Consider the following 61,298-nt stretch of genomic DNA (forward strand, 5'->3'; position numbering starts at 1 on the left):
GAGAACAGAATCATTAGCTTCTCCTACATGCTAGGCAAGTGCTCTATCAAGCAAAGTCCAGCTATGTCCCCAGGTTTTGTATTTTAAGACGGTCCTATGTAGTCCAGGCTGGACTGGACCCCCTCTGTAGGTGAGGATGACCTTGAACTTGAATCCCTCCTTCTCCTGCCTCCACCTCTTGAGCCAGCACTCAAGAGTTATTCATTGAGCTAATGGTGGTGTGTCCTTTAATCCCAGCATCTGGAGGCAGAGGCAGGGGAAATCTGTGAGTTCAGGGCCAACCTGGTCTACAAAACAAGTTCCAGGACAGCCAGAACTACACAGAGAAAAGTTTCGAAGAAAAACCAAACGAACAAAGAGTTATTTGTTGAGGGGCTGGAGAGATGCTCAGGTTAAGAGTGCATACTGCTCTTAGAGAGGACCCAAGTTCGGTTCTCAGCTCTCGGGGTCCTGTATCCTGTATCCTGTATCCAGTTCTGGCCTCCACTTGCACTGCACTCACGTGCCCTCCACAGACAGACACATGCATATACACACAGATGATAATTAAATTAAGAAATAGTTCTTCATTCAGAGCACTCATTTTATTTTTATGAACTCCCATGTTTCCAGTATGTTCCACGCCATCTGTGTTCATGATACCTGGAGCCGAAGTTTGACCTCCTGGTACTATACAGCTTCCTGCCTCGAAAGGACTCGGGCAGGGTGGGGACCAGCTCCTTTTCTGTCCTTACCACTTACCTCTTCCGCCCAGTTGCTGCCCTCTGATCCCTTGGATCTCCAAGGTGGGAACTGCCATCTCGCCCCTTCCCAGTGGTCTGGATTTCCGGCATGAGTAAAAGGCTAAAGGTGTTAGGACAGGTGTGAGAACAAACCCCTGTATTCCTGGCACTAGAGACTGGAGACGAAGTTCAAACTAATCCTTGGGTGAGTATCCAGTTAAGGCCAGTCTAGGACAGGAGCAAACCAACAGAAAATGTTACAGGGGCTCAGTTGGTAAAGTGATTGCCAAGAGATCTGATTTCAATCCCCACACGCATGTAAAAACAGGTGGACACGGGCCAGCCAAACAGCTCAGTGGGTGAAGGTGCTTGCTGCACAGGCCGACCTGAGTTTGATCCCTGGAAACCACGAAAGGGTAGAGGAGAGGGCAGACAGCACAAAGGTGTGCCTGGACACCCCCACACACACACACACTGTGTCTCGTGTCCCTCATCACACATGTGACCCCACACACTAAGGTGTGTCATGGCCATAGGGAGGTGGAGACGAGCAGATACCTTCGGCTTCATTGTCCACCAGTCCAGCCTTGTCGGTAAGGTCCAGAGAGCTCGAGATCCTGGTGGGGATCAGCAGGAAAAGGTGCTTGACACCAAGCTTGATGGACTTCCACAGTGGAAGGAGAAAAGTGATTGAAATTTGTCCTCTGACCGCCACCTGTAACACACACACACACACACACACACACACACACACAGCAATGGACCCCAGCCCTTGGGGCGCTTCTCTTAAAGGGTGACCCACTACACCACTCTCGACACCTTCTCCTTCCTGTGCCCACCTGTGTCTCAGTTCACCCCCCAACTTGCCTTTCCACTCTGCCTGTCACAGTTCACTGCAGATAAGTAAACATGGGGATCAGCTGCAACCCCCACAGTGCAGACCTCCCCTCCTCCTCCCACAGCAGAGGGAGAGAACAGCTGGGCCTTCTCCAGGCAGCCTCCTCCTCATTTCTGCTCCCTGAAAAGCAGGAACACACAGCTCTGGCGAGGGAAGTGGGTCTAGGCAGCTCCTACCTCCATTGGTTGCTCAGATGCAAACATTTAATCAGCTAGGATGAGAACAGGAAGCAGGGCAGGAGACTGCAAAGCTTTGCCAGGGATACAAGTATGACAGCACAGGCTAAGTGTGAGCCCTGCCGGCTCTCCTCAGCCCTTAGTCATCCCTTCACTCACTCCTTTCTGCCTCCTCAAGCTTCCTTGGAGCTCACAAAGTCCTGCTGTCCAGGACAGTTCCTGTTGGCTTTTTTTTTTTTTTTCTTCTGAGACAGGGTTTCTCTGTGTAGCTTTGGCTGTCCTGGAACTTGCTCTGTAGACCAGAGTGGACTCGAACTCACAGAGATCTCCTGCCTCTGCCTCCCGAGTGCTGGGATTAAAGGCATGTGCCACCATGGCTAGGGAGCTTAAGCTCCTGAGCAAAAGATAATAGAAAGCCACATTGTGTGCTGAGGAGCCTTCGGGAGTCTGTAAAGCCTGAGGAGCAGTTCACAGAAGAAGCCATGATGGAACCATACAAGTGAAGACGAGCAAGCCTGTCCTAGGGGTGGGTAATCACCCCCCCCCAGACTAGGGAGTGTACATTTCTCTCCAGCAAAAGGTTCTGTTAGGGGTGGAGATGGTTTGCCCAGTCAGGAACTGCCTGAACAGCCAGGTATGGTGAATGGGGAGGCAACAGCCACCCTGCCAGCCCAGGGCCTGTCTGACCCAGGGGCCTGTGGGTGCATCGGGAAAGCTGGGCCACGTGCACCTTTGGCCCTGAGTAGGTCTGAGCAGATTGAGTCAGGCCCACTGACTTGGTCAGGGTGGAGAGATGTAGGGAGGCTCCGTGAAGAGCTCTGGGATATGGAAACGTAATGCCTCAAAGAATGACTGAGGGTGACAGAGAGCTAATTAAGTTAGCGCCTCCTATCCATGCTCTGTACCCAACCCTGATCTGTGCAGGAAGCAGCTGACAAATGGATGGAACCTTCTGGTGCTGTATGAGACCTTGATTGTGTGGACTTTAGTATCTTCCTAGTTGTGAACTTCTGAGATCACATGACACTTGATGAGAACAGGTGAGAACACATTCAGAGTGTTTCACCAAGGTTGTCTTTGTAACCCCACTGTTATGGGGTTCCTCTCTAGAGGAACAGAATTTCCGTGTGTGTGGTGTGTGTGTGTGTGTGTGTGTGTGTGTGTGTGTGTGTGTGTGTGTGATTATATATAAGCATACATGATATATATATATATATATATATATATATATATATATATATATATATTCACTATATATTTTATGTAACTTATACACATACACACATATATAAAGGGGATTATGGCCGGGCGGCGGCGGTGGTGCACGCACTCGGGAGGCAGAGGCAGGAGGATCTCTGTGAGTTCCAGGCCAGCCTGGTCTACCAAGTGAGTTCCAGGAAAGGCACAAAACTACACAGAGAAACCCTGTCTCGAAAAACAAAAACCAAAAATATATATATATATATATATAAAGGAGATTATGGAGTCAGAGCAGACACCAGCCCCACTGCCCAAGGAGCAGCATATCAGCAGACCGGTAACACCACAGTCATGTGGTAAAATATAGATGAATAGAAATGGGTTAATTTAATATGTCAGAGTTAGCTAGCGATATGCCTGAGCCATAGACCAAACAGTTTGTAATTAATATTAAGCCTCTGAGTGATTATTTAAAAATAAACAAAAAAAAAAAACGGCTGCTCCCCAGGCTGGACCGAGTGGAACCAAGAAGCTTCAGTCTACAGGCTGTGGTCCAACTCGTCCAGCAATGGCCACATGTCTAAGATAAGAAGGTCCCAGAAGCCAGTAACTGTTCAGTCTATAAGACTGGGTGTCTCAGCTGGTCTTCAGTATATTCTGGAATCCCAAAGAAGTAGGCTCTAATGCCAGTGAAGGAATGCACTTGCCAGGGAGAGTGAGGACAAGCGGGCAGAGAGAGTAATCTTCCTTCCTTCTTCCCTGTCCTTTATGGAGGCTGCCACCAGAAGGCGTGGCCCAGATTCGAGGTGGAGCTTCCCACTTCAAAAATCTGGATTAAAATGGGTCTTCCTGTGGTTGGGGATTTAGCTCAGTGGTAGAGCGCTTGCCTAGCAAGCGCAAGGCCCTGGGTTAGATCCTCAGCTCTGAAAAAAACCAAAAAACTAAAAAAAAAAAAAAAACCAAAAAATGAGTCTTCCTACGTCAAATGATTTATTTAAAAAAAAAAAAAAAAATCCCTTATGCCAGGTGGTGGTGGTGGCGCACGCCTTTGATCCCAGCACTCAGGAGGCAGAGGCAGGGGATCTCTGTGAGTTCAAGGCCATCCTGGTCTACAGAGCAAGTTCCAGGAAAGGCGCAAAACTACACAGAGAAACCCTGTCTCGAAAAACAAAACAAAATAAAACAAAAAAATCCCTTACACATGTGTCCAGTTGTTCAGGTTTTAGTTGAAAAAGTATTATAAATTTAGAATGGGTGGCAATGTCCCTTGAGGGACATTTTTTTCAGTATCTCACACTTAAATATGATAATTACTGATATTCTCTTAAGTGATGCTACACTGCCTAATAAAGAAATCAGGGAAAGAAAAGACAGATATCTGTACAAATGCATTCTTAACAAAACATGACAGAAACATTCATGTCCATTATAATCCTTGTATCTACAATGGGTCACGTGGCTTTAGCTGGTATTTATAACTACCTTCCTCTGCTTCCCATCCTGCATTTCCTCCATCCTCAACAAGCACCTCAGCAGGTCTTGGGTCTTTCCCTGGAGGAGTGACCCACACCTTCACTCCTGAAGCATCTGTGTTCTTTGTCAACCTGCCTGCATTGGGCTGCTGCAGTTTCCCACTGACTTTAATCACAGGACACAGTAGCCCCAAGACACCCCCTAAAGGATCTCCTGCACTCCGGACATAATCTTCCTTTCCTCCATTGTGGAGAGGTGATCCAATTTCCCCATGGTAATCTGGGTAAAGGCCTCAGAAGTCTAAAGCGGCCAGCAGGAAGTCTGAGTTTCTAGTTCATTGGAATGTTTGTGTGGCTCCCCCTCTGGAACCAAAACTTCCAGGCCAGCAGCACCAGGTCACAGGACCAGGAAGCAAGAAGTTTGCTAGTCGGCCACTAGGGGTGATAGTGAGTGGAACCATTCCCTCTGCCTCCCTTTGATTCATGGACCTGTGAATCCCGGCTGTGGGAGAAGCTAGACCATGTATTAGATGCTGATTCAAAGAATATACCACTTTCTGAAGAACACTGCCCCAGCCCTCCAGGCTGCTGCTGGTGTTGGAACTGGTTTTTGTTTGTTTGTTTTGTCTTTTCTTTTTCTTTTTCTCCCAGGACAGGGTCTCTCTATGTAGCCCTGGCCATTGTAGAACTTGCTCTGTAAACTAGGCTGGCCTTGAACTCAGAGATTTGCCAGCCTGTGTTGCCCCACCCCTAGGGTGCTGGGATTAAAGGGGTGGGCCACCATGCCCATAATTGTTTTCAAAAGGCCATTCCGGCTTTCTATCAGGCCAGCTGCTCCAGGATGGTGGGGAACATGGGAAGACCAGTGGTTTCCATTATCGTGGGCCCACTGTCTCACTTCTCTGGCTGTGAAGTGAGTTCCTTGGTCAGAAACAATATTGTGTAGAATACCATGATGGTGGATAAGGCATTCTGTAAGTCCACGGATGGTGGTTTTGGCAGAGGAATTATGTGCAAGAAAGGCAAATTCATAATCAGAATAAATATCTACTCCAGTAAGGACAAAGCATTGTCCTTTCCACAGAGAAAGTGGTCCAATGTAGTCAACCTGCTACCGTTGCTGGCTGGTCATGCTGGGGAACGGTGCTAGATCTAGGGCTCAATGCTGGTCTCTGTTGTTGGCAGCAGCTGTAGCCAGGTCAGCCTTGGTGAGTGGAAGTCCATGTTGTTGAGCTTATGGATAACTCCCATCTCGGCCACCATGGCCACTTTGTTCATGGGCCCATTGGTCAGTGACAGGGATGGCTGGGGACAGAGGCTGACTGTCCACAGAATGGGTCATCCTGTCTATTTGATGGCTGAATGCCTCCTCAGCTTCAGTCAACTTTTGTTTGTTTTTTTTGAGACAGGGTTTCTCTGTATAGCCCTGGCCATCCTGGAACTAGCTTTGTAGACCAGGCTGGCCCACAACTCTCAGAGATCCAACCACCTCTGCCTCCTGAGTGCTGGAACTAAAGGCATGGCCACCACTGCCCAACTGAGTTGATCTTCTTAAAGAATTGTTCGTTGCAGGTCAGGTCATTATGGACTTCGCTTTGTCTATGCTGCCCATTATGATGACAATCACCTTACCTTTGGGATTCAATGCTGCCACCTGGCCCCTGCTAACTTAGTGCCTAATTAAACCCACTGCATTGATTTCATCCAACTGGGCAGCAGCAGCGGCTCCAACCCTCAGGTCTGGCACAAGGAGGATGACGATGACAAAGCTCTTCAAACATGCTGGTGCCTCTCACCATTTCACGTGCGATAGGATTAGTGACGGCGCGTCTTCTGGGCCTTCCCGATGTGGAGGGCTGGGTTTACACAGTGTGCCCACTTTAGCATTGCAAGTGCCCTGAGCCTGAACATCCCTTCATCAACACCAAGCCAAGGGATATCAGGATCTCCAACTCCTTTTGGTAGACCAGCCTTTGACAAATGCTTCAGCCAACCAGTCAAACAGACTTTTTTGTTTGTTTTGTTTTGTTTTTTCGAGACAGGGTTTCTCTGTGCAGCTTTGCGCCTTTCCTGGAACTTGCTTTGTAGCCCAGGCTGGCCTCGAACTCACAGAGATCCGCCTGCCTCTGCCTCCCGAGTGCTGGGATTACAGGCGTACGCCACCACCGCCCGGCTCAAACAGTCTTTTGACACCTTTGTAAACTGTGAGTGAGTTTCCATATTAAACCTAGAGTCTGCACTCAGAGTGTCCATATCAATAAACAGTCTGGCCGGGAAGTGGTGGTGCACACTTTAATCCCAGCACTTGGGAGGCAGAACCAGGCGAATCTCTGTGAGTTCGAGGCCGGCCTGGTCTACAGAGTGAGATCCAGGACAGGCACCAAAACTACACAGAGAAACTCTGTCTCGAAAAATAAAATAAAAATAATAAATAAATAAACATCCTGGTCCAGTTTCATGTCATTCTCTGGAAAAGATTTTAATAAGCAGATTAATAAAGCTAACCTTTGAATGTTTTGCAGATTAGGAAAGCCATTCGAGACAACCAGGTAAATGGTGCTTCTAACTGCCTTGCAACCCTACTGGGGCTGTGTTCATTAAAAAAATAATAAATCCAATGCTAGGCGGTGGTGGTACACTCGGGAGTAAGAGGCAGGCAGATCTCTGTGAGTTTGAGGCCAGTCTGGACTACTGAATGAGTTCCAGGACAGCCAAGGCTACACAGAGAAACCCTGTCTCAAAAAACAAACAACAAAAGAATCCAAGAGGGCCCCTAAAAGGGTGAAAAAGGGATACTACTAAAGGCCATCTTCCTGTAAGTGTTGCAGCTCTGAGGGGAAAGGCTTCCCCAGTGGAAGTGTTACAGCTCTGAAGGGAAAGGTGTATCCTGGTGGTCGGGAGCCCAGGAACACCACAAAGTCATACTGCACAACAAACCTCCCACAGATTTATTGGAAAAAACTCAGGAGGGTGGCAGCCTCTGCTTGGGGAAGAAGCAGCAAGGTTTATATAGGGTTTCTTTGGGGCAGAGAGCTCAAGGGTGGGGATTTCCAGGGTGGGAATTGGTGGGATGTCTAATCATCAGCTTGGGACAAGGCCAGGGACCAGTGGGATTTTGAGCTCGGGGGATTGGTGGGTTTTGGTGGGTTCTCAAATCTGGAAGTGAGCTCAGACCTTTTACCCTACGCTCCTTCCCTGAGTCCCACAAACGGTAAAGGCTCTGCTCCTGCTGTCTGTTGTAGGCCAGGACTAAAGGGTGACTCCCTGTTGCTGAAGATACCGCATGCGCACACTCTGGCTGTAGGACATGGAGACGTTAACCTGGGACAGAACTGGAAACTCCCATCCTGCTCTCTGGCTTTTGTAGTGTCAGAGAGGTCATTCAGGCTGCTGTCCCCAACATTCCTGCGTGGCTGTGGACCCTGTGGCTGAAATACTGATATGCCAGGCAGGATGTGCCTGATTGTGCAATAGTTGCTCAGCCATTATGAGTGAGACCAATTCAACTGGATTTAAGGCCCACTCCACAAGGCGGAGTTCACATCTGGTGCTGTAAACCAGACAAAAACCTGTGGCTGCGGAGGTCCTAGGTCCCAGTGGGGAAGTGACTTGTATGGTTTTTCTAGGTGGATGTGATGTGCCTGTCACACGCCTTCTAAACATGTGTGTTTACACCCATAGATCACTGATGTCATCCTCAACTCATAACGACACGGGATTGGTACAGCGGCATGTGTGGTGGCCTATTTCTTAGCCACAGGTGGACACCTACAGTCACCCCACCAAGACTCAGAGATCACTGGGGAAGAGGAAACGGAAAGAATGGAAGAGCCGGATGCTGTGTTACAATTTCCTCAGAAATTGAAACATTCCATCCTGCTTCTTTAAAAAGGTAGGCAAACAACTCAAACTAGCTTTAGAAAGTCCCTTAAACTTAAGACCAGATTCACTAGGCCCCTCCTTGCCAGAGTAAGCAGAGCCATGCACAAAGGCAACTCTGAGACCAAATGGCTTCCCAGAAGCAGGAACCAGTTAAGCTGCCTGGAAGAGGGTTAGACCAACTGAGGCACCTGGAAAGGACACTTTCCAACCTGTTGAGCTTCCTGCAGACTGTGCAGTGTACCTCAGGAAGGAAGGACAGACCTGAGTTCCATCCCCAGCACCACATAAAGTCCCAGCATGGATGAGTCTGTCTGTAATCTTAGTGCTGGGGAGGATCCTGAGGTTCATTGGCCAGGCAGCCTACCCAAACATTGAGTTCCAAGTTCAGTGAGAAATTTCATCTCAAATGAAAGGGAAGGGTCTGGAGACGTGGCTCAATGGTTAAGAGCACTTGCTGCTCTTGCAGAGGACCTTGGTTAAGTAACTCCAGTTCCAGATGATCCAATATGGGTACTCTCCTGACCTGTACAGGCTGCCTTGTGCATGAACACATACAGAGAAAAATATTAAATAGCTGGGCATGGTGGGACACATCTTTCATTCTAGCATTTGGGAGGCAGAATCAGATGATTTCAGAGTTGGAGGCCATCCTGGTCTATATGGTGAGTACCTAGGAAGCTAGGGCTATGATTAGTTCTGCTCCTTGTGAGCTACCTGTTTTTTCTTTATGGTTCTTAGTTGTTCTTTTGCAGAGATGCCAGCTTAAGTTGTGCTGGGATCAAGAATTAATGGGCCTCGGCGGTTCATGTTCCTGGAGTTGTGTCCATGCCAGTGGATACCCACACGATCCAGAAGAGAATTTGACATCACTGCTGCCGTTGTTGCTGTTATAACAGTGAAGACCACCGCTACTACTGTTTCTGGGATTGCCATTTCATAATTGGTTACTACAGCTAGCACAGTGGAGACCCTGGCAGCAAAAGTAGTTACCACAGTTAATTAATCTTTCATTCTATTGGGCATGACAAATTTACGTCAATAGTTATATACATTTCAATTGGCTTTGAAAGTTATAATTTTACAAACTCAAGTTCCATTTGCTCTTGGGATACCATCTTACAAGGACTCCAATTTACAGTAAGGCTCATTAAGGAAGGGAATGGCTCAGTTGCCTTTAACCAATTGGCTATAGGTGGGTTAAGACTTCTGTTGGTCTTTTCTGTGTCAAACACACAGATTGCAAGCCCAGCGCCACTTAGAGATCTTTGGCAACAGTTAACTCTGCAGCTCTCACATGATTGAGCCTGTATGATAATGAGTATTCAGAGACGGGTAATGCCTGGGGGGCGCTCACCAACCTAAGACAGAACGCCTGTGTGGCTTGGACAGGTGTTTCCATGACAGGTAAGGTGACCTGCTGACGTCCCACGCAACCTAAGTCAGAAGCTCATTTTTTAGTAAAAGTGGGGGGACCTGTAGGTCCCTGGCCCCCGTTTTGGGTAACTGTTGCATTGCTTGCTGACCTTGACCATGATATCATCCCTATGCTAATTCCCTGAGAGATTCCACCCTCCTGAATGCTTAAGGGAAGCTCCTTGTCTGTGTATCCAGCATATTGGGCATTAACAGCTCAGATGCAAGATTGTAAAACATCAGCAGTGGGGGTGGGGATTTAGCTCAGTGGTAGAGCACTGGCCTAGCAAGCACAAGGCTCAGGGTTTGATCCTCAGCTCCTTCAATAAACGGCATTTGGCATTCAACAAGAAGAAGAAGAAGAAGAAGAAGAAGAAGAAGAAGAAGAAGAGGGTCAAGATCATGATGGGGAAACCCACAGAGACAGCTGACCGGTCCTAGTTGGAGCTCACTGACTCTGGACTGACAGCTGGGGAACCTGCATGGGTCCGAACTAGACCCGCTGAATGTGGGTGACAGTTGTGTGGCTTGATCTGTTTGTGGGGTCCCTGGCAGCAGGGTCAGGACTTATCCCAGGTGCATGAACTGGCTTATTGGAGCCCATTCCCTGTGGTGGGATACCTTGCTCAGCCTTGATAGAGTGGGGAGGGGCTTGGTATGCCAGACTTTGTTGACTGCCATGGGAGGCCTTACCCACTCTGAGGAGTGGATGGGGGGTAGAGTGGGAGGGAGGTGAGGAGGCGGGAGAAGGGGAGGGAGGGGGAACTGGGGTTGGTATGTAAAATGAAAAAAAATTAATAAATAAATATATTAAAAAAAAACAAAAAAGGAAAGCTAGGGCTATGTAGAGAGAGCCTGTCTCAAATACGAACAAACAAAAACAGCAATAAGAAGACAAAACCAGGGAAGAACGGGAAGATAAGAGATGATAAGGCAAGTGAGACAGACCCAGCATGTAGACAGCAAAGTCTGTCGGTGTCTGCTGTCGAGGGACTCGCCAGATGTGGACATGAGTGCCCAGGGCCCTTGTCACTTGCATCCCATGTAGCCTCTCTCTTGGGCTAGATCCACAGTGACTGTAGCTTTGCTTGGTAGACCGACACTGTGCTCTTGGAATCACCCAATACCCTGAGTACTGCAGCCTTGGCTTCTGTTCCCCAGCTTCACACAGGGCCCTCCCCAAATGCAATCTGTCCTCTCCTCACCACACTCGCTCCCAGGCTCTCTTTAGAGTCTCTGATGCTGTAGTCCTCGCGGTGAGCATGCTGTGCAAACCAGCACCGGTGGACCACACCAAACACTGACACTGCCTTGAACAGTACCTTCATCCCTTGGACCGTGGCTGTAACAGCTTCTAAGAGTCTGTGCAGCTAAACCTGGGAGCATATTCCTCTGGGTGACTCTTGAGTGCAGGGTATCCAAAGCTCTGGTCTCAAAGCATTTCAACTGAATTAGAGTTGTTTTTGTTTCAAGATTTCATTTTTATTTATAAGTGTATATCTATGCAAATGTATGGCACAAGCATGTAGGTATATCTTAGTTAGGGTTACTGGCTATGACAAAACACCATGACCAAAAACAAGTCGGGGAGGAAAGGGTTTATTTGGTTTACATTTCCATATTGTAGTCCATCATTGAAGGAAGTCAGGACAGGAGCTCAAACAGGGTTGGAACCTGGCTGGAGGTAGGAGCTGATGCAGAGGCCATGGAAAGATGCTGTTTATTGGCTTGCTCCTTATGGCTTGCTCGGCCTGCTCTCTCTCTCTCTCTCTCTCTCTCTCTCTCTCTCTCTCTCTCTGTTGTTTTGTTTTTGAGACAGATTTTTTTTTTCCCTGTGTAGTCCTGTAACTTGCTCTGTAGACCAGGCTAGCCTCAAATTCACAGAGCTCTGCCTGCATCTGCCTCTCGAGTGCTGGGCTAAACATGTGTGCCACCAAGCCCAGCTTCAGCCTGCTTTCTTATAGAATCCATGGCTGCCAGCCTAGGGATGGCACCACCTTCAATGAGCTGGGTCCTACCCCATCAATCACTAATTAAGAAAATGTCTTACAGTTGGATCTTATAGAGACATTTTCTCAATTGAGGCTTCCCATTTTCAGATAACTCTAGCTTATGTCAAGTTGACATAATACTAGCCAGCACCTGGGTATGTGTGGAGGTCAGAAAGGAGCATAATATTCCCCTGGAACTGGAGTTACAGGCAGTTGTGTGCCCCTTGAACACCATGGCAAATGCTCTTTTAAATGCTGAGCCATCTCTCCAGCCCCACAGTTTAAATGCAATTTTTATTTTTTTTGTGTGTGTGCGCGTGCATGTGCATGCACAAATGCATGCACACCCATATGCACATATGGAGTAAGTGTATCACCGGAGGTGGGCTTTGAGGTTTCAAATACTCAAGCTAGGCTCAGTATCTTTTTTCTCGTTGCTTGCTGATACAGATAAAGAACTCTCGGCTCCTTCTGCAGCACCATGTCTGCACGTACGCTGCCATGCTTTCTGCCATAATGATAACGGACTAAATCTTTGAATGTAAGACAGCCCCAGCTAAACATTTTCTTTATAAGAGTTGCTGTGGTCATGGTGTCTTTTCACAGAAATAAAATCCTAAGGCAGAAGTTGGTGCCAGGAGTGGGGTGTTACTGTGGTAGTCTGGACCATGTTTTTGTTTGGAAGAATATGAAATACTTTGGGACTTCTGGACTAGAAAAGTGATTGAACATTTTAAGGGTGGCTTAATGAGCTCCTTGTAGAAGCACAGACAACAGTGGTACTTAGGATAATATGCACTGTAGGGATCCAGCTCAAGAGGTTTCAGAGGAGAAGAATATTTGTATGTGGCCTAGAGACAGTTCTTGTGATATTTTGGTGAAGACTGGCTGTTTTGAAGGAAACCCTTGTCTGAAAAGTCTGCCTGAGGCTAAATTGAAGAGTTTAGGATTAATTGCATTGGCAGAGGAGATTTCAAAACAGCCCAGTATTAACTGTGTTGTGTGATTATTAAAGGTCAGTTATATGCAGATCTATAATGAAAATGATCAATCTGAGCAAGAAAAAATACAAAAATGTACAGTTGGAAGAGATAAGGGGCACCAGAAAGTGCAATTAGATTAAAGAAAGGGCAGATGCTAAGTGGAATAAAGGGAATAGTGTTCTCAGAGCAAAATCCTACCCAGCTAAGTTTCCAACTTATGAAAAGGAATTAAAGAAAATTTTGGCCCAGATATAGTGGCGCACACCTTTGATCCCAGCACTTAGAAGGCAGAGGCTGGTGGAGCTCTGAGTTTAGAGACCAGCCTGGTTTACAGAGTGAGTTCCAGAACACACAAGCTTAGGCAATGAAGAAAACCATTGACAACAGAAAGCTGGTGAAAATGTATTTGAAAGAGGGGCCATGTTCCAGCCCAGCAAGCAGGAGAATTTAGCAGCCTTGGCCATGTGGTTCTGGCTTAAGAGTCAAGGATATAAGGAAGAGGTTATGAAAACACCCTGCCCCACCCCCTATGACTGAGGCCAGACATATGTCAGGGGGATCCCTTCACGGAGACCTAGAGAAGCCATTGAGTGAAGCTGTGAAGGTGAAGCCTGAATTGCCTTGGAGACCTGGAAATGTTGGAGATGCTGGAGTTGTGGGATACCTGCTAAGGAAAGATGCTAACAGGGAGTGGAACCAGCCAAAGAGAAGGAAGTGTGTTGCAGTCAACCAAGCTGGAGGTGTGAGAAGTACTTTGACATCAGACATGGAGATGCAGTTTGGAGTTTGCCCAGCTGGTTTCCTGTCCAGTGTTTCCTCACTATGCTCCCTTTCCACCCTTTTGGAATGGTAATGTATATCCTGTGCCCTTGTATGTTTAAAGTGTGTGATCTGTTTAATTTTATAGAGGATTACAGTTAAGAGATTTTCCATGAGTCTAAAAAGAAACTTTGAACTTTTTTTTTTTCCTTTTTCTGAGACAGAAAGGTTTCTCTGTGTAGTCCTGGCTGTCCTGGATCTCACTCTGTAGACCAGGCTGGCCTCCAACTCACAGAGATCTGCCTGCCTCTGCCTCCCCATTGCCGGGATCAAAGGTGTGCGCCACCACCTTCCTGATTTAACATAATCTTGCTGTGTAGAACAAGTTGGTCTCAAACTCCTGGACTTAATCCATCCTGCCTCATCCTCCAAGTGCAGGAATTGCATGTATGCATGCACCTCCATCTCTCCACCAGAGATCAGTGGCTTGTGCACCCCAGGGCCCACTCCTCATGAATATGTAGATTTGTACTAATTTTAGTTTTCAAACAGCACTGCTTGGCCTGGAACTTACTGTGTAGACCAGGCTGGCATTGAACTCACAGAGATGCACCTGCCTCTGACTCTTCAGCACTAGGATTAAAGGCATGTGCCACCTGCCCTGCCTTTATATGCATGCATACATGGGAGCTAGAGGTCCAGCTGGGCGTCTTCCCCAATGGCTGAGTCTTATTTATTTTTTGGTGTGTGTGTGGACCTATGCCAAAGTGCATTCATGTGGAGGTCAAACATAATTTTTGGGAGTCTGTTCTTTCTGCTGGGTAACATGGGTTTATGCCTACATGCCCACTTTAAGACTCTGTCTCCAAACTAAAAAAATGGGTGTGGGAGGCCACTTGTCTGTAAGGGCAGCCCAGGGAAGGTAAAGACAGCTGGATCAAGTGGTAAGTGTTCAGGGAGAAGACCCAGCTCAGAAAACAAGGTGGAGGGCCAGCAAGGGGGTTCAGGGGGTAAAGGCCCTTACTGCAGGGCCTAATGCCCTGACTCCATTCCTGGGGCCCACCCAGTGAAAAGAGAGTGCTGACTCCCACACCTGTGTGTCCTCTGACCTCCACAGGCATGCTATGGCATGCACCTGCATATACACACATGTGCATACACAATTAAAATATCAAAACAGCTAGGCTAGGAGTGCTGGTGCATAGGTGCAATTTTAGCACTGGGGAGGCTGAGGCAGGAGAACCCGGAGGTAAGGGCAGCCTGGACCACACAAAACACTGTTTTACAAAACAAAACAAGTATTGAGATGGACGTGCAGCTCAGGCCAGGCTCTTCACTTGCAGTTCCTGTCCCTTAGCCTTCCCAGTTCTGTGTATATAGATGCCTTGGGTGTTTGTGCCACATGTGAGTGTGCAGGAGCGTATGTGTGGGTCAACTTATCTAGGGAAAAAACCTCATATGGCCAGGCCCGTGTGTAAATGCCTTTACTAGCTGAGCTCCCTAGCTGGCTGGCTCATTTTAAAAAATTACTTGCTTTTTAAAGTTAAGCTTGAAAATTTTTGTATGTGTATGTATATGGGTGTTTTGCCTGTGTGTACACACACACACACACACACACACACACACACACACACACACATACATATGGGTGTGTCTGTGTATATACCATATACCACATGTATGCCTGGTATCCTTAGAAGGATCTGATTCTCTAGAACTGGAATTAGTGATGGTTGTGAACTGCCCTGTAGGCGCTGGGAATTGAACCTGGATTTTCTGGAAGAGTGGCCAGGGCTCTGAACTACTGAGTCATCTTTCCACGCACGGTTCTCCTTTTATTTTATTATTTTTTTTTTTTGGTTTTTCGAGACACGGTTTCTCTGTGTAGCTTTGGTGTCTGTCCTGGATGTCTCTCTCTCTAGACCAAGGTGGTCTTGAACTCACAGACATCCTCCTGGCTCTGCCTCCTGAGTGCTGGGATTAAAGGCATTCGCCACCGCTGCCCAGCTCATTCTCTTTTAAAATGTGGTTTGTTCTTTCATCAGACTGACTATATACACAATCCATGTTTACTTGTTTGTTTTTTTCCAAGACAGTAGCCCTGGCTGTCCTGGAACTTGATTTGTAGAGCAGGCTGGTCTTGAACTCAGAGATCTACCTTCTACTGTCTCCTGAGTGTTGGGATTAAATGTGTGTGCCACCACTGCCTGTCTACAATCCATGTTTTTTACCACCCCAAAGAAACACCCCTTCCCTTCCCAGGCTGGGGGAGATATACAAGGATGCATAGGGTGGAATCCAGAGCTCTCGAGTAACTCAACCTTCAGCATAGTGTTAACAGAAAAAGTGAGACTTGCCGGGCTAGAGAGATGGCTCAGTGGTTAAGAGCACTGACTGTTCTTCCAGAGGTCCTGAGTTCAATTCCCAGTACCCACATCCATCTGCAATGAGATCTGGTGTCCTCTTCTTTAAGTATACAGAAGTATATGGTGCTCTTAACCACTGAGCCATCTCTCCAGCCCCTAAATAAGTCTTAAAAAAAAAAGTGAGACTTACCTCCTCAGGTTGTTTAGACAGCCCAGCAGGTAAAGATGTTTGTAGCCAAACCTAATAACCTGAGTTCAATTCCCAAAATCCACATGGCTTTGGGAGGTGAGAATCAACTCCTGAAAATTGTCCTCTGTTTTCTGAGACCATGCCATGCCCAAATGCACACACACACACACACAGAAATAAATGTAAAGAAAATCTAAAGTAAAACATAACTAAAAATAATCATTTCTGAAATGATTTCCTTTTATTTGGGGTTCAGCCAAGACTGAGTGGAAAAGGGGGAAGCCAGAGAGTGGGTGACCCCCACAGGTGGACTCTGGACCTGAGGCCTGACTCTCCAACTGGGATCGCTGCCAGCAAGGCAGGCTGGGTGCCTTCTTCCGAGGTGCTCTACTCTCTACCTATTCTCCTCTGGAGAAACTGAGGCAAAACTAACTTGGCTAGGTAAGAAGAGCTCACAGTTCCTGAGTTGGGTTTAGGTGGGAGTCCTGAGATACCCCACATCTGCCACACAACCTCTTGGGCTGGACGCTTTTCCTTGGAACCAGCCAGCAACTGGAACAACGCGTGCCGTATTTCTTGTACCTGGAGATGGGAGTGAGGGAGTAGGGTATAAGAAACCACCATTTAGGATGCAGTGGGGGGCTAGGAACCACCAGGAGGAAATCACTTTCCTCAAAAGGTAGCTGTTTTCCTTAGCTCCCACACTAGCCGAGTCCAGTTTGATCGCCCCACCCCACCGGGTTGAGAACCTGATGCCACAGGCATTGCAGAGAGGGGTCCCGTCTTCAGCATCTCTCCAGAGTGGAGTCCTTTGAGTCCTACAAGAAGCACAGCGCCGAGGCCCTGGAGAGTCAGAGGTCAAAAGGCACAGGTCAAAGGCCAGAAGTCAATCTCAGAGGCCTTTGTCGGTAGAGAATTCCAGGGATGGTCTCTGCTCAGGCTTCAGTAGCTCAGGGTCTGTCTTGGGTATTGGCAGATAGAGACAGGAGGAGAGCTGGGCACTGGGACAGATGGTGAGTCAGATGGTGAGTCTCTGCTGAGGAGGAAGCTGGGGGTGGGGGTGACTCAGCCTTGGGGGGGCTCCTCTGAGCAGGTCTAAATGAGGAATTGGGATGAAGAAGGGGCACGGAGAAAGACAGAGGATGTGAAATGGCACCCTCAAGATATTCCTAGCTCACGTGTCTTTGTATCTCACCGAGGGCCTCGTTGCCTCCTGAACTGACAAGGGCCTTGGAAGGGCTTGCAGGGAGCCTTTGTAAACAACTTCTTCCAGGCAAGCTGCAAAAAGGACAAGACGTGGCATTGGGGGCGTCTGGAAGTGGTCCTCAAAATGACTACTTCCCAGGGCCTCACAAGCCCAGGAAAACGTCACCATTGACTGTTTCTAGCCTTCTCTGCCTTCTTTTAAAAGCGAAGAATTTTATATACTTATTTATAGATATATTAAATTATAATAAAATAAATTTAAAAGTAAAGTAACATTGTCACAGGAAAAATAAAAATTAACAAATTCTCTCTTTACTCCCCCCCATCCCCCAAGACAGGGTTTCTCTGTATAACTGACCTGGCTGTCCTGGGACTTGTAGACTAGGCTGGCTTGGAACTCACAGAGATCCCCCTGCCTCTGCCTCCCGAGTGCAGGGATTAAAGGCATGCACCACCACTGCCCAGCCTGTCTTTACTTTTGAGACAAGGTCTTAGTAAGCTGCCCTGCTTCAGCCTCCAGTGTGGCTTTGATGGCAGGCCTGCACTGTCTCTTGGGTCTCTCCATGGGAGGCCTTGCCTTCTTGTGGGGGTGGGGTGGGGTGTGGGGTGAGGGGGAGGCTGCAGGGGCAGGAGGAGAGAAGAGGGGGATCTTTGGTTGGTGTGTAAAATGAATGAAAAAAAATTTTTTTTCCCTCCTTTTCTGGAGCTGAGGACCGAACCCAGGGCCTTGCGCTTGCTATGCAAGCGCTCTACCACTGAGCTAAATCCCCAACCCCGAAAAAATTTTCTTAAAAAAAAAAAAAAAAAAAGGGTCTCTCTATATAGCCAAGGCTGGCCTCCTGAGGACTGGGGCTGCTGGTGTGTGGCATCATGCCATCATGCCTGGCTGGAGAGAATGGCCTAGGGTTTTGTGCATGCTAGGCAAGTACTCTACACACTGAGCCACAGCCCCAAACTAAGATTCATTGTCAAGGTTAACAGGCACGCCTCAGGAGGCGTCTGACGTCAGGCTTTGTATCCCACTAGTAGCAATAAAATAATTAATACTGTATTAGTCAGTTATATTACATTCCTGTAATTCCAGTCTTAAGGGGCTGAGGGTGCAGGATGGTAGAATTCTGGGCCAGCCTAGTCTATATGAGACCTTGTCTCAAAAATTAAAAGGGGGGAAAAAAACCCGAAACCAAGTAAATGAATGAAAATTAGCTGGATGTGGTGGTGCTCACAGATAGTCCCAGCTCTACAGTAGCGGCCTGCAGGATTAGAAGCCAGCCTGGGCTATGTGAAAACAGGGCCTTTGAAGTAGCTAAGTAAAGGGGCTTGCTGCCCAGCCTGATAACACACACACACACACACACACACACACACACCACACAGGTCATAGCACATGTATGTGTACTCCCTAAATAAATAAACGTAATAAAAATAAAATTTTTGCATGAGGATGTGTGTGTAGGTTCTAAGCAAGCACAAACAATAAGTCTTTTTTAGTCCTTTTTTTCCCCCTTCAAAACAGGGTTTCTCTGTAGCTTTGGAGCCTGTCCTGGAACTCACTCTGTAGACCAGGCTGGCCTCGAACTCACAGAGATCCACCTGACTCTGCCTCCTGAGTACTGGGATTAAAGGCGTGCGCCACCACCACCTGGTGCCTTTTTTAGTCTTTATTATATCTGTGTGCATGCGTGCACACCACAGTGCATGTCAGCATGTATGTGCTGGAGGTCAGAGGACAGCTTTTGAAAGTCAGCTAGCTCTCTTCTTCCACATTGGTCCTAGGGATGGAACTCAGGCTTTCAGGCTTGGCTACAGGCCTCTTTACCCATGGAGCCATCCACTACCCTGGATCTGTGTATTTTTAAGTCTTCAGCCAGGCTAGCCAACTCAAGATCCTTTGACTTCAGCATCTTGGGTGCTAGGATTACAAACTTTTCTGTTTGGGGTGTGTTTCTGTTTTTAAAGTGGTTTTGTTTGTTTGTTTTTCCAGACAGGGTTTTTCTGTGGAGCCCAGGCTGTCCTGGAACTCTCTTTGTAGACCAGGTTGGCCTAAAACTCAGAGATCTGTCTGCTTCTGCCACCCAAGTGTTGGGATTAAAGGCTATTTTTAATTTTTTTCTTTATTTACTTGATGCTTGCTTGCATGAGTTATATGCACCAAATGTGGGCCGGAGCCCAGGGAGGCAGAGTCCACCAGAACAGGAGCTGCAGGCAGCTGTGAGCTGTAAAGGGGGTGCTAGGGATGGAACCGAGGTCCACCACCTCTGCAGAGCAATAAGCAATCTTAATCGCTGAGCCCTCTCTGCAGGCCCAAGGTGTTGGGTTTTGTTTTCTGAGCCAGGGTCCAGCTCTGTAGCCAGGCTGGTTTTAAATATGTGTTTCCCTTCTTTCCCAACATGCTCATTTATATATGGCTCCCAGCCTCTCATTCTGTCTTGAGACAGTCTCATTAAATTGCACAAGCTGATGACCTTGAGCTCACTTGTAGCTCAGGTTGGCTTTGAACTTTCCATGTCTTTCCCCAGTCTCCCAAGTACCTTAGATGACAGGCCTCTACTACCAGCCCTGGCCTGTAAGTGTACTGTTATTATACTTAGGCATACATTATCATGGCCGAGAGTCCCTACCTGTAGGTGGGTACAATCTGGAGGCTAGAGTCCGGCTGTATCTGAAACTCCAGAGTTACCCCCTCGAACCTGGGGTCCACTTTCTCAATACCCATTTGGGGGTTCGGCTGCTTCCGTGGTCTTCTCTGGAGTGAGGCCGGGGAAGCAGCGCTGGAAGGTTCCGGGTTGGGGCATTGTGTGCTCTTGGGATTTCTGGCCATATTTAGGGGATCTGACATCCCAATGACCATCAGCTCCCAGCACGGCCCCAGGGCCTGGGTGGCCAGCGAAGGGGACCCCGGTGGCCCGTTTTCTTTCTCTTGGAGGTAAGGCAATGCTGTGCTGACCGAGTCCTGGCACGAAGGCCACAGAGACCTGGGGATAAGAAGCAGTAAGGCGTGGCTGCCCCTTTCCTGGGATTTGATAGGTATGGAGGGCTGGGTGGAGCGCCCAGCTGGGGCCTCTCCTTTGGTAGTAACCCTGTGCTCCACCTGGAGCCAGAATCTTGGGTTATTAGGTTTAAAAGTTGCAAAAATAATTGTTAGCAGAGACTGAATACCCCCGTGGCTGGCTATCAGCTACCATCAGCCACCCCCATCACTAACAAAGCAGGGACCCCCCACCACTAACAAAGCAAGGACCCACCCTAGGCAATCTGCTAAATGCAGGCTGCTGTCGGTAGCAACCATTAATCACCCCATCGACTTTTGTTTGTTAGGAGGTTACCCTCATCACCCCACGGATGACTCTTCATTGGCACCTCCTGGGGTCACACAGCCACAGCAGGGTGGGAGGGATAGAAATCACCTGTCCCTCTCTCTATCTAGAGGACAAACCTTGTTCCGTGCCAGTAACTAAGGGTGGGGGGAGCCGGGGATCGTGACCCCAACATCTCTGGGCCTGGCGAGGCGTTAGTTGGGATGGGCGGTGGAGGAGTCTCGCCCCACGCACCTGCCATTGGGAGTGAGGCATCTCAGGGCTCCAGGCTCCCGCGCGGGGGGTCGGCTCTTACGGAGCGACTCGGTGTCCAGACAAGGTGGCGCCAGAAGTTCCTGCCGGCGGCGCGTCAAGTCACGGGCCGGTGCCGCCTCCATGCCCACTGTGGGGCCAGCAGCAAAACCTCTGCCCCGCTCCCCCTGGGGATAAACCCGAGTATGGGGGAGGTGATGACGATGGGCGCCACCTGGGCGGAGCCGGCCGGCGCAGGTCACGTGGGGGCGCTGTTTGCACCTGGGAGCACTTTTTGCAGTGGCTGCTAGGAGCCTCAGCTGTGTGGCTCGTGATCGGGAAGGTCCCCCTGGGTGACCCTCTCTTTGCTATCTTCTGATCACTTAGCACCTCCTTGAAGGTCAAGGGGCGCTGGGGATCCCTTCTCTGCGGCTGGGGCGGAGCCTGGCCACGCAGGCGCATCCCCAGGAAGAACGATATCGCGGGTGCTGTCAGGCGGGGTGCAGGCACACCCAGGGCCCCTGCACTCGTGGCTGAACAGACCAGGCCCCCAAAGACACGAAACATGCCGCAGATGTGTATGACTTTTATTGCAGCTCTGGTTTGAGTCCATCCCTAATTTATAGTTCGATTCTCCCTGGTGGACCGACACACCCAAGATGGAGACCCATTCCCCCTCAGGGCCCAGACAACGGCTGTCCCCAGCAGCGGCTCTGGTCTCACACTGTGCTTCCAACTTCTCTTTCCCTGCCAGTCCGTGCTCTGGGGCCGGAAGCATGGCTGTTCAGTTCAGTGGCCCTGGTTGGTCCAGTGGCCTCCTCTCAGTGAGGCTTGGGGATGTGGCCATCCACGTAGAAGTTCCTGGTGACCTTGGGAAGAGCAAACTCCACTCCTTCCAGCTCAGGGGTCAGCACAATCTGGCAGCCCAGTCTCGAGTTCTCCTGGAGCAGCGGGGCCATGTCCAACATATCGTCTTCCCTGGGACAAAGGGCAGTGGTCAGGATGGTGTGGGGCCTAAGGTAGCTGGGGTCAGATGCCTGCAGTGTAGCTGGGGGCTGCCCACTCACCTCTCCTCGGGAGGAGGTAGGAGATCCAGGTGGGCCTCACTCACATACACATGGCAGGTGGAACATGCCAGGGAGGCTTCGCAGGCCCCTGGGGACAGGAAGGGAAAGGGACAGCCTTAATGAAGAGTAAGCTCCACCTCAGCTCCCTAGCTCCATCCTTCTCAGAGCTGAGAAGATTTTTAAGTGGTCTGTAGGCTTTTTGTTTGTTTGAGCAGGCTCATGTAGCCCAGGATAGCCTTAGACGCAGTTGTGAACCACTGTGTCACACTGACTCGCTACACTAACTTCCCTCCCACCTCAGGCCCTGTACTCCTGTACCCAGGGCCTAGCAGGTTCTCTACTCTGCTTAGCTACATTCATTCATGGCTTCAACTCAAGTGCTTCTCAACCCCCACTTGCCTTTCTTCACTTTCTTGTGGCATTTATCACCATGAAACTTAGAACAACAAGAGTGGTCCACACTGTTACACCCCAGTCTTTTAAAACTCTTTCTAGGCCGGGTTTGAATTCCAGCACCTGTCTCGAAAAACCAAACCAAGCCAACAAAAATCTTGTTATTGCCATGTGTGCTGGGGTGGGGGCGCTTGCTCAGCATCTGCACAGCAACAGAGGGCAGTTCTGGAGAGTTAGTCTCTCCACCCACCTTTACCCGGTCCTGAGGATTGAAAAGGTCGTCAGCCTTCTGCTTCGAGTGCCTTGACCCACTGAACCACCTCCTCATCCTCCCAAATTGGTAATTTTTGAGACAAGACTCTTGCTAAGTTATCCAGGCTGGGTTTGAATCTAAACAGGCACTGAACTTCCCTTTTTTTGGGGTGAGGGAGTTTTTTTTTTTTCAGAGCTGAGGATCGAACCCAGGGCCTTGCGCTTGGTAGGCAAGCACTGTACCACTGAGCTAAATCCCCAACCTCTGGTTTTTGTTTTTTTGAGACAGGGTTTCTCTGTGTAGCCTTGGCTGTCCTGGAACTTGCTCTGTGGACCAGGCTGATCCACCAGCCTCTGCCTCCAAGTGCTGAAGGGACTAAAGGCGTGCTCCACCACACCCAGCCCTTGAAAACTTTTAAACATTTCTCTGTGTGTGGGAATGTGCACACCACAGTCCACAGGGAAAGGTCGGAGGACAACCTGAGTTGTCATAGGGACTGAATTAAGGCCATAGGCTTGGTGGCAAGGAGTCATGGTGCCAGCCCAGATCCTGAGCTTTCCACTCTTCTAGCTCAGCATCCCAAGCAGTTAGGACTAAAGGCCTGAGCCACCAGGTCTCACTTGTTTTGTTTACACTGGGTCTATGTTGTCCAGGTTGGTCTTGAACTCCTAGACTCAAGTGGTCTTAATGCTCAGCTTCTGAAGCAGTGGAGACCACAAGAATGCCCACCATTGCCCAGGTAATCTATAGCCACCTTTTTATCCGAGGGTTGGCCAGCTGTCTCTTCATCTATCCTCATCTCTGCAATGTATTAAATATGTTCATTCTCAGAGCAAGCAGTTGAGAGCAATGCAAAATCACCCTTTTATAAAGAAGAAATAAAAGTCTTAGTAATGGGCTTCCAGCTCACACAGCTGGTGAGGCACCAGAGACATGCATGGCCTCCTTGCTTCTGGAAACTCTGTTCTGCACAGCAGCTGCTGAACTCACCATCAACCTCACAACATCTTTATCGATTGTTATTGGTTTCTGGTTTGTTTTGTTTCTGGTTTGTTTTGAGAAAAAGTCTCACTGTGTAGCCCTGGCTGTCCTGGAACTTGCTATGTAGACCAGGCTGTCCTCAAATCACAAGAGACCCACCTGCCTCTCCTGCCAAGTGCTGGTATCTAAGGTGTGTGCCACCAGTGCCCAGCCACGTGTGCCAGCTTTAGATTACGAGCTTTAGTCAGGGCCCCTATTCCATTAACCCAGTACAAACCCTTCTAACTGGTCTGTCAATGAAAACCTAACAGTTTCTTTATTCCTGCACTTACAATTCCTGTTAGGCTCAGGCTGGCATGGTGTGACAGAGGACCTGCCACTTTGATACACACAGTACACAGTATTCACACAATGACTCATCCCCCCCCCCCCCCCCAGAGTTTCTCTGTGTAGCTTTGGAGCCTGTCCTGGATCTCACTCTGTAGACCAAGCTGGACTCGAAATCACAAAGATTCACCTGGCTCTACCTCCCGAGTGCTGGGTTATTAAGGACTCTCAGTTTTTGAGATATAACTTTTCATAATTTGTCTTTTTATAATTTCATTATTTTTGAGGCAGGGACTCTTGCTAAGTTATCCAGGCTGGGTATGAATCTAAACAGACATTGTCTTTTTTGTTTGTTTTCGTTTTTTTTTTTTGAGAGGATCTCACTATATAGCTCTGGCTTTTCTGGAATTCACTATGTCGACCGGGCTGACCTTGAACTCAGAGATCTGCCTGCCTCTGACTCCTGAGCCTTGGAATTAAAAGCATGGGTCACTATACCAGGCTTCCTTTTTTGTTTGTTTGTTTGTTTTGGTTTGGTTTTGGTTTTTCGAGACAGTTTCTCTGTGTAGTTTTGGTGCCTGTCCTGGAACTCACTCTGTAGCCCAGGCTAGCCTTGAACTCAGAGATCCGCCTACCTCTGCCTCTCAAGTGCTGGGATTACAGGCGTGCGCCACCACCGCCCGGTGCTTCCTTTTTTTTTTAAAAAAAAAAAAGGACAGGATCTCACCAAAAATCCCTGGCTTGCCTGGAATGAACTCATTGGGTAAAGGGATTACTACGAAGCCTAAAGACCTGAGTTCAGTCCCTAGCGAGTCCCTCAGGTTGTCCTTTAACCTCTAGCGAAGCACACTCATGCACAGTAAATAAACAGTCAAGAAAATACCCACTGACATTCGAAAAAGAGCGGCATGACAGGACTAAAATGCCCCATTTTGAATCATGTTTTGCCACATGACTCTTGCTTCTGAACCCTACCTACCATCACACACAGTTTTCTTCTCTGCAAGGGGGAATTATCGCCTCATCTACTCACAAAGCTACCACAGGGGACTGGCACTCAACACACACTGAGGACCACAGGAGGCCACGGGTGATGTGAATGAGGCTCAGTGTGGGGCAGATGGCAGAGAGCACATGAAACAAGTCCCATGAGACCACCGACACACGGGCAGACATGGGCACGGGGCTAAAGTTGGGGTGAAAGGATGCCAGACAGTCAGGTCTGAAGAAAGAGGAGCCAGGCAATATTCGGGAAACACGGACACCGAGAACAGTAAGCTCAAAGGTCGGGGAATGATAGTACTGAGCTCTGCAGCCTGAAGAACAGCAAGAGAGCCAAGCGGGGCAGAGCAGAGGGACAGGGCCACACACCTATGATTCCAGCACCGAAGGGCAGGGCTCTGCCACTTCGACCTGCACAGAGATCCTGTCTCAATACCTACCACCTCTCCCCAAAGGCAGGCAGTGCCTGGGATAGAGAATTCAAGGGTCAAGCCGGGCGGTGGTGGCGCACACCTTTAATCCCAGCACTCAGGAGGCAGAGGCAGGTGGAGCTCTAAGAGTTCGAGGCCAGCCTGGTCTACAAAGTGAGATCCAGGCCAGCCTCCAAAGCTACAGAGAAACCCGGGGCACCAGCAAGAATCCACAAGCTACAAGAGAACCAATACTCCAGGAGCCTGTAGTGAATGCTCAGTAAGGGCTGCTCCAAGACTCTTCAGTTTAGTGTTAGATTTTTAATTGTAAGTGTTCATTTGTATGTCTGTGTTGTTGTGCATGAGCGTGCAGTGCCCACGGAGGTCAGGTGAGGGTATGAGCCCGAGGGCTGTTGTTACAGAAGGTGAACCGCCTGGCACAGAGTAGGTGGGAGAACAGAACAGAGGTCTTCTACAAGAGCCATATGCAGGCTTCAGCACTGAGCAGCAACTTCTCCAGCTGCATTATTTTCCCCATTTAAAAATGTATTATCCCTGTATACATGATGTGGGCGTACCTGCCACAGCCCTGAAGAGGAGTCAGCCTCTCTCCTACCTTCATGTAATGTAGATGTAACCGTCTTGTTAAATAAGAAACACAGAGCCAATTGCAGAGTTAAAAGCCAAGAGGTCAGAGCGATCGCTGAGTGCTGAAAACCTTCCCTGTCACTGCTCTCTTTCCTCTATGTAACTATGTTGAGTGGTTCTGAAGAATCCACTAATACCAACAATGTGGTCTCAGGGAAGTGAACTCTGGTCGGCAAGCTTGTGTAGAAGCCATCCTGCCAGCTCAAACACAGAGGTGGCTAAACAGTGGAGACAGTCTGTAATGCCAGAACTGCGAAAGCAGAGGCAGGCGGATGATCCAGTGGGTTTAAGGCTGAGTCACCGGGACTTTGTCTTAACCTTCTTCTCAGCACCCGAGAGGCTGAGAGGATCGCAAGAGGATCACTACAGTGAGTTTACGCTTAGCCTGGCTATGTAGCTAGCAAGTTCCAGAACAGCCTGAGTTACATAGAGTTTATCTCAGTTCTTCCCACCTCCCACCCATTCGGTGGTGTGGTAGCACATGCTTGTAGCCTCAGTACTCAGAAAGTGGAGGCAGGAGGATCACTGTAATGGGTTCCTGGCTAGCCTGAATTACATACTTAAGGTGCTGGACAGCCTGAGTTACAGCGTGAGACTGATTACCGACCCACTCACACCACACCAAAACAAAAATATTGTGTGTGGTGTTATGGTAGAGCACGCCTGTCTCACCAGCACTCGGGGTGTGGAGGTAGGAGGGCCAGAAGTTCCAAGCCATCCTGGGTTATATGAGACCCTATCTCAAAAATACAGAAAGTTGTAAAAAGGAATGGCAAGGGTCTCCCCGGTTCCCATGACCTACCTTCCAGGTCCACCCCGTGGCGCTGGGCCAGGTGAAGAACATTGTCCCCGACTCTACCCGTCACGGGGATCCGCCGACCAGAGCGGTCCACGAAGACCACGTTGACCCTGGGGACAGACAGGGTGCAGGCGCTGAGCCGAGGCGGGCCTGCGGCCGAGTGGCAGGGCGGGGCAGGGCGTGGCGTGGCGGGCACTCACGCGTCCCGGGGCAGCTCCGGGCCGTCCGCCTCGTCCTCGCCTCCGCGCCGCTCTCCTGGAAAACACAGCGGGTGAGGGGCTGCGGCCTCGCTGCCAGCCGCGGCCCGGCCCGGCCCTAGGTACCTGTCGTCCCGAGAGTCCTGGACGTCAGTGCCGCGTGCCCAGCCCAGGTACCCCAAGAACCCCCGGCGGCCCGTAACAGGACCCGGGCACTCACGCCGCGGGCCATGGAGGCGGCCATGCTAGGCCACGTGACCGGAAGGCCGAGCATGCTCAGTGTGTAGGCTGCGTCTGCGATCGCAGTGTTTGAGGTCAGAGGTGATGTACCAGGATTCAACCCGACTTCCGGCCTGGCCCTGTAGTTGGACCCCGACGCACCCCAACCCGCCTTGGGCTTTATTGGATGTGTTCTGCTCTTATGTATGAGCACCAGTGGATGTTGGGAACCGAACTCTGATGCTCCACAAGAGCAACAACAGGGACCAAGCTGATCCCTTTTGGACACGGGTTTCACTCTGTAGAGCAGGCTGGCCTTGAATTTAGAGATCATTTGCCTCTGCTGGAATCGAGGGCTATGTGCCAGCATGCCCTGGCTATAAACAAAAAAATTTTTTGTTTGAGACAGGTTCTCTCCATATACACTGAACCATTCTAGAATTTGCTATGCAGACCAGGAAGGCCTGGAACTTGGATATTCTTGCCTCTGCCTCTCAAGTGCTGGGATTAAAAGCCAGGGCCACCACGCTCAACTTAAATTTCAGGGATTGTGTGTGCACACTCTCTTGCATCCATGACACACGTGATAGAGGACAACTTGTGAGTCAGTTCTCTCCTATCATTTGGGTCCAGGGACACAACTCAGGTTGTCGGGCTTGGTGCTCAGTGTCGTTAATGTAATACTGAGCTATCTTGCTGGGCCCATGGTTTATCTCAAGAACCAGCCAGCTCCGATGTTTCTTTTTTTTAAAACCGTTTACTTACAAACTTTAATTCAGCAAAGGTCTGTGTGGGAGGAAGGGGGAGGGAATACCCCCCTGGAGTGGGTTTGGGCCATCAGGTTTGGGGTGGGAGGCTAGTGGCTCAGCTGGCCAGGGGCAAGAGTCCCTGGGTCCCCTCACCCGGGCAGGCTGTAGAGCTTGTCTGTGTGGGCAGAGAGGAGGCCAGCTCCAGCGATCCGGCCTGGGGATGGTGGTGGTGATTTGGGTTTGGAGGGACATGGTAGAGGCCCAGTGACCTGGGTACAATGGTCAACTTTCACGGACAGCAACAGGGGCTGCTGAAGCCAGCAGAAAACACTGGTTTCTGTACCCAGGCTTTGGACTAAGGGGTGGTTTGCCAAGACCAAGGCTTTGGCCTTCTGTCCACAGGGCAGACACCCTGGAGAAAGGACGATCCCTAGGTCAGAGCTCTTTGGTCCTGAGTCGAGCTTCCGGAGCTCGGCATCTGAGCAGCTCTGACCTAGTGGGACCTGTGACCCAACTTTAAGGCATCAGAAGGCAAGAAGACTATGGCAGGGGCTCTGGAGATACTGGGGTACTGGCCAGAGTAGGCAGGCAGGGGCATGAGACAGCTACACCTGCAGCAGATGACTGGGAAAGAGAGTAGGGTTAAGCTGTTGGAAACCAAGTGTGGAATCTCGGAGGCCCAGGTAGGCCAGACCCTGAAGGAATCAAAGTTGGGGCTTTTCTGAGGTGGGGGTGGGTGGGGTCAATGTGGTCATCATCCTGGTTGTTTTACAAAATAAAAATTAGAAAAGGAAATCAAAGTCAATTGTCTAAGTTTAAAAAAGGGGACTGTCCCTGATCCTCACAGGTCAGGGACACCTCCAAAGGCACTCGAAAGGCCAGAACACAGGAGTGACGAGGCAGGCGAGGAGGCCTGGAGAACTGGGCACAGGAGGCCAGGAGTTGGGGAGGGAAAGAGAGCAGGCCGGGCCCCTCTCTCTTAAGGCTGCAGGATTTTGGCTCCAGGAGCAGGCCTGCAGGTAATGGTGTGGCCCCAGACATCCCCACATTCCTTGAGCTCCGGCTGGTTGGTCAGCAAAGTCTTTTTCAGAGATTTCTCTATTACCCAAAGAATGGACATAAAAAATAAAAATAAAATCCCACAAAACACAAATACCAGAAAAAACCCAAAAGCAATTTGGTGCAGGCCCTTGGAGCATCTCTGGCGCTGACCCCTTAGAAAATCCTCTTCCGCTTCAGGTAGGAGTCCGCGTAGTGGCCGCCGAGGCCCTGGGAGTGCTGGCCCACGTAGCTGCCCTCTGGGCTGGGCTCAGGCGAGGGCAGCAGGTGGGAAAAACTGCGTTTCTGGCCGCCCAGTGGGGTCTGGAGACAGATGGCAGGGGAGGCTGGGTCAGGGGCCTCTCAGGGGCCAGGGCTCCCCAGCCCTGTGACCCCCCTCCCCTTGCCCGTACCTTTAGCAGGTGGCTGTGACCATTGGGCCCAGGGCCAAGGCCCAGGAGCCCTTCACTGGAGCCCATCGGGGAGGAACCGACAGCCTGCGGAAATGAAAGAGGTGGGGCAAGTCATCCCTGGAGGAAACCTTGAGAGTCCAATTCCAGCCCTGTGCCTGCCACCCAGAGCTATGAGGCCTGGTGGTAACTGAACTGTTCCTCCTGTGTCTGTCCTCTGGCAATAAGACCACCTACATTTAGGTGAACTTGAGATGAGGGCAAGCTCAACAGTGTTATGTTCCATACACACAGCAGGAAACCAGAGTGGGCCATGGCCACTCTAGCACGAGCAAGATGAGCTCTGCCACCAATGGAGCCATACCTGAGGCACCCTGGATGACAAAGCCCTACAGACAGACGTGGACACACAGGGCCCAGAACTGGGTGGGGCAGGCTCCTCACCTTGTTGAGGTGGCTCTGCTTGAGGCCAGCCTGTAGGCCGCTGGTGAAGTAGGAGGTGGGTGAACCGGAATAAAAATGAGAGAGGGGTCCCCCACTGCCTCCAGCACTCCGAGGCTCACTGAAGTTGCTAGGTGGGGGGGACATCTGCAGAGAAAAGTTCAAGCGAGTGAGAAAGATAATGGTAGGAACCCTCCCCCACCCTAACTCAGCTTGGTCATGGTGATCTTCTGGGGACCTCTGGGACCCACAGCCATTTTATCAAACTCAGGATGGACCACAGGGTGAGCTCAGGGAGAAACCCTGAGGCCAGTGACCTTAACTTCAACAGACCACTGACTACCTGTGTGTGGCCATGGGGTAAGCTCCCAGGGAACCACCCACTGCCCCTAGGGGGAGAAATAAATGCTTGAGCCTAGAAATCTGAATAGGGCAATATAGCAAGATTGCCTCACAAGCTTGTAGAAGCGGTGGTGGCGCACGCCTTTAATCCCAGCACTGTGGAGGCAGAGACAGGTGGATCTCTGAGTTTGAGGCTAACCTGATCTACAGAGCAAGTTCCAGGACAGCCACAGCTACACAGAGAGACTTTGAGACACACACACACACACACACACACAAAAAAAAAAAAAAAGAAAGAAAAAGAAAAAAGAAAAAAAAAAAACCAACCAAAAAACAAAACAAAGAAACGTTTGTGGAGTTCAGTTCTGAAGAGATAGCACTTCCTGTAACACAGCTGGTGCTGACTGCCATATCCACTTTGGTACACAGCCAGTATGATATTTAGGCAGCAGAATATGGTGTCTTGGCTCTTACCTTGTGTCGGCTGGGTCCATGAGGCCCTAGAGCTGGCTCCCGAGGGTGGGAGAAGAGCCGTCGAGGTCCCACATCCTAAATTAAAGAGGAAAAAGCATGGGGGGGGGGTGTTTGGTGTTTGCCAACCTTACCCTAGGCCAATTCCACAGTTAACACTAGGGATTCATGACCCACACGTGGGCCTGGAGGGGTGTCAGTGAGAGTACAGGTGAATGAATGCCCTGTCTGAGGGGCAGCTGTGCCTGGGCTCCAGGGATGGGTGCTGTGAAATGACTATGTATCGTGCTCAATGGGCAAGACACAGACAGATGAGATAAGATGCTAAGCCCTTTCTCTAGGGAGAAAGCATGCCTTGGGACTTGGCTAAGCTAAGTGCCTGCCCGGCGAGCATGTATGGAAGGCTGGCTTCCATTCCCAGTACCATATAGACTAGGTGTGACGGTAAATGCCTGAGATCCCAGCACTCAGGTAGAGGGAAGAGGGTAAGACATTCAGAGTCTTTCTCAGCTACACACTGAGTTGAGGCCAGCCTGAGCTACATGAGGCCTTGTCTCAAAAAAAATCGAAACCCAAGTAAAAAGTCAACATGGACTAAAGTCTGAAAGAGACAGACATGGACAGTTAAGAAAAGGGAGCACGTTGGCCACAAGCTCCTGACTGCCCACCTAGAGAAAAGACAGGTGGCTGAGCCGCCTCTGACAGAAGTGTCTGGAACCAGGAGTGGTTCTGACTGAGTTGCCTTGGATTTTGGAATGCCACATAAAGGAGACATTGGGAGGGAGAAGGGGGGGTTGGGGGGAGGTTCCTAAGTCCAATGAGAAAGTCACCAGCGTCTCAGGTATAATTCACACACATTTTATACTATTAAAAAAAATTTTGTTGCCTTTTTTTTTTTTTTTTTTTTTTTTTTGAGACAGGGTTTCTCTGTATAGTGCGGGCTGTCCCAGAACTTGCTTTGCAGACTGGGCTGGCCTCAAACTCAGAGATCTACCTGCCTCTGCCTCCCAAGTGCTGCATCAAAGGCGTGAGCCACCATTAGCTGGCAAGAAGTTTTAATTACACTTTTTGTGCCTGTGTGTATCCATGTGTAAGGGGACAACCCGTGGGAGTAGGTTCTCCCCCTCTGCCAGGTGGGACCAACCAACAACAGAACTCAGGTCTTCGGGATTGAGATAAGCATCTTTGCCAGCTGGGAATCTCACCAGCCCACACCTTTAGTAATTTTCTGTTTTTGAGGGTCTCACGTAACCAGGGCCAGCTTTGTACTCCTGATAATCGTGCCTCCACCACCCAGTGCAGGCACAGAACCCAGTTGACAGTATGTGCCTGCTTTGTCCTGTGCCCCACCACACAAGGTCAGATGTGGAATGCCCCGCCTGCACATGTGAGTGTGCCAAAGGATGACCTTGGGTGCTGTTTCTCAGGAGCCATCCATCTAATTTATTCTCTGTAGTCTTGGGCCTGTTTGCTCATGTGTTTGCACACATGTGTATGGAGGACAAAGGATGGCATCCAGGGTCTTTCTCCACCTTGTTCACAAAAGTAAGGTTTCTCACCAGTGTCCACAGCTTGCCAATTCCATTTATCTAGCTAGTCAGCTCCCTCCAGAAATAGTTTCCAGCTCATACTCCCTGGGATTACAGGTAAACTGCCACACCTGCCCAGCTTTTACACTGGTTCTGAGGATCCAAACCCCAGTCCTTCACACTTCACATACTGAACCATTGACTGGCCTAGCCCTGTTCACCTTTTTGGAGACAAAGCATCACTATGCAGCTATGGTTCACCTGGAATTTGCTATGTAGACCAGGGTGGCCTCGAACTCAGAGCCATCTTCCCGCCTCACGAGCAAACCAAGTAGAGACAGGATCTCTTCACTGGCCTGGAGTTTACCTATTAGACTAGATCTCCTGCCTGTTTCTGCCTCTTCAGAATGGGGCTTCAAGCATGCCAGTCCTCCTGGCTTTATTTATGTGGATTCTGAGAATGAGACTCAGATCCTCATGCCTGTGACTGAGCCATCTCCGCTGATGTTTGGACCAGGGGAGCTCACCCTGCATGGTTTGTAGATGGACAGGCAGAATACAGGGCAGCCCAGTACTCACCGAGGGGTAGTCAAAGCCATAGCTGTCAGGCAGCCCTGGCTCAGCGGGCAGGCGGTTGCTGGCAATGGGGCTGAGCAAGCGGGACTTCATCTGGAAGGCTTTGCTGCCACTGTTGCTCCCACTGCTCCCCCCAGGGACTGCGGGACTGGGCAGAGGGGGCTCAGCCGGGCGGCGGCCTCTCCCAGAGCCTCCCCAGCCCCGGGTCTCCTTGCCTGCCAGGTTGCTGGATGGAAGCAGGCTGTGCAGATTCAGGTAGGGGTTCAGGGGGATGCGGTAGTCCTTTGGGGGCTCCCCCAACAGTGAGACCTGTAACAGGAGGGTTGGTTTTGCTAAGGCCATGGGCAGAGGGTACCTCAAAGGGAGGGGAGGCTGGAAACAGGGTGGCACCTTACCCCAGGGGGCGTTGGCAGGGGCCCACTGTCCTTCGGGAGGCCTCTAAGACTGGAGCCTCGGAGCCCCATAGGGGCTGGGGGTGGAGTGAGCTGGGATGCTGGGGGACCCAGACCCATGGGCTCCCGGTCACCCCCAGAAGGGCCCAGCAGTGGTGGTAATAAGGGTTGTGGCTTCCCTCGGCGGGGCGGCAGTTCCGGGGCCAGGCCCCCCCCTAAAGAGAGAAGGAAGGTGTCAGCTAAGGGCCCAGACCTGAAGAACCACTCTACCCATGGCCCTGGGACAAGGGACAACAACCCTGTGCCCTAGAGGCAGTTAGTGAGCCAAGGTCTCTGAGTGTCAGCATTCTAAGACACTCCTAGCTGCCCCATGAGGTGTGCACCAAAGGAACAGGAGAATGACCCAGACAAATTAGGTCACCCGCCCAAGGCTAAACAGAATTCACTGGGGAAGGGCGGCAGGACAGAGGTGGGGTGGCAGGGTCCAATGTTACCTGCAGACAGCTCCCCAAGGAGGGAGTTGGCAGACTGGGCACCGGCCTGGAGGCTACCCAGAGGTGAATCTCCCAGGATCCCAGGCTTCTAGAACAGAGTACAGTCAGCTGAAGGTGGGAACAGTGTGGTCTGGGCACCAGACACAGGTGGGCCACCCACAGTCCTGGCAGTCACAATGCCCAGCACCAACTCCCAAGTTAATCACAGGCAGACACACACATGGAGCCTCCCAACACCTTTGACCCCCACCCATCACCTACTCATGTGGCCTATGGGTTCCTGAATGCCAGGCCCTGTCCTATACATTGGGGATCAATACTTTCTGCCACTGTCACACATACACAGTGACAGTCCTTAGCACCCAGGCCCTTGCTCTTGGCAGAACAATACTGACCCAGGATAACTACATCCCAACCACACAAGGTCGGGCTTTCTTAGCCATATTCACTTTGGGAATAGCTATGGATACCCTGGCCACCAGAGCAGACATCTCTCTAGAGCAGAGAGAAATCTAATTCTGACATAAGGGGTGAGCTAGCAAAGGTGCCTGCTGGGGTGGCCCCCACCGTGAGGCTGTTACCTTTTGGCTCTGGCTTTGCAGGGCTAACTGCAGCAGTGCAGTGGACAGGGCAGGCCCACTGAGCAGCGGCATGGCAGGAGGCGCACCCAGGAGGCCTGGAACGAAACCCGGATGAGCTGTGATAACCCACCACCCAGCACAGCCCCCAGTTCTCAGAAGTGATGGCTGGTCTGAAGGGTCCAGGTAAGGAAGGGCAGGTCTCTCTTCCTGCTGCGGTTTTACTCCCTTCAGGGAGCTCCATCCTCACGCCACAGCCACCAACGTGGGAGGAGTGACTTCTGAATGATACCCCCACAACCACGTGTGGCCCATCTTACCCTGCTTGCCACTGGCACCTCCATGCAGCAAAGGGTTGAGGAGCAGCTGGAGGGAGGCAGATGGGCCCAGGTTGTTCAATAGCTGCAGGATGTTTGGCTCAGGCAGGAGTCCCTTGCCTCTGTTGAGAGCCTGAGGAGAGGAGCAGAGGAAGGCTCAGAGCAGAGGTCACGAAGGGGAGACACTGGTGTCCAGGGGGCACCCCTACTCACCGTGGCCTGGGCAGCAATGAGTGCAGCCAGCATGCTCCGGCCAGGGGGACCTGGAGCACAGAAGGACACACGGAGGTGACTGCCACCCAGGGCCAGGCCATCTGCCCGCTGCTGCGCAGCCTCTGCCATCTCTGCTGTCTCGTACTCCAGCACCGCAAAGCCCTTCAACTGCCCATCCTGGCCACATGCCAGCTGTGGGAGATGCACTTGTAAGCACCAGGCAAGCAACCGCAAAGACCCCAACCACTGACAGTGAGCCACTGGGGAGGATGACTGCTCACTGCTCCCTGCCCTGTGCCCGTTACCTGGTCACTAAATCTGGGTAGAGGATCTAGAAGGCTCTAGAAGGTCAGTTTGCCCAAGGCCACGTGGCTAGCCCAATGGCAGATGGGACCCCCCTCAACTGAAGCCACTGCTCTGGTATTTGTGCTGACATGCTGGGAACAAATCCTGACAGGGACACCAGGAGGTAAGGGATGGTTTGCAGAGTAAGCTGAACACATACACTGGGCCATAGATACTAGGGTAGGTGACTGACTTGGGAGGAGGCACCTAGGCCTGCCAGGTAGCCAGGCCCACAGGCTGGCTAGTCAAAGCTGCTATTGCCGGGTGGATGTGGAGGTCATGGTGCCAGTACAGAGAGGCACTAGTCACAGGCAGAGCTGTGACATTACACCAGCTTCCTGGGTAGCAGCCCAGTGGTTTGTTGGGTCCATACCCTATCTGGAAGCTCACACTAGGTGTGTTCCAGCAGTGATCCCACTGTCTTGCTCTGGCTAGCCTGGAACTCATACACCAACACAGCCTCAAACTCCTGAGTGTTGGACTAAAGATATATGCCACCACACCCAGCCCTTCAAGAAAATAGGTTTTTGGCATTGTGTGTGTGTGTGTGTGTGTGTGTGTGTACACAAGTGTTTTCTAGTCAGTCTCTACTCCTCTGAGACAGACAGGCTCTCTCCCTGAGCCTGGGGCTCACATTTTCTCAGCTAAGCTAGAAGTCAGCAAGGAATCTTCCTGTCTCCACCTTCAGTGCTGGGTTCACACAGTGAGACACTATTCTGAAAGACTGTCTTAAAGAGAGAGAAGGATAAGAGGGCGAAGGCTAGGTGTGCACCCCAGCACCCCAGCACCCCGTCAACACGGGGCAAGAAGGCCTGCATGACACAGCGATTTCAAAATAGCCTTCGCTACACCATGGAAACTTGTCTCAAAAAAAGTAAACTATCAGCCCTTGCTCTGCTGAGAAGAAAAAAGAAGTCACCAGGCGGTGGTGGTGCACACTTTTAATCTCAGCACTCAGGAGGCAGAGGCAGGCGGATCTCCAAGTGTGAGGGCAGCCTGGGCTATAGCGCTAGTTCTAGGACAGCCAAGGCTGTCACACAGGGAAACCCTGTCTTGAAAAAACAAAAACCTAACAAACAAAAAGCAATGTAAGTCAGTCGGGTTGGAGGTAAATACCAGTCCACAGGACCCACATTAAGTTCCCAGAACCCACAGAGAATGCAGACAGGGAAAGCAATGAGAATCTAAGCACAGAATCAGGCACAATAAACATGTGACATGTCCTCAAGCTGCACTCTCAGCCCAGGAAGACTGTTGCTAAGTCTGTTTCCATAGCAACTCACCTGCCTGTGAGCCCAGGCAGGTGGAGCCCTCACCTTGTTTTCTTGCTTTGTTAAAAACAGGGGTCTCACTATGTAGCCCAAGCTGCCCTTGAACTCACACAGATCTTTCTGCCTCTACTTCTGCAGTGCTAGGATTTAAAGGCGTATATCACAGCCTGACTCCAGCACTCACTCAGGAGGCAGAGTCAGGTAGATCTCTGTGAGTTCATGGCTAGCCTGGTCTACACTGTGAGTTCCTGGACAGTCAGAGCTATGTACAGACACTGTTTTTTAAAAAAGACAAAGAAAAGAAAGGTGTGTATTATTATGCTCAGTGCTTTATTACGTGAAAAAAGTTAGTTATTTTACTTATTTTGTGTGTGTGAGTTCATGTATGTCATGGGAGATGTGTGGAAGTCAATGGACAACTTGAGGGAAATTGTTCTCTTTCTACCATGTAGGGCTCAGGAATCAAACTCATGTCATCAAGCTTGTCATTACCTACTGAGCTGGGATGAATCCAGGTCCTTGCACAGAATAGGCAGCTAAGCCATGCCCCCACCCCCTCACTGGTGCATTCTAGGTAGGCACTCTACCCGTGAACCACACACATGGCTCATAAACTGTGCTTATCTTATAAACCAACAGAGATGGATGCAAAGGAGTCACAATGTGTGACTGAACAGGGAGTTCTGAACAGGCAGGTGGAGACAAAGACCATGATCTGTCTCTGACCCTCAAGCCCAGGTTCTTTCTATTCAGGGCATCAGAACACAACTGCAGACTAAACACTGCTCAGTAAGTATCTAAGGAGGAGCTGCCATATAGCTCTGTGGTAAAGCATTTGCTGGGCAAGGTACTGAGTTCCATTCAGCATTGGCAAAATAAATAAATACATGGGACCATAGAATGAAGGAGCGGGGTTAGGGATTTAGCTCAGTGGTAGAGCACTTGCCTAGCAAGTGTAAGGTCCTGGGTTCGGTCCTCAGCTCTGGTTAAAAAAAAAAAAAAAAAAAAAAGAGGAGAAAAAAAGAAAGAAAAGAATGAAGGAGCACCATGTAGCAGTGGCGCATGCCTTTAGCAGATCTCTGTGAGTTCGAGGCCAGCCTGGTCTACAGAGTGAGATCCAGGACAGGCACCAAAACTACACAGAGAAACCCTGTCTGGAAAACCTTCCCCCCAAAAGAATGAAGGCGCAAGCTTTTATAACCATCACTCACAATGGTCAGTGAGACGGCTCGGTAGGCAAAGCCCTTGCTGCTAAGCTTCACAAACTGAATTTGATCTCCAGTGCCCACATGGTTGAAGGAGAAAGGATGCCTGTAAGCTGTCCTCTGAACACTGTACAGGTTCAGGGGTACTGAACACTGTACAGGCCCTGTAGTACGCACACTTCTAGGCACACATATACAGAGGCATACAAGTAAGTAAGTATATAAGTTTTGGGTTTTTTTTTTAACAAGATACTGTGGTGGCTTGAAAGAAAATGCCCCCACAGGGAGTGGCACTATTAGGAGGTGCAGCCTTGTTGGAGTGGTGTGGCCTTGTTGAAGGAAATGTGTCATTTGAAGGAGCAGACTCTGAGTTCTCCTATGCTCAAGCTACTCTACTCCCAGTGTCACAGTTCACTTCCTGTTGCCTTCTAGCAAGATGTAACCAGCACCATGTCTCACCATGATGATAATGGATTAAAAACTCTGAACTCAATGTTTTCCTTTTTAAGCATTGCTGTGGTCATGGTGTCTCTTCACAGCAACAGACACCCTAACTGACACAGACTCCTTTAATACTCTCTGTGGGGCACTCAGGAGGCAAAGGCAGGCAGATCTCTGAGTTCCAGGCCATCCAGGGCTATGAAATGAGATCCTGTCTAGAAAATGGGAAGGAGAGGACAAGAGAGAGAGCGCAAAGTGCAGACAAAGGGATTTGCTGAGGATACAGAGGCTGGAATCCATCTAAGCGCTGGCTTGGTGCTGGGAGCCCATAGGTTCAAGAAGCCTTTGATGAGAGCTGGGGCTGAGCGGGGAGAGAATGCTTCCCTAGAATGCAGAAAGCCCTAGGGAATTCCAGCTCCTACACCCCATAAACTTAGCATGCTAGAGCATGCCCTACCTGAGAAATAGAGAGCCAGGACAAGCTGGAATTCAAGCTCATCCTCATCTATATACCAAGTTCAGGGTTAGTATGTCCTATATGAGATGCTATCTCAAAAAACAAAACAATAAACAGAGTCAGGTAGAGTGTCACCCTACCCATAATTCTAGCAATTATGAGGTTTGGGCAAGAGCAGGCTAGCCTGGGCTCCATGGCGTAAGTAATGAGTACATGGATGATGGGGAGATGAGAACTCCCTGCCTACTTACAATAGATGAGCTGAGGATTGGCATTCACATCTGGCTCTCAAACACCATTCCCCAGAACCTCTCCCAAGAGTCTCACTCAACACTGTGGTGGCTGCTTTATCAAAGGGCCCAGGACATACCTGACAGAAGGTGGGGGTATAGACGGCTGACAGTGCCCGGCGCAAGGCATCCACGTCGCTGAAGCCGGGTGGCAGGTGGTCCACACAGAGACACCGGGAGTGCAACAAGGCAGGGGTCAGCTGCCCGGCATCTGTCCAGTGCACGTACAGTGTGCGTGGGCCCATTGGCTTGCCCAGCAAATCAGACTTGGCCCTGGCAGCCGAGTCCTTCTTCATGTACTCTGCAAAGCCGTAGCCCTTAGAGTGGCCTGTTCGCTCACTGTACACTAGGAAGCAGCGCTCCAGGCTGCCAAACGGCCGCACCAGCTCCTCAAACTGTGCCTGTGTCAGGCTGGGTGGCAGGTTGGCCACACACAACAGAGCATCGGTAGGCTGCAGCTGAACGGACAGCTCCCGCTCTCGAAGGTGGCTCTGGTGGAAGGCGTTGATGGCAGCTTCGGCCTGCTCCCCATTCAGCAGGGTCACAAAAGCTGCAAGGTACAAGAAGACTTGGGGTCAGAGTGCACTTGTGACCCTATCCTGGGCCCTCTAAACCAAGTGTGATGGCCAAACCAGGAACATCAACTGCCACTGGCAAGCACAAACAAGCCATCTGGAGCCTTGGTTCCACAGTCCTTCCCCCTGACATAATCCTGAGCGGTTACTCACTGTTCACATGGCTCTGCCCAGTGTGTCACTGGGTGACACTGAGGTTAATGGTTAAGCAGGTGGTCAATAGAGCTCAGGCTTAAGCCCTAACTAAGCTTTTTTTTGTTTGTTTTCAAGACATGGTTTCTAGCAGCCCTGGAATTCTTTTTGTAGAGTTAGAGACCACAGAGATCTGTCTGCCTCTGCCTCTGAGTGCTGGTATTAAAGGTGTGGGCCAACACTGCTAGCTTTTTTTTTTTTTTTAATTGTATTTTATGTGCATGCTTGCCTGCATATACGTCTGTGCACCACCCATGTGCCTGCTGCCTGTGGAGGTCAGAAGAGGGTACCAGATCCCCTGGAACTAGAGTTACAGATGTTTGTGAACCATTATGTGGGTGCTGGGCATTGAACGTAGGTCCTCTGGAAGAGCAATCAATGCTCTTAACTACTGAGCCATCATTCCAGCCCCAGGCCCACTGTTCTTAAAGGTTCTGGCATCTCAACTTTCTCATCTGTCAAATGGAACAGGCTAACCCTCATATCTACCATTTTTGATGGAGAATAAACAGGTCCAGATCAGCAGTCCAAGATCCAGGCTGTGGGTAGGGAATGGTATAGCACATGTCTGTGATCCCAGCATTTGTAAGACTGGGGACAGAGTTCAAAGTCATTGTGGGCTATCTAGTGAGATTCTGTCTTAAAAAACCAAGGGCTGGAAACAGTAACATAGCTTAGCTGGCAGAGTGCTTACCTAGCATGCATGACTCCTTGGGTTCCGTCTATAGGGCAGGTGTGGTAGAAGTACATACCAGTGATTTTACCACATGCAAGACTGAAGCAGGAGGATCAGAAATCCAAGGTCACCCTTGGCTACAATGTGAGCTGAGGCCACCTTGGGCTACATAACACACGGTCTCAAAACCACCAATCGAAGACTGGGGATGTAGTTCAGCATTAAGAGCATTCATTTTTGGCACCACAAAATAACAACAATAATAAAGAAAAAATATCAGGACTAAGAATATACCTCAGCATGAGAGCACCTTTCTAGCATGTGCGAGGCTCTATATTTAAGCTCCAATATCACACACATACAGAGCACTCACAAAATCAAGTGAAAAAATAAAAAATACAAAAGGGTAGAGGACCAGATGGCGCAGCACAGAGAGGCCTTGCCCCCGAACTGATAACTAAGTTCGTCCTCACGGACATGGTGGAGTACGTGAGATGGACTCCTGCAAGTGGTCCTCAGACCCAAACGGATGCCCCCCATTAAAGATACAACAAAGCAACCAGAGATAGTTGGTCTTCAGAGCCCCGCTAGCTTCCTCAGAACATCTTACCACCAGAGGAAACCTTGTTCAGAGATCCTAGGCAGGTGGCCCAGCCTGTGTCCTCGTCAGCTCCCATCACAGCAACTGGTGTGGCTTCCTGGACCCTGCCCCTTTACCTGACCTCCACTCAGTGCCCCCATTGCTTTTGATTCCATAACCCCATTTTACCTCTTTAGGTTTGAAGGTCTCATGTACCCCAGGCTGTCCTCAAATGCATTCTGTAGCCAAGAGGCCTGAACTTCTGATCCTCTACCTCCAGAGTCAGAGAACTCTCAAGCGTCACTTCTCTGCTTTACCACGTATGTGCTGGGACTGGCCTCGGGCCGCCAGCCTGGTGCCGCCAGCCTGGTGCAGTCCTTTACCCACTGAGCCACCTCACTTGCTCCTAGGAGCATTTTTCAGAGGGACCTAAGCATCCTTGGATTCTGGTGTGCTCCAGGCCCTGTGGAGGTGACTGCATTGGGTGCTTGCTAACTGTCTGCTTGTTGATACCTATGACTATATTCTTTTTCTTTCAGCTGTACAGGTACAGGTGGAAGCTGGCCTCTCATTTGAAGCCTGGGCTTGCTGATCAGGGAAATCTACCCAGCCATTCACACTTGGATTATGAGTGGGTCATCAGGCCCAGCCAGCATTTCCATAGGTGCTGGGGCTCCAACTGTGGTGCTCATGCTCATCTGGCAAGTGCCGCGCCATCGCCCTGGCCCTCTTAGGCAGCTGCGTCGTCCTAGACAGTCTGAGCATCTCAGCTCATCCTTGCTTGTTCTGTGCACACAAGCACGGTGAGCAGAGACCAGCTTTCCAGCTGTAGCCCACCTGCCTCCAATGCCCAGGATCTAACTCACTACCTAGCCTGCCAGGTAGGGCTTAACAGGGGCACATTCTCCACATTAGATTTTCAGAGAAGGTTCTAGACGCTCTTCACACCTGCTATAATACTGGAAAGCACAGACATTCATTGATGGCCTCACACAAGAAGCCAACGTCTTATCTATACGGACACAGACTTGACCATTCCATGTGTGGGCAAATGTGCCAGCCTCAGCCTACAATGACAGAGGAGGGTGGCCTGTGGGCTTGGGTTATGAGGGGACAGGTAAGAACAGTGGTGGAGCTGAGCACAGTGATACATGCCTTGTATGGCCAGCACTTTGGAAGTGGAGGCAGGAGGATGTCTTGATGTTCAAGGTCATTCTCACTCACACAATAAGTTTGTTTAACTCTAGTCTGGTTTATATGAGACCTGATTAAAATAAAACCAAAAGCCAAAAACCAAAAATGGGGCTGAAGAGATGACTCAGCTTTTTTTTCCCCCTCGAGACAGGGTTTCTCTGTGTAGCTTTGCTCCTTTCCTGGAACTCATTCGGTAGCCCAGGCTGGCCTCAAACTCACAGAGATCCTCCTGGCTCTGCCTCCCGAGTGCTGGGATTAAAGGCGTTCGACTCAGCTCTTAAGAGCACTTGTTGCTCTTGCAAGGACCTGGGTTTGGTTCCTAGTATCTACATGGCAGCTTAAAACCTTTTATAACCCTGTTTCCACAGAATCTGGTGCTCTCTTCTGGCTTCTGTGGGCACCAAGCTTACAAATGGTGAACAAGCAAAACACCCATAACACATCAAATAAAGAACTAAAACTTACACAAAAGGCTAGGTAATGACTTTTTTTTAAATTTGGTATTTCGAGACAGGGTTTCTCTGTGTAGCCCTTGCTGTCTTGGATCTCACTCTGTAGACCAGGCTGGCCACGAACTCAGAGATCCACATTCCTCTGCCTCCTGAGTTCTGGGATTAAAAGTCACCACCTGGCACATGCCTTTAATCCCTGGATCTACAGGACAGCCAGGGCTACACAGAGAAACCCTGTCTCGAAAAACCAAAGGAAAAAAACCCAAAAACCAAAAAACCCAAAGCGGGCTGGAGAGATGGCTTAGAGGTTAAGAGCACTGACTGCTCTTCCAGAGGTCCTGAGTTCAATTCCCAGCACCCACATGGTGGCTCACAACCGTCTGTACTGAGATCTGGAGCCCCTTCTGTGCACACAACAAATCAATCAGACCCCAGAGCAGCAGTGGAAGCTAGAGAAGGACCTCTACAAGCTTCAGGGCAGCGGGGCTGCACCAGGACCCCAGGACCACCTGGCTACAGAGTGAACCAGAAAGAGGCAGAGCGAAGGCCGGGTAAAGGAGCCTGCTGCCATGCCTAACAAGCCGAGTTCTAGTCCCTGTAATCCCGGCTTCCCAGTCTGAGATGGGAGAGCTGCCTATGACAGAGGCAAGAGATGCTGCCTCAGCAGGGGGGAAGAACTGACTTCAGACAGCTGTCCTCGAACTTCCATACTTGTTGCTCATGCTCACACTCATACGCACAAAATAAACAAGCTGGCATGGTGGTACACGCCTCTAATCCCAGCACTCAGGAAACAATGGCAGGAAGGTGGCGGATCTCTGTGATTTCAAGGCCAACCTGATCTACATAGTGAGTTACAGGCCAGGAAGAGCTATATTCACTATACAGCCAGGACAAGGATCAGACAACAGCTCCTGTTGAGTGCATCCTCTAGGACAATATAGGACCCACAGTTCAGGAGAACAAATGCTGAGCCAGGTCCCTCCTGTCACCGTTGGGGACTGTCATCCTTGCCCTGGCCCGCCCATGGCTCAACAAACCTGTCCCTTTGTATTTGTCCACGAAACAGTACTTGAGTTCGTAGTCGCTCAGGAGATCATGTACTTCCTGCAAAGACACAATCAGAAGCCAGGAGTCACTGACCAGGCCTGGCTATAAGTGGACCCACCATACAAACAGATAAGCAAAAACCCCCATTTTACAACTATCTTCTACCCAAGGCTATGCAGGGCAAGGTTGTAGATTACATGCTAGGAACACGACCTGTCTGATCTTCTATGTAAGGGTCCAACAACTTTACAACTAATTACTTAGCTATTTTGTGAACAAGGCAACTGAGGCTGTAAGAGGTGAATTACACAAATTGTTAGGCCAGACAGGGCATGCCACTCAGGGTACCTGATCAGGGACTCCATGCACTTAAGGACTATACACTGTGCGGTTGATTGCACAGGCCACCCCAAGCTCCCTCATATTGACAGGGCTGCTGTTAATGAATGCTGGCTTCCAGGGCAAGTTGCCTGGCCTGCTTTCATCTGATGACCTATGTATGAGCCCACTGAGATAGGATGGGCAGTGCCAGATATGCACCAGACCACGCACACAGTTTTCTATTCCAGGTCTGCACCCATATCATGCTCCCCAACACCTCTGGAGCTTCAATAGCCATGTGCCCACATACTAGTAGGTACTAGGGTGAGCCAGTAAGCAGAGATCCTTTTGTTTGGGTTTTCAAGACAGAGTTTCTCTGTGTAGCTCTGGCTTTCCTGGAACTCACTCTGTAGACCAGGCTGGCCTCGAACTCACAGAGATCCATCTGGCTCTGCCTCCTGAGTGCTGGGATTAAAGGCATGTGCCACCAGCGCCCGGCTATATGAGCAGAGATTCTTAGCAGCGAGCAGAAAGGGCCTATCCCACCACCACCCGGGCAGGGCAGCATAGATACCACTTTCTTAGGTTCAAAGAGCATTGCACGCCCTGCTCCATGCAGGTCCCCAAGAGAAGGGCACTCCCGGCAGACAAGATTAGCCACAGGGAAGTGTCACAGAATACACAATCCCACCCCCACCCCGCCCCTTCACGTCGAAGGGAGACTTCATTTTCTCAAGTCAATTCTAGTAGGCCTTCTGAGGGATGCAGCTCCAACTTCCGGGTCTACTTAAAGGTGTTGATTCATCTTTGATAAAGAAAGGCCATACTCTAATCCTGAAACTTCCAGATTTGAGCTCCCGCCACCCCACGGCAGAAGAGGGAAGCCCTCTCTGAGTATGCTTGGGCCAGTTGGATCCTCTCTGTCAACCAATCCATTCACAATCCCCCGCAACACTTCAATGCGGCCACAGCTGCACGCCCCCTAAACTACCTGCCCCTTCAACACTTGGTCTCGCCCAAGCCCGGTGGTCGCCCCTAGCAACGTTGGCCCGCAGTCCAAGTTGGTTCTTTTGCCCTTCCTGACCATGCCGTTTCCACCTTTCTTAACGTCTCCTGAACCCGGGAGAGGATGCGGCACTGGGCAAAGCCCCCGCACACAGCAGCGTTGGTATTGCCTGGCTTCCCCCTGCGCACGCGCACCGTGGCACTTCCCGCCACGCTCTCACCCCCCCCATACCTGGTTGGTCACGTCCCCCGGGAGGCCTCGGATCAGTATCTTGCGGCGGTTACGGAACTGGCGCTCAGTATGTTCCAGGCGTTTCCGGATCTCTTCCGGATCGAGCGGCGGCAGCTCTTGCTCAGGCGCCCGGCGATCGGCGGCCTCGGGAGTTTCCGCTTCGGCCTCCGCCTCCGGGCTGAGCGGCGGCCGGTGAGTAACGGACACGTCGGCCGCCATCTTGGGAGACCCGGCGCCTTCTGGGACCAGCGAGCTCAGGGCGGAGCGACATAGAGCGGCAAGGAGGGCGCGCGTACTGATTGGTTGGTGGAAGTCCCGCCTCCTTCCCGGCCCACTCAGCCTATTGGCTGGAGCGAGTGCGGCCCCGTTGCCCTGACTCTTGGCCATTGAGTCGAAGGGCGGAGCTGCAGCAGGGAGCCCGTGCAAGGTAGAGAGGAAAATCCATTCTATCCGCAGCACCGCCTAAAAAGTCGAGGAGGCACACGCTGGAATCTCAGCCTTTGCGAGGTCTATTACTAGTTAGCAAGTGCCAGCCAATAATAATTAGTATTATAATGTGCTTTCTCAAACATTTTCTGAATTCACTTACTGAAATAAACTGTTGGGTTTTTTGCTGGTTTGTTTTCTTTGTTTTTCTGTTAGAAAAAGAAATCAAACCACAGGCCGTGGAGTTTGAAGGTTTTATTGATGGGGAACTTGATACAGCCCAGTCACCCACCAGTCTTGCCCTAAGACTCCCCCAGCTCAGGACAACTCTTCCAGGGCTGTATCTTCAGGCTGCAGTGGCTTGAGAGGCACCGGGGTCCTTGTTTCTCAAGTGGTAGCTGCCACTCCGGTTCTGAATCCTTAAGATACACAGTCAGGCCACCGCAATGGTTTCCACCCGTTGGGGCATGAACAGCTCTATGGTGATGCTGACCAACTCGGAGCTCTGATCTGCACCGAGAAACCCAAATAAATATGTGTGTCCTGGGCTCCTGCTAAACTTGCCCCTGCAGACCTTGCAGGATTCCCTCTTACCCTGAATGTCAATCGTGAGAGTGATGTCCCTGCCCTTGCCTTGGCTGGCACTGATAGGGGCTATTGTGGCTTGGGTTGACTCGGAATGGGGTCCTGATGGGTGGCACTTCATGCCTAGAGCCCTTATGTTGAAGCTTTGGAGCTGCATTGCCCTGAGCCTGGCACTTCAAGAGGTGGATGTAAGCCTCTTGAGGTGCAAGTGGCCAGGGCTCCCCCCCCCCCTTCCCCCGCCAGACTCCTCTAATGGCCAAACCCAACCCATTGTGTGTGAATGGCCAGGCTCCACCCCCAGTCAGCCAAGCTCTGCCCTACAAAGAAAGCCCAACATCAGGCCTCAAGATCCCACTAATCATGGGGGGGGGGGGGCAAAAAAAACCCTATATAAGCTAGTCCCCTGGTCAGTTCTTTCCTGAGCAGAGGCAGCCACCCTCCTGTGCCCTAGGAAGCGTAAAGGGAAGACATGGCCCAGAATAGACTGGCCCTATGACCTTCCCAGGCTCAAGCCACACTTTCATTATGGCCTGGTCCACCTGCCCTTGGTGCATCTCAGTCTCTGCCCTTGTGGGCCCCACCTGTGGAGCCCTGTCCCATTCTTTTTTTTTTTTTTTTTAACATTAATTGTATTGATTTATTACATTCATGACATTATGTCTTGATACTACTGTCCATTTGTGGGCTTTTTCCATCACACAAAACAGAGATTCTGTACTTAGGAAATCATTGCTCTATATTCCTTTCTTCTCTGTCTTGAGATAACGTCTAATCTTTCTGTCTCTATGAATTTGCATATTCTATATATTTCATGTAATACAATTTTATAGTATTTGTCCTTTTTTGTAAAATGTAAAAACATTTTATGTGTAACTGCAGGAGAAATAATACTCAGCTAGCCTGAACAGAAACCCCCTGTCAAGTTCTCCCGGGCCTCCACACGTCCACATCTGCAGCTCACATTACAGACCGTCTGTTTGACATCCTCCTGGTTCCGACTTCTGAGGCCAGTCTGAATGATGTTGGGGGTCAAGATGCTCAATACTACAGGCTAAAGCCACAGGACACGCCCAGCCAGAGCCACCGCCCACTCATTCACCACTCATCTCTGGAGTCCTGCCCAATGGCATGCATGGATCCTCTCAGCTTGGATACCCACTGTTCTGGCTCAGTTCCAACCCTTCCCTTACTGGTAGTTTGAAGCTGTCTGGGGCTGAGGTCTTCTGGTATGGCCCTAGCCCTGTGGCTGGAGGTCCAGTCCTGTGCGGCAGGAGAAACCGGCCCCGTGGTTGCTTCTGTTCTAACACTATGATTGTGACCTCTGTTAGGTTCCCTTGTCTTCCATGAGCTGTCAGGTCAACTCTTCCTCCCCATGGAGTACGACCATGTTGAGGTGGTCTCAAGGCTCCATGCCCACAACCTGGCAGTGCGGTATAAGGTTTCTGCCCATGGGCTGCCAGGGGATGGGGGGTGGGCAGCTCAACACTCTCAGGAACCCTGTAGAGCAGGGCAGGCACAGTCCAGAGACCCCTACCCTAAGAACTGGGAGGAGACAGGATATACCAGCTGAAGAACTATTAGAAAAGAAAAAGAACTGATTGGGCCTTTTCTTACACCCTGTCACAGGCATGCCACCAAGCCATGGCCCAGCCTTTCACTGGGAGAGTCTAGGCAAGGATTCTACCACCGAGTTTAGCTCCCACCCGCTTCTTCCCTGGGGGATTCTGGGCAGACACTCTTACTGCTCAGCTGTATCCTCAGCCCCTTTCTGGTTATTCCAGAAACATTCTGGGGACAAAGGGGAATTTCCTTTGTTTCCTGCACCAGGCGCTAAGATAAAAGATATTTAGTTTCCAAGGACATTACAGTGTGGGGAAAGTTGACCATTTATGGTCTCACTGTCCATCACTGTAAGAAACAAAAAAGAGGCCAGCCTGGTCTAAAGAGTGAGTTCCAGACAGCCAGGGTTACACAGTGAAACTCTGTGGTGATGTTTTAATTGTGCTGAAATGTGATTTTATTTGTATGTTAATAAATAGAGTTTGCCTGGAGATTAGAGGTCATAGCGAGTTAGGAAGAGAAGTCAGGTGGTGGTAGCCCACACCCTTAACTTGATCACGTGGCAGGCAGAGTCTGTGTGGTCAAGGACACAGCCAAGCATGGTGACACAAGCCTTTAATCCCAGTACCAACCATAGAGACCTGGAACTCCATATAGACAGGCAGTGATGAGGAAGTCATGTGGCTGGGCTTAGAGCCAATGAGAAGGCAGAACAGGAAGGCACTAAAAACACAAGTCAGACAGGAAGAAGCTCTCTGGGGAAGCGACTAAGGCTCTCTGATCTCTTGGGCTGTTACCTCTGTATTTGGCTTATTTACTAAGACTGTTTAGAAATTTGTTGGGGTTGGGGATTTAGCTCAGTGGTAGAGCTCTTGCCTAGCAGGCACAAGGCCCTGGGTACGATCCACAGTTCTGAAAAAAAAAAAAAGAAAGAAAGAAATTTGTCTACAAAACTCTTTCCCCAAAAAACCACACACACACACACACAAAAGCAAACATTCATCACTACATCGGCTGTGCACTGCTCTACACTGTTCATGTGCCAACCATCTTCAGAGAGCTCATGAAACCTAATTGTTCTTTTTCCCTTTTACAGATGGGGAAACATAGACCAGTGAAGTGAGGTGATTTTCCTAAAGATAAACAGCCAGAGCTGAGAGAGCCTTCAGAGGCAAGAGAATCACCAGTTCTAGGCTAGCCTAGGCTACATAACAAGACCTTGCCTCAAACACCTGAAAAGAGAGACCAAGAATATGGCTCAGTTGTCAGAGTGCTTGCTTAGGACTCATGAAGAACTGGATTTCCTCCCAGTACCTATTAAACCAGACATGGTGGACACTGTGCCTCTGTCATCCCAGCACTCAAGAGGGAGAGGCAGGGGCCAGAGAGATGGCTCAGTGGTGAAGAGCGTGGGTCCTCTTCCAGAGGACCTGGGTATGATCCCCAACACTCACATGACAACTCCTAACTGTGTGGAATTCCAGTTCTGGGGGAGCCAGCGCTCTCTTGTGGCCTCTGCGGGCACCAGGCATAGATGTCATGCACAGACATGCATATAGTCAATATGTATAAAATTAAATTTAAAGAAATATATATAAGTGGGAAGCCAGCCAGTAAGCAGCACCCGTCCACGGCCTCTGCATCAGCCCCTGCCTCCTGGTTCCTACCCTGTTTGAGTTCCTGTCCTGACTTCCGTCAGTAGTGAACAGCAATGTGGAAGTCTGCTGTTCCTCTACCTGGCTCTCCAGTCTGTCCACGATCCCCTTCAGGTCCCTGAGGAATACATGAAGCCATATGACTTCATCCAAGATAAGCACAGACGCTTTTATGCAGGGACGGTGTCCCTCATGAATAAAGCAGCGGAAAACGTTACTGCAGCCTTGAAAAGCCACGGGCTCTGGAACAATACGGTGTTCATTTTCTCCACAGACAATGGTTGGGCAGACTCTGTCTGGGGGCAACAACTGGCCACTTCAAGGAAGGAAATGGACCCTGTGGGAAGGAAGCATCCGTGGAGTGAGCTTTGTGGCAAGCCCCTTGCTGAAACAAAAGGGTGTGAAGACCCGGGAGCTCATCCACATCTCAGATTGGCTTCCCACACTGGTGAATCTGGCTGGGGGAAGCACCAGCAGTACCAAGCCTCTGGGTGGCTTCGATGTGTGGAGAACCATCAGTGACGGAAGCCCACCCCTCCCCCAGACTTTTTTGACAGTTTGCCATGTCCTGGCAAGAGCGTGGCTTCCACAAAGAATGACTCTTTTCCTTTAGAATATCCTGCCTTTAACACCTCTATCCACACTGGGATTAGATATAAAAACTGGAAACTCCTCATGGGCCATCCAGGCTGTGGTTACTGGTTCCCTCCTCCATCTCAATCCAACGTTTCTGAGATACCTTCACTGGACTCATCAACCAAGACACTCTGGCTGTTTGATATCAATTAGGACCCTGAAGAAAAGAATGACCTGTCCCAGGAGCATCCCCACATTGTCCTGAAGCTCCTCTCCCGCCTGCTGTACTACCACAGACACTCTGTGCCTTCGTACTTCCCACCCAGGGACCCACACTGTGATCCCAAGGGTACCGGTGTGTGGAGCCCTGGATGTAGGGTCCCAGGGGAGGCTGGAGCACATATGTGCAGGCGAGACCTTGGGCCCCTACTCTGCTGGCTTCTTTCTTTTTTTTAAATAACTCCAGCCTCTTCACCTGGCCCTCATGCTACATAACCCACCAATGGATTCCAGTTTCAACCCACAGTACCAGTAAAATCCGGATGGACAGATCCTGCTGTTGGCTGTTAGTGTCTGGAGGCCATGGTGACTAGGTTCTTCCTGCTTCCTAAACTGCCCATGCTGGGAACTGGACATGGGAAGCTGTCCCTGCATCCTGGAGGCCAGAGCAGCTGGCTCTTTTTGCCCACAAGTCAGTCATTAGAACTCCCTCTGCTAATAACCAGTTTTATTGGCAAAATACGTGTAACAAAGGCAGAGAGCAGATGATTTCTAGTGGTTCTGCTGGCTGTGAGGGCTTCCTGTCTGTGAGATCTTGTTTGAGCTTTCCACATCCATGACCTGCTGTCTCACCCCTACTCATCTCACTGTGGAGTGTAGTGGGTAGCCATCCCAGCCTTGGCCTGGAAGTTCCAACCCCCATTGGGGCTTCGGTAATGGTCACACCCACAAGGCAGGGCTGAGGGAGGACGCTGAAGACCCAGGATCAAGAGGAGAGGCTCGCTTGGTTCCAAGACCCTGGACGCTGGAGGTAGATGGAGCAGAGTTCTCCAGAGAACACCGCCTCCCGACTGCGCCATCCCTTCCCCAGACCCTACAACCTATCCCTTCATTTGTAAGTTACCCCACAAAATAAACCTCCCTTTTAACTATGTGGAGTGGTCTTAATAATTTCACCAATATCTGGTGCCCAACGTGGGGCAAATTCCAAAGGCCTGGGTGGCTCCCTCCCCCAACCTTCTGTATAAATAAAATGCTGTTTGGCCAATGGCCAGGCAGGAAGTATAGGCGGGACAAGAGAGAAGAAAATTCTGGGAAGTGGAAGGCTGGGTAGGGAGATACTGCCAGCTGCCGCCATGACAAGAAAGAGATAAGGTACTGGTAAGCCACGTGGCAAAGTATAGATTAATAAAAATGGGCTAAATATAAGAGTAAGAGCAAGACAATGGTAGGCCTGAGCTAATGGCCAAACAGTTTAAATAATATAATGTCTGGGGTTGTTGGACTAACAGGGCTTGATGGCACCTGGAGAGAGGCTCTCCAACTACAGTGGAGAATAAAGCCCACTACAGTAAACCAGCACAGAGGAATGTCTATGCCTTGGTTCTGGTTTGCACAATAACTAAACGTGCTTTTATTCTATCACCCCCACCCACTGTTGCTCATTCTGTCTAGACTTCTGCTACCCGGCTTGGGTGGCCCTGGCCCTGTCATGCCTTTAGACGTCACTGTCCTGTGCCCGAGGTCAATTTCCCCTCTTCTCCGAGCATTCTGGGCTCTGGGATAGTCCGGAGCCCTGCCCAGAGAAGGTGGACTGGTCATTCTGTTGTGGGTCTGTAGCATCTGCTCAGGAGGTTTATTCTAGTTGTGTGGAATTCAGCCAGATTGTGGCTGTGTCTCCCAGTATGCCATGACCTGTGCTGCTTTCTCAAGCAGTGGGGAGAAAAGCCAGGAAAGCACCTTTGTCGGGTGATGGGTGGGACTGTTTGAGAAAGGGAGTGGCCAATGTCTAGAGTGTGGGCCTTAGCAGAGGAGGAGGCACATCCTTATTCCTCTCATCCTGTGTTCACTGCCTCATATTGGGGTTCTGGGGTCAAAGAATGAGGATGCACTATTTGACCTTCAACCCTTTCACAGACCCTCTTCTTATATGTGGCACCATCCAGATTAGCCTCAGAGAGTGTCAAGCCCAGATAGATACAAAAACAGTGCTCCTCATCAGCACCTTGTTCTCGACTTACACCAATGCCTGCTACAGGGTCTGGGACATAATAGGCACCCAGTAGGTTTTTTAAATGAATGAATGAACCGAATAAACAGCAAATACCATGAATGGTGCTAGTCCAGTGAGCTGACTATAAGGGCAATATAACTGTCCTCTAGCCCTTGCTATCTGTCCTTAAGTTGTCCCTCTGCCCTGATGGGAGCATGATCCACACATCGGGACAGTCACTGGCCCTGCATGACAGGGCTGCAATGTCCTCTCCAGGGGGGCAAAAGAGAATTCTTTTTCCTAGGAATTCTCCTTTGCCAACAATCTCCTCCCCATTCTTCATTGAGCACTAGAAATTAAAACTGCCAGGTGGTGGTGGTGCACACCTTTACCTAGCACTCGGGAGGCAGAGGCAGGCAGATCTGTGAGTTCGAGGCCAGCCTGGGCTATAGAGTGAGTTCCAGGAAAGACACAAAGCTACACAGAGAAATCCTGTCTTGAAAAACAAAAACAAAAACAAAAACAAAACAAAACAAAAAAGATGTAGCAGGAATCTTTAAAGTTATTAATAAAATCAAACCTGAGGCCAGGTATTGGGGTGAATGCTGGAAGATCAGAGAAGCAGAACAAGCCACAGCTATCTCACCTCGCCAGTTCCTCAGCTGATCCTGTTTCCTCAGACTGGAAGCCTCTGAGTCCTCATCCAAATGGATCTCAGCTGAACTGTGCTACTCAAAGCCTAAAACCTTAACCAGCCAAATGCTGCTAGTTTCTGGTTTTCACGTCCTATATACCTTTCTGTTTTCTACCATCACTCCCTGGGATTAAAGGCTTGCTTTCTGGGATTAAAGGCGTGAGTCACCATGCTTGGCTGTATCCTTGAACAGATGGATTTCTGCCTATGAAATGCTAGGATTAAAGGGCGTGTGCTACTACTGCCTATCCTCTATGTTTAATATTGTGGCTGTTCTGTCTCTGACCCCAGATAAGTTAATTAGGGTACATAATATTTTGGGGAACACAATACTACTACAAAAAGAAATTGAAATCACCAAATATGATGTAGGTCCTTGTGTACATCCATCTTCAGTTTGGTAGTAATATTTCCTGGTCATTGATATTCAGTATTTTATTGTGAGAAAATAGTGCTAAAGCTAATGACATTTTTTACCAACCTTTACTCAATGCACATGCTGGCCATGGGGCCCCCCCTTACTCCAGAGCCCATGGCAGAGTCTGAGTGACGAGAATCTGGATGTCCCTCTTGTCCCACAGCTGTAGGTGGCCGTTAGTATTCTGAGACCGAAGGTTACTGCGACCTAACACCTATTTGAGTTTTCCTTATTATTCTCTGAGCAGCTACCTTCAATCCTTTGACTGTGGGCTATCCTTGGAATGTTATATGGGCTATCCTTGGAATGGTAGCGTATGAATGGATGAAAGAGACTCTCAGAAAGTAATGTTAAAAATGACTGCAGAGTCCGTTTAATAAAACAAATAGAATGGCATAGGTCTTAGGATTGATCTCCTTGGACTTCCATGTTTGATACAAAAAAGAAATATGAATAGCCTAGCTTTAGAAACATGAATGTTAGTTCTTTGCAAATGTGTTCACCGCTAAAGAAGGATTTGTTTATTAACTTGCTAACTTGTTTCCCTTGGTTACCACATGACTGTTCCAGATTTGAGGGACAAAATAAAATTAATCTTTAAAAAAAAAAAAAAAGTGGAGCAGGCAGCCACATGGCTTAGTAGGTAAAGGCACGTGCTGGCAACCTGGGGACAGGAGAGCAATGTTAGGACCCACGTGGCAGGAGAGAATGACGCCCACAGGCTGTCCTCTCACAGTCGTTTACAACATCTCACACACAAATAAATGTGACTTAAAATGGGGGGACAGTTGGGAGGAGAGTAATCCAACGGCCTCCTTCCCACTACACGGTGAATTCAATGGCAGTCTGGGCTACGGAAGACTTTGTCTCAAAAATGGGGTGGTCGTGGGAGAATGAGGATGGAGGGAAGCGCAGAGACATAAATGTCCTGACAGGAACACACAGGAATACAGGCACATAAACACACTGCACAGTCAGACATCCATGGAGACTCCCACATAGCCACCTATGTGTACATGCGAGGAAGGACACACAGACATGGACACATGGAGGGCACGCAGTCACACTTACACATCACGCAGTCACACATACCATGCAGTCACACTTACACACCACTCAGTCACACTTACACACCACGACCTGTCAGAGGTATTTCAGATTAGTTACCTGAGCAGTGTGTCCTGGTGTTTGTTATTCTTTTTTTTTTTTTTTTTTTTTAATTCGTTGGGATAAGGTCTTACTATGCTGCCCTGGCTTTGAATACCTGGTCTCAAGCAATCCTCCTGCCTCCGCTCCCCTAGTAGTAACGTAATACCTAGCAGATGTAATACCACTACATCTAACTTTCTAGTCTTGCCTTTGTGTTGGGAGCCTAACCTTTAATGGCTGAGGCATTCTCCCACCCCCCATTCTCCTATCTGTTTATTTTATTACTTTTTTATTTTTTTGTTTTTTGATACAGGGTTTTTCTGTGTAGCTTTGCGCCTTTCCTGGAACTCACTTGGTAGCCCAGGCTGGCCTCGAACTCACAGAGATCCATCTGTCTCTGCCTTCCGAGTGCTGGGATTAAAGGCGTGCCCCACCACCGCCCGGCTCATGTCACTTCTTCCATGAAGGTGGGTTCTAGAGACAGGCTCCATGTGTTACCTTAAGGGATGTCTTAGTTAAGGTTTTTATTGCTGTGAAGAGACACCATGACCATGGAAACTCTTATAAAGAAAAACATTTAATTGTGGTGGCTTGCTTACGGTTCAGAGTTTCCGTCCATTATCATCATGGTAGGAAGCAAGGCAGCATGCAGGCAGACATGGTGCTGGAAAGGGAGCTAAGAATTCTACATCTTTGGTCCACAGGCAACAGGAAGTAATCTGAGACACTATGCACTTCCTCCAAGGCCACACCTACTCCAACAGAGCCACACCTCCAATAATGCCACTCTCTTTGGGGGCCATTTTCTTTCAAACCACTACATTCCACTCCCTGTCCCCCAGAGACTTGTAGCCATATCATGATGCAAAAATGCATTGAATCCCACTTCAAAAGTCTCCTTAATCTATAACAGTCTTAACAATGTTTTAAAAGTCCAAAGTTTGGGCTGGAGAAGTGGCTCAGAGGTTAAGAGCATTGCTTTCTCTTCCAAAGGTCCTGAGTTCAATTCCCAGCAACCACATGGTGGCTCACAGCCATCTGTAATGAGATCTGGTGCCCTCTTCTGGCCTGCAGAGATACGTACAGATAGAACACTATATATAATAAATAAATCTTAAAAAAATAAATAAAAATTAAAGAAAGTCCAAAGTTCAAAGTCTCTTCTGAGATTCATTCAGTGTCTTAACTGTAATTTCCTATATAACAAAACAAAACACATACTTCCAACATATAATGGAACAGGATATACGTTAACATTCCAAAACGTAGGAGAGGGAGCATGGTGAGGAAATACTGGACCAAAGCAAGACCAAGAACCAGCTGGGTAAACTCTAAGCTCTAAACTTCATGACTGATGTTGAAATGCTCTCCATACCTCCAGCTCCTTTCAGCTTTGTTGACTGCAGCACACTTCTCTCTCTTGGCCTGGTTCCATTCCCTGTTAGCAGCTCTCCTCAGCAGGTATCCCATGACAGAACCCAACATCTTGGGGTCTCCAAGACAATCCAGGCTTCACCTGCACAGCTTCATGCAATGGCCTCTCTACACCTCCATTCAGAAACACCCTTGACACATGCCAGGCCTCACCAGCTTTCCTTAGTTGTGGAGGAATATTCCATAACCCCGTTCTTCTGTCACCACGTAAAGCCAGAGCCACGTAAAGCCAGAACCACGTGGTCAAAGCTGCCAAGTTCTACTGCTTTCTGGGGCTGGAACATGGCTCCCTTATTCAATTACATCTTCACCATCTTTCTGTTTTCAATAGTTTCCTTCACTGCCTAAGCTTGGCTCTTCTGGAACTTGCTCTGTAAACCAGGCTCCCATAGTTCATCGAATCACACCAGGACCACTGTTTTCCATGTTCTTACTGGTATGACCTATTAAGTAGCGCTTAAAGCATTCAACTGATTTTCTAATCCACAGTCCCAAGGTCCATATTCCTTCAAACATAAACATGGTCAGGCCTGTCACAGCAATCTCCCAGTCCCTGGTACCAACTTCCATCTTAGTTAGGGTTTTATTGTTGTGAAGAGACACCATGACTTTGACAATTCTTTTACATCTTGATCCTGCAGGGAACAGGAAATGATCTGTGAAACTAGATGTGGCATGAGCATATGAGACCTCAAAGCCCACCTCCACAGTGACACACTGCCTCCAACAAGGCCACATGCGCTCCAGCAAATCCTAACAGTACCACTCCCTTTGAGGGCCATTTTCTTTCAAACTACCACAAGGACTTAGGGGAGGATCTGGTGTGGCCTTAGTCACACAGATGGTGGAGAGGTCATCTGGGCTATTAGCCACCTCCAGTCCTGGTTGTGGAAGCTTTGGGGAGCCGTTGGGCCTGGCCCTACAGACAGCACAAGGATCACCAGGCTGTTAGTTACCTCCAACCCCAGCCTTCGGGGAAGAAAATAGGTTATACATCTTTGAAAATGCAACCCTACTTGTTTATCATTCCTGGTTTCCCTACTGCTATCTGTGAGCACAAGAACCTTTGTGCTCCCAACAACAAATGGTTCTATCTTGGAAATGTTCAGGAGCTCTGGTCTGAACCCTAAGAAACCAGCATGAGGGGCGGAGGAAGACCCCATCTGTTAAAACCAGAGATTTCGGAACTGGGCATGGAGCTCAGTGGTAGAGCAGGTTCTAGCATGTGCAAAGTCCCTGGGTTCCATTCCCAGCCCTAAACAAAAATGGCTGTTAGGCTGGGGAGGTGGCTCAGTCCATAAGGCACTCAGCATACAGGCATAGGGACTTGAATTCAGTCCCCAGAATCCATGTAAAATACACACATGCCTGTGCGGCCCCAGAAAAACTAATTATGCAGCTGCTGCTCCAGAATCCTGTTGAGATGTGGTCTGTATGTCCATATCTCTCCCATAGGCCGGGTTTGAGCTCTGGGTCAACGCTCTAGCCCATCCATCCCTCTAAATTCAGAATCCCTTTACCCTGCAAACCTTGGTTGCTTCCTGGCAGTGCAGGGTGGACCCTCACGGAATGTTCAGCTGCCTCTACTCACTGTACAAGGTGATGCTCATGGTATTGGCCATTTTGGTGGCACTGCAGTGTCCAGAGCACAGGATTTGACTGTCGCTGGTCACAGTATGCAATTTGAAAGCTGTCTGGTTTAGGTCCTAGCCAACTAGGGCTCCTCATAGAGACATGTCTAAGGCGATAAGCTGAGGGTGTGACAGGTCCACACTGCAGGTCACCAAGAGTGACCCTCTCATAGGAAGCACAGGGCACTGAGGCTCCAGCCAGAGCAGGAACTTTTTTTTTTTTTTTTTTTTTTTGGTTTTTCGAGACAGGGTTTCTCTTTGTAGCTTTGGAGCCTATCCTGGATCTCACTGTATAGCCCAGGCTGGCCTTGAACTCACAGAGATCCGCCTGCCTCTGCCTCTGCCTCCTGAGTGCTGGGATTAAAGGCGTGCAGAGCAGGAACTCTTAACCTCTGCACCTCTGGGGGGAAAGTTCTGTAGCGTTCTGGTGCTGGGACCCAGCCTGCAAGAGGCCCCACCTTATGCTAGGATTTTCAGACTCTCTGCTCTGCATAGTGGACCTGGCTCAGCAGGAGAGGTCGTCAGTAAGGGGCTGGGGCAGCTCAGGAGGCCGAGTAGATTCTGGTGCAGCCTCTGAGAGAAGGTGAGTCAGCTGGGTTCAGTGGTATGCACCTTTGGTCTTAGCACTCTGGAGGCAGAGGCAAGTTTTCTGTGAGTTTGAGGCCAGTCTGGTCTACACAGAGCCAGGACTCTAGAGTAAGACTGTGTCTCAAAAATAAAATGAGGGTTGGGGATTTAGCTCAGTGGTAGAGTGCTTGCCTAGCAAGCGCAAGGCCCTGGGTTCGATCCTCAGCTCAAAAAATAAAATAATAAAATAAAATAAAATGAGAGAGGGAGGGAAGAGAATACTTGAGGAGGGGGTTCTGGAAGAGGAGGAGAGGCAAGGAAGGAAGGTTTTGAAGACTAAGCGGGAGTTTTTTGTTTGTTTGTTTGTTTGTTTTAAAGATTTATTTATTTATTATATATACATTATTCTGCCTGCATGTGTCCCTGCAGGCCAGAAGAGGGCACCAGATATCATTAGAGATGGTTGTGAGCCACCATGTGGGTGCTGGGAATTGAACTCAGGACCTCTGGAAGAACAGTCAGTGCTCTTAACCGCTGAGCCATCTCTCCAGCCCCTGTTTTTTTTCTTTTTGTTTGTTTGTTTGTTTTGTTTGTTTGTTTGGTTGTTTTTTTTTTAAAGATTTATTTATTACATATACAGTGTTCTGCCTACATGTGTGTCTGCAGGTCAGAAGAGGGTGCCAGATCTCATTAGGAGATGGTTGTGAGCCACCATGTGGTTGCTGGGAATTGAACTCAGGACCTTTGGAAGAGCAGCTAGTGCTCTTGGGAGTTTTGCCAAGTGAGCCAGGCATGATTCTGGCAGAGGGAACTGCAGCAGCAGAGGGTGGGTGTGCAGAAGCAATCCAGAGAAACAGATGTTTGGGTGAATAGACTCCACAAGCAAAGTGGGGGCTAGGGAGCTAACTTTCTCCTGGGGAGCCCCTCGTCAGATCTGAGTTACTGGAAGTGGGAGGTTCTCACTGCAGTGGTCAGAGTTACAGGATGTAGGAGGTTTTGCTTTCTCCAACCCCTGAGCCCAGCCCTGCCCGGGGAAACTGCTCTCACCTAAGGACAGCAGACCTGCAACCGGAAGGGTGTCATGGTGGCTAAGCTGTGAGGGGAAGGTTCATTGTCAGCTGCCCGCAGGTCAGTGGGGACAGGAAGGATGCAGGAGGTGAAAGGTCCAGGGTTGTGTCTTGTTTTGGGGATGCTAGGATTAGGGCCAGGGATGCCGGGATTACATGAGGACCAGATGCTGGAGAGGGGCCTCAGTTGCAGTTATGTCCAAATGTGCCCCCAGAAAGTGCTGACAGAGGAGGCAGATGCCTTGGTTCTTAGTATTGAGACAGCACAGAGGCGGGGAGTAAGTGCGTGCACTCGAGCGTGCGTGCTGGTGTATGTTACATCTTCCAGCACAGCTTAGGTACGGTGGTGACTTCTGGACTCAGACAGGAAGTTAACAGGAAGCTGCCACACTGACCTCAGGGCCATAGGGGCCATTCCTTTTGCTTTTACTTTGAACTTACAACAAAGCTGGTCTCAAGCTCGCAGCGTCTGCCTGCCTCTGCTTCCTGGGTGCTGGCAGTTACCACCATGCCTGGGTTCTTGTTGCTTTTTCTTTCTTTTATTCAGAGTATCATGTAACCCATGCTGGCCTCAAATCGTTTGTAACTGAATTCCTGTCATCAAAAATGACTTTGAGTTTCTGATGCTTGCCTTCAGCTCTGGGAGCAGAACTGTGCCGTTTATGGGTTCTGGGGGTCAAACCCAGGGCTTTGCACACGTTGTACAAGCAGGTTATGGAAAGAGTGAGAGAGCTGTACCCCCGCCCTCCTTTCTCCTTCCTTTCTCTTTCTTCCTTTCTTTTTCTCTTTCTTTTGTTCTTTTTCTTCCTCTTTTCTGTGACAGAGTGTGGTAGTTTGTTATTGGCCCCCATAATCTCAGTGAGTGGCACTCTAGGAGTGTGGTTTTGCTGGAGTGGGTGTGGCCTTGTTGGAGGAAGTGTGTCGCTGTGGAGGTGGGCTCTGAGGTTTCCTATGCTCAGGAGACCGCCCAGAGTCTCAGTCGACTTCCTATTGCCTGGAAGATGTAGCACTCTCAGCTCCAGCACCATGTTGCCTGCCCGCTGCCTTGCTTCCTGCCATGATGATAATGGATCAAACTGCTGAACTGTAAGTGAACCACCCCAATTAAGTGTTTTCTTTATAAGAGTTGCCATGGTTATGGTGTCTCCTCACAGCAATAAAAACCCTAACTAAGACACAGGGTTTCTCTGTGTAGCCCTGGCTGTCCTGGAACTCACTTTGTGGACCAGGCTGGCCTTGATCTCAAGAGACTCCCCTTGCTTCTGCCTCCCAAGTGCTGGGATTAAAAGCATGCACCACTATGCCTGTGCCTGGCTGGCTTTTTGTTATGTTTTGAAACAGCATCTCTCTACATAGCCCTGGCTGTCCTGGAACTTACCATGTAGACCAGGCTGATGTCGAACCCACAGTGATTCACCTGCCTCTGCTTCCTTTTTGGTTGTTTTATTTGTTTGTTTTTTCGAGACAGGGTTTCTCTGTGTAGCTTTGGAGCCTGTCTTGGAACTCACCCTGTAGCCCAGGCTGGCCTCAAACTCACAGAGATCTGCCTGCCTCTGTCTCTGCCTCCCAAGTTCTGAGATTAACAGCGTGTGCCACCACTGCCCGGTGCCTCTGCTTCCTAAATGCTGGGATGAAAGATGTGTACCACCACCACCCAGCTTCTTTTCTCATTTCTTGTGACAAGGTACTATGCAGCTCAGGCTAGTCTTGAACTTGCTATCAGCTGGGCAGTGGTGGCGCACGCCTTTAATCCCAGCACTTGGGAGGCAGAGCCAGGCGGATCATTGTGAGTTCGAGGCCAGCCTGGGCTACAGGGTGAGTTCCAGGGAAGGCGCAAAGCTACACAGAGAAACCCTGTCTTGAAGTGGGGGAAAGAAAGGGAAAAAAACCACTACCACCAACAAAAAGAACTTGCTATCATCCTGTGGCCTCAGCCTCTTCAGGGCTGGGCTTCCAGGTATGAATGACTGGCATTCTTGGTTTTTAAGATTTAATTGTCTAGGGGTTGGGGATTTAGCTCAGTGGTAGAGTACTTGCTTAGCAAGCACAAGGCCTTGGGTTCAGTCCTCAGCTCCAGAATAAGTAAGTAAATAAATAAAAAATAAATATCCTACTTTAAAAAAATTTTAATTGTTTATATATGTCTGTGTGTGGGTATGTACACATGAGTGCAGGTGCCCAAGGAGGTCAGATCCTCTGGAGCTAAAGTTTTAGTGGCTGACAGGGAACTGGCATGGGTGCTGGGAACTGATCCTGGATCCTCTTGAAGAACAGTACACACTTTTAAAGCTATCTCTAATGCCCTCTGACAGGCCTTCTTAAAAAAAAAAAAAATTAAGTTTTCGAGACAGGGTTTCTCTCTGTAGCTTTGGAGCCTGTCCTGGAC

At 49.7% G+C, this 61,298-nt stretch overlaps 4 protein-coding genes across 6 annotated transcripts; all 4 read right to left on the reverse strand.

The window, feature by feature from the left end:
- Positions 1–16,296: 16,296 nt before the first annotated feature.
- On the reverse strand, positions 16,297–21,321 carry Zglp1 (zinc finger GATA like protein 1). The gene is made up of 5 exons (XM_036191662.1): positions 20,810–21,321; positions 19,880–20,233; positions 17,248–17,330; positions 16,802–16,895; positions 16,297–16,634 (listed from the first exon to the last, which is right to left on the reverse strand). Exons 1-5 carry the CDS (start codon positions 20,950–20,952, stop codon positions 16,505–16,507), a joined length of 804 nt encoding a protein of 267 aa, XP_036047555.1. The 5' UTR covers positions 20,953–21,321; the 3' UTR covers positions 16,297–16,504.
- Positions 21,322–21,377: 56 nt separating this feature from the next.
- Positions 21,378–27,159, reverse strand: Fdx2 (ferredoxin 2). Its single transcript, XM_036191663.1, has 5 exons — positions 27,010–27,159; positions 26,887–26,941; positions 26,690–26,796; positions 21,874–21,961; positions 21,378–21,784 (listed from the first exon to the last, which is right to left on the reverse strand). The coding sequence occupies exons 1-5, from the start codon at positions 27,155–27,157 to the stop codon at positions 21,628–21,630; spliced, it is 555 nt and encodes a 184-aa protein (XP_036047556.1). The 5' UTR covers positions 27,158–27,159; the 3' UTR covers positions 21,378–21,627.
- A 690-nt stretch (positions 27,160–27,849) lies between these two features.
- On the reverse strand, positions 27,850–45,199 carry Raver1 (ribonucleoprotein, PTB binding 1). Of its 3 annotated transcripts, XM_036192806.1 has the most exons (14): positions 44,939–45,199; positions 43,371–43,437; positions 38,742–39,211; positions 34,653–34,844; positions 34,443–34,572; positions 34,126–34,220; positions 33,545–33,632; positions 33,054–33,265; positions 32,662–32,967; positions 30,557–30,631; positions 29,744–29,887; positions 29,303–29,386; positions 29,064–29,213; positions 27,850–28,949 (listed from the first exon to the last, which is right to left on the reverse strand). In XM_036192806.1, the coding sequence occupies exons 1-13, from the start codon at positions 45,155–45,157 to the stop codon at positions 29,067–29,069; spliced, it is 2,229 nt and encodes a 742-aa protein (XP_036048699.1). In that variant the 5' UTR covers positions 45,158–45,199; the 3' UTR covers positions 27,850–28,949; positions 29,064–29,066. The 3 variants fall into 3 exon arrangements, with proteins under 3 accessions (XP_036048699.1, XP_036048700.1, XP_036048698.1); XM_036192807.1 differs by having other exon boundaries at positions 28,932–29,213; positions 33,545–33,629; XM_036192805.1 differs by having other exon boundaries at positions 28,932–29,213; positions 44,939–45,198.
- A 449-nt stretch (positions 45,200–45,648) lies between these two features.
- On the reverse strand, positions 45,649–58,928 carry Icam3 (intercellular adhesion molecule 3). Its single transcript, XM_036192427.1, is given in 7 exon segments — positions 45,649–45,743; positions 45,745–45,783; positions 45,968–46,145; positions 47,189–47,249; positions 47,370–47,446; positions 57,239–57,341; positions 58,908–58,928. Coding segments are annotated over 7 exon segments (540 nt in total). The 3' UTR covers positions 45,649–45,682.
- Between the last annotated feature and the right edge of the window lie 2,370 nt (positions 58,929–61,298).

The sequence above is a fragment of the Onychomys torridus genome, chromosome 7 (genome assembly GCF_903995425.1).
Source record: "Onychomys torridus chromosome 7, mOncTor1.1, whole genome shotgun sequence".
Lineage (NCBI taxonomy): Eukaryota > Metazoa > Chordata > Mammalia > Rodentia > Cricetidae > Onychomys > Onychomys torridus.

What these genes read in the sequence shown, in the direction of transcription:
- Zglp1 (XM_036191662.1), bottom strand. Translation starts at nt 20,952, where the DNA reads ATGGAGGCGGCACCGGCCCGTGACTTGACGCGCCGCCGGCAGGAACTT. An exon ending in TGCCTCACTCCCAATGGCAG is followed by an intron (nt 20,234 to 20,809) that starts GTGCGTGGGGCG and finishes TCTTATCCCCAG; the next exon opens with GTCTCTGTGGCCTTCGTGCC. An exon ending in TGCAATGCCTGTGGCATCAG is followed by an intron (nt 16,635 to 16,801) that starts GTTCTCAACCCG and finishes TCCCATCTCCAG; the next exon opens with GTACAAGAAATACGGCACGC.
- Fdx2 (XM_036191663.1), bottom strand. Translation starts at nt 27,157, where the DNA reads ATGCTCGGCCTTCCGGTCACGTGGCCTAGCATGGCCGCCTCCATGGCC. An exon ending in CCGGAGCTGCCCCGGGACGC is followed by an intron (nt 26,797 to 26,886) that starts GTGAGTGCCCGC and finishes GTCTGTCCCCAG; the next exon opens with GGTCAACGTGGTCTTCGTGG. An exon ending in CTACCTCCTCCCGAGGAGAG is followed by an intron (nt 21,785 to 21,873) that starts GTGAGTGGGCAG and finishes CCTTTGTCCCAG; the next exon opens with GGAAGACGATATGTTGGACA.
- Raver1 (XM_036192806.1), bottom strand. Translation starts at nt 45,157, where the DNA reads ATGGCGGCCGACGTGTCCGTTACTCACCGGCCGCCGCTCAGCCCGGAG. An exon ending in CGGGGGACGTGACCAACCAG is followed by an intron (nt 43,438 to 44,938) that starts GTATGGGGGGGG and finishes GTGTCTTTGCAG; the next exon opens with GAAGTACATGATCTCCTGAG. An exon ending in ATGGCTTTGACTACCCCTCG is followed by an intron (nt 30,632 to 32,661) that starts GTGAGTACTGGG and finishes TCTTTAATTTAG; the next exon opens with GATGTGGGACCTCGACGGCT.